The sequence below is a fragment of the Arachis ipaensis genome, chromosome B4 (assembly GCF_059453495.1).
Source record: "Arachis ipaensis isolate K30076 ecotype BB chromosome B4, ASM5945349v1, whole genome shotgun sequence".
Lineage (NCBI taxonomy): Eukaryota > Viridiplantae > Streptophyta > Magnoliopsida > Fabales > Fabaceae > Arachis > Arachis ipaensis.
Genome location: NC_142439.1, coordinates 26046167 through 26118255, shown reverse-complemented (window position 1 = coordinate 26118255; position 72089 = coordinate 26046167). Strand labels below are relative to the sequence as shown.

Below are 72089 nucleotides of genomic sequence, written 5' to 3'. Positions count from 1 at the left end.
ATAACTTTTGTAATTCATGCAATTTATGATATTTTCCTTTTATACCTTCCAAGTGTTTGATAAAATGCCTCTTTCAATTATAGAGTAGATTTTACCCTCTTGGCTTGGGATTGAGGACTTAGATAACCTTGAGTCATTGATGTCCAATATTGATTGGTGATTGAGGGTTGTTAGTTGATTTTGTTTTCACTAATGCTAGTCTTTAACTAAGCTAATTAGTGAGTTGGCCAGGATTTGTAGATTAAGATTAATTATGCCTACTTGACTTACCTTCGATGTTAGGGTTGACTAAGTGGGATTAACTCTTCATAATTGCCATGTTTGTGGTTAATGACTAGGATAGAAAACCTTGACTTTTAACCATTGCCAAGACACTTTTTGCCATTTGAATTCTCTTTCCTTTACTTTTTTGTCTTATAAATTCTTGTCAATTGCCATCAAAACCCCCTACACATCTCACTGCAATTCCGTGGGAGAATGACCCGGGACTTAAAACTCCCGGTTTTTGTTGATTTGAATTGTGACAATCATTTAAACTTTGATTAGGGTCATTTGTTGTTTTAGAACTATACTATTGACGAAGCAATTCTTTTTGAGAAATTATAAACCGACGATTTGGCCATCATCAAGTTTTTTGCGCCGTTCCCAGGAATTTGCAATGTGTGTCATGTTATTGGCTATTGTGAATATGTGCATATATAAATAGTTTGCTTTTTGGTTGTTTGCTTGTTTTTTTAGTAGTTAGGAGTTTATTTTGATTTGTTTCTTGATATTTTTTGTTTTTATTTTCTCTCTTTTCTATGAATTCTCACCCTTTTGGCCTTGAGTTTGGTTGTAACTATGTTGTAAGAAATGATATTTTCAATGTTGGTTCACAGTATGGGACGGGAAATCAGTTGAGGGAGGAGCCACGTGCATATGGACAACCTTCATGGCAATAACCTCCTCCGAACTACTATGAGCACAATCCGCCCTATAGTGCATAACAATCCAATAGATATAGTGGGCCTTACTACGGTTGCAAATCTCCACTACTATATGCCTATGAACCACCTCCCAACATCACCCTCAACCATAATACTCTCAAGCCCCATTCCACCACCAAACACTTCCATATGATCCTAATCTATATCCATCATACCACCAACCATATGTGCCTCAAAAATAATTATATGAGCCACATGAATCATATATAGAACCACCACTATTTCAACACCAATACCTCTAAGAATCCATCGAATCATTGCCTCTATATACACCACCTCAATATTCTTACCAATATGAACCACATTCCATATATGAAGACCTTCTCCCAAATGATGAACCCTTTTTTTTCCACAATCCTCAATGGAGGAAGTACTCCAAGTTTTCCTCTAAGAGCAAGAAGAAATCCAAAAAAGGCAAGAAAACATCACGACTACCTTAGCCGAAGTCTTAACCCGCTTAGCCTCATTACGCTCTTGCAATAATCCAAGCACCTCCACGGATGAATTCGAAGAATCAACTCTAAATGAAGAGTGTGGAGTGGAAGAGAGCTTGGAGCATCAAGAGAAAGAAGAGGAGTTGAAGCATGAATTGCAACATGTGGAGGAGGTTGAGATTAATGAATTGGAAGGAATGGTTGAAGAATTAGGAGAAGTTGAGCAAGGAACAATCCCATTATTAAAGATGATTCTGCACCAACTAATGTGCTATTTGAGATTGTTGAATCTTCCTCACTTCGGTGTGAAATTGATGTTGAGGAGGATTGAACACAACCTCCGACACATAACTTGAACAATGAGGAATGTGAGAAAGAAGTTGGTGAACAAGGAATAGAGCTTGAGGAAGTTTGTCAAGAGGTGTAAATCATCCAAGAGGAACAAAAGAGAGTGATAATCACATTGCTAAAGCCGTTGGAAGCCTCTCTTTCTAAGTCGCCACCATCCAAGACATAATTTGAGTGGATAAAAATCTTATCCTTTAGTTTTATTAGCTCGCTTGAGTATGGTTTGCTTGAAACGGATGGTCAACTTAGAGCTCTTTGTGGGTTGAAGAGTAAGAGAAATATGGATAGTGGTTGGCAATATCAATCAAGGCTCATTAAGGTTGAAGCTTCAAGGTTTGGATTCGAAGGATGGTGCAACGGTCAATTGAATGAGTTTCGGAGGAAGATTTAGTGCTTAAAGAAGTAATGACACCCAACTAGAATCATGAGAATCAACTAGAATATGGGTGTAAGAACAAGATTTGGGATCTCGACATACACGGTGATCATCCATTTTGGGATCTCCTAACTTGTTTGAAACTTCATCAAATCTTAGTGCACTTAATTGGAAATTTTGGAGCATATTGAAAATTCAAGCATTGAAGGAGGTTTAGAGATGAGTTCAAGCACAAGCCTCCTTGTTAAGAGCTCACTAAAATGTCCAACTTAAGGACAATAACTAAAAGTGTTAGGTAGGAGATACCCCACTATGGTAACATCTTCTAATTTTCTCTTTTGTAAATAGTTGGTTAATAATTTAAATCTCTTTTTTAGATAGTTTTGATAGGTTTATTTGATAGATTTGCATGTTTAATAATGTTGGAATTGTCTTGGTGACTTGTTGGGTATTTGAAGAGCTTATTTTGGTGCAAAAAGTTTGAAAAAATAGTCTCTCACTCGTGCATATGCACACTGCTGTACGTATGTATCACCCTGAATTTTTACCAATTCATGCGTACGCACACTATTGTGTGTACGCATCCCAAAATTTTACCCCTTGGTGCGTGCTTGCACACCTAGTTGTGTGTACACACCCACGAGGTTAAAAAAAAGAGAAAATTCTTTTGTGCGTACGCACCTCCGAATTTGAACTCTCTGGTCCATTTGTGCGTATGCACCAATTCCATTTTTCCTAATTTGTGCGTACGTATGGCAAATGCGTACGCACAACCCCCAATTGAAAAACACAACCCCTTTATTCCTACCACCCCACTTCTTTTCTTTTTCTTTCTTCTCCGTTCTTCTTTTTCATGTCTCTCCTTCTCTTCTCTCTCACCTCAACACCACCTACCTCCTACCATTACCATCTCCATTCCACCTCTGGCGACTCACGTTTGTCGCTTCTAGCTTTAGCGACATCACAACGCCATAGCACTCATCTAATCTCTTTTCTGTTTTTTGTTTCTGCATTTATGTTACCATTTTTACTTGCAATTTTTATTTTGGTAGTTTTAATACCTTAGTTTGATTCTAGTTAGTTAGTTAGTTAGTTTAATTTTCTGTTTTAGTGGATTAGGTGGTTAGGATAGGCTAGATTAGATGAAAAGTGTTGGATTATTGAACTGATTTGCTGATTCTACTGAAAAATTGCTACTGATTATTGGCATGATGCTATTTTAGCATTATTATTGTTAATATTCATTATTGGATTAATATTGAGGTTATAATTTGTTGCTTGGTATTGAGTTTTGCATGCTTGATATTTGTGCATACCAAGTACTTATAAAAATACCTTTAGAAATATGTTTGCATTTCTAAATTGCATATTGTAGCTAGTCACCATGTGATTTGAATTCACTATTTATTATTAGGCAATTGTGTATAATTGATGCATTTATTGCTAGGTGATACATGTTTATTTTAGTTTTCATCTACATCACCAAGTTGATGCATTGAAATTGTGGAATTGTGAAATTGAATTGTAAGCTTACCTAATGACATCCTTTTGTGCTTTTCAAGCTATGTGGATCATGCTTGCTATGTGATTAATTTCAACTTATATCTCCCTTTTAATAAATAGCATAGCACCCATGTTCCCCACCTTATGTCAATTAGGTGATGCGAACCAAAAAAATTTTCAACGTGTGTCACTGATTGATGTGTGAGTTCTATATTTCATTTGGTTCATTAAGTTCCCTTATACATCAACCAATTTTAATTCATTATCTATTTCACAATTGCTTGATTCTTTATTGAGTGCTTTTATACTCCTTTATTGCTTGTTCATTTATCTTAGGCTACAAGTTTCTTTTCAAGTGTCTTGAGCACACTAAAATGAGTGAGTTACATATCTCTTTTAAATAATAAATAATGGTGACATAAATCTTTCAATGTTAATGTGTGAGTTCTAAATCACGCGCAAATTTAAAGTTCACGCGCTTGCTTCCATCAATATCACAAGTTGATTAACTCACTTTATTTTAGTGATTATTACCTCATTCCAACAATCTATGCTTCCTTGACTTAGATGATACTTGTCTTAATATATTTTGTTTTATATTTTTTGGGATGAGTAATCATAAGTAAAAAGGAAGCAGAAGAAGGAACATGCCGCAATGATTAGAGAAGGGAGAAAACTCTTCCTCAGCTGTAGCAGCCGGGTGATCCACCAGCTGAAGGTGAAAATCCGTAAAGTCTCCATATCCCCTAATCATCATGAGCGCACAGAGAACTGTGCGAAATTCAAGTGTGGGAGAGGCTTAGAGTGGAAATTTTGGTTGTAAGGACTCTTTTTCCAAACACTTTCACATATTTTTTTTCATTACTATATCCTTTAGAATTCGGTAATTGCATTTTTTGTTTGGTCTGTATGTATTTTAGAGCTTTATTTATATTTTTTTACTATATATATATATACACACACCTTTTAATTGTGATTGGATGATGTGGATAATAGGACCTAGTTCATTTTTTCTAGATGTACATGATGATTTGGAATGGTAGAGAATAGGAAAAAGAACTTAGGATTTTTTATTTTCATCCAATCATATCATACATACATATAATAAGCTTAGCCAAAATAATTAATTTTCAAAAATTTCTTTATAGAGTATCCCATTTATTTGAAATTTTTTTATTGAACTTGCCTGAAAAATATTGTGGAATATGTAAAACCCAGTTAATTAATGACTAATTAACTCATAAATTAAAATTTATTCTAGAAAGCCAAAAATGTGATTTTTATGGCTTAATATGATAGAGGAGATTAAAACGAGAATTTCGATACCAATTTTAAAGGAATCGGCCTAAGATTGGACCGAACGGACTAAACCGGGCCAACTGGACCCATATTGGGCCCTTGGCCCAACCAAACTAAACTTAAAACCCTAAAAACAGCACTCTCTCTCCTCTCTAAACCCTCACACACGCTGAAAATGAGAAAGGAAGGGGAAGAACACTCTTCCAAAGTTCTAACTCTCATTTGATCTTCAAACCACCATAACTTTTGATCCGGAGCTCCGATTGTCGTACCGTTTGAGGCTACGCATTCACCGCGACGAGCTCTACAAAATCCACTACTTTGTTCTTGAGGTAAACCACGATTTTAGTCCAATTTTCTCAGCCTTAAATTCGAATTTTTGGAAAAAAAGTGTTGAGATTTTGGGCTCTTTGATGTTATAGGATCCAACTAGCTTGAAGGAGAGGTTTAATCTTATCTCCTTGGTCCTTGGGTGTGGTAAAATTCTCAACCCTAATGGAATTTGTTAGTTTATGATGTTTGGGTATTGAGTTGTTGTGTTTGGATGTGATAATTATGGCTTAGGTAGTGTGTATGTGAATATTGAAGCTTGATTAAGGTCTTGAAGAGCTTGGAATAAACTCTTGTGTGCTAAAAATCTGTTCTTAGAGGTGTTAAAACTTTGAGAGCTTGTGAAAAAGTGATTTGGAGGTGTTCCGGGTTAAGCAGAAAAGCGGCTAAGGTATGGTCTCAGTTTCCTGTATCTAAAATGTAATGTGGTGTGAAAACTTAGGCTAGAGGCCCTAAAATAGGATTTGAATGGTTGATGTTGTTGAATGGTTGAGGTAAATTGTGTGGTTATGTATGTGATTAATGAATATTGATGTTTTGATGGGGTGATGCATGAGAGATATGCGCGTTTTGATATATGATTAATGATTGATTGAGGTTGAATTGTGGGTAAAGCCATGTTGATGGTGAGGATGATATTGATTGTGTGTATTGATGGTTGATTGAAAATGATATTGTTGGGAATTGGGATGAGGAAAAATACATAACATGATATTGTGTTTGAAATTGAGTTATTTGATTGAGATTGGTTAAAATGGTGGGTTGGAGGTTGTGAATTTGGTAACAATGTTAATATATGAGTTGAGGAGGCTTGAGTTTGATTTTTGGTATGTTTTAGTTGGTTTTGAAAAGGGTTGAAATTGGTTTGTTTTGAAAATGGAACTTTGTGGCTTTGTATGAAAATGTGATTTTTGGGCTTAATTTGACGGGGAATAACTTGGCATTCGGATCCTAGATTTGTGTCAAACTTATTTAGAAATAAAATTTAATCCGAGATGTTAATGCCATTCACAGAACAGATGAAAATCGATTTGAAACGAAGAAGTTATGCCTGTCAGAAGATTGGGATTTGAAACTGTGATTCTGCACCTTTTTAACTTAGTAAAATTTTTGGCAGATCGTACACCCACGCGTACGCATGGCCGATGCGCACGTGTCGCTATCAAATTTTCACTACTCCACACGTGCGCCTGGCCGACGTGTACGCATCGATGTGTTGATTCAATTTCCCAGCCAAAGTTCCAAAGAGTTGTGCGGGTATTGTACTGGTTTTGTGCGTGGGGCACAAAACGCACCCACGCGTACGCGTGGCTGACGCACAGGCGTCACTTTACATTTTGCCCATCCATGCGTGCGCATGGGCAACGCTTATGCGTCACTGTAACTTTGCTGCCTCCCACACGTGCGTGTGGACAACGCGCACGCGTGACCCCGTTTTCACCCCAAAGTTGATTTTTGAGTTTTCAAAGCCAAATTTCAGACTTCTAAGCATCCGATCTCATCCCTTATGTTTTAAATCCTTGTGATATGCCTAGCAATGGGAAGAAGCTAGGGGATGTGGTAACTTGTGGATGAAGTAAGGAGAGAATTATTGATAATGATGATCAAAGATCATTATAAGAGATACAGAGGATGATTGTGGAAGTGCTTGATATGCCATGAGACGAAGTACTGTAATGGTTAATAAATTTGCTGGTTATGGATTGTATTATGAGCTGAATGGTTGAGATATTGCCGAATTATGGCTGAGCTATTATTGAATTATGGCTGAGTATAATTGCATATATGTGTATTGAATGAAATGTGAATATTGCACTTCCACTATCTGAGATACGAGTTTCTCTAGGTGAAAACAGTGGCTAGACACCACATGTTCCAGGTGGAGACTCGATACTCTGCTGACTCTATGTCGTAAGTGTGGCCGGACACTGTGAAAGTTCTGGATGAGCTCGCCCCCGTGGATAAACACCGGTGTGGGTGTTGTGAATATGTATTGATGATTACGATTGAGTATAACTCGAGTTGGGGATGCACGACAGAGGGACAGTCCAATGGTTAGCTACCAGGACTTGTCGGGTTGGCTTTATAACCGACAGATGAGACTCATCAGCCACTAGAATAGACATACATCATGTGCATTATATGTGAATTGTTTGGAATACCTAATTGACTGCATAATACCTACTAATTGTATAATTGCTGTATCTGCTTCCTATTTGTGTATTTCCTTGTTGATATAATTGTGTTTGCAATATCAAATTACTGATGGTGGTTGGGAGGTCTGCAGGATCTGGAAAGGGGACTGTTAGTTAGACTGAAGATTTTTAGTCAGTTACCATTTATGGTTTAGTCTGTTTATAAGTTTTGATTATCTGTTGAAAGTTCTAGGATTGCCTTCGGCTTTCCCAAGACATTACATGTTAGATATGTGGGTACTGTTACCATACTGAGAACCTCCGGTTCTCACCCATACAGATTTTGTGGTTTTCAGATGCAGGTCGTGAGGCTTCTCGCTGAGGCATGCTGGAGACTCCTGGTTTAGCGAAGATCCTTGGTTCTCGGGACTTTATTTTGGTTTTATGTAGATACTTATTATCTCCACTATATATATATATATATATATATATATATATATATATATATATATATATATATATATATATATATATATATTGTTGACTCCTCTTAGAGGTTGTTTTGGAGAACAGGTTTTGGTAGTTTGTCCTTGAGGTTTCCCTTGGGTTTCTTACTTTATATATATATGTATGTATGTATACTTTTATGCTCGAACCAGTTATCTTCGCAAACCGGGTCTTGAGTTTTGATATTCGTATCTTTGGCACTCTCTTGTTATGGATTCACGTTAGTTTATCCTTTGCCTGTTTCGTTACGTTATCGATCGGAGTGTTGCGCTTTTCTATTTAACGATTTTGTTTTACCCCCTTTTTATTCAAAGGCTCCTAGGTATAAACATTTTTTACACTACTATATGTACTAAATTTCATTTTTAGAGGTCGTAATACCTCACCACCTCTGTCTTATGACTTAAGCATAAGGCTCTGTGTGGTAGGGTGTTACAGAACATAGATAAGAGTTAGAACACACAACCAAGCGAGATTTGAGCTTTAATGTGTGGTTGTATTATTTTAACCACTATTTTCATTCTTGTGTGTTATCCTCTCTCTATGATTATGATATTTGATTTGTTTAATTCTTTATGTCTAATATTTGGTGTATATATACATTTACATGATTAATGCCTTCATGTCATTGGAACTCACTTACCCAAATATTCTTATCCTTTCTATTTACCATTGTTATCCAATTTTGAGCCTTTTTTAATCCCCTTTTATTCTAAATTTTTAGCACATCACAATCCCTAAGTGAAAAATAATAAATGTCCTTAATTTAGATCTTTGATTAACTTAGACTAGTGAGTGTGCATCATTTAAGTGTAGGAGAATGGAGGTTGAGAACATGGGTAGAGAGTAAATTGGGTATTTTGGACTTTTGTTGAAAATTTAGAAATCGGGTACATATTCATACATTAAATGCTTAAATCATATGCATTAATCCTTTGTGTATATAATATGTTTTAAAAGAAAAGAAAAAAGAAAAAATAAATAAAAATGGGACAAATGTTACCCAAAAGTAAAGTTGAAAAAAAAAATAAAATGCATATATGATGTGAATTGAAAAGAATGCATGAGTGTGTGAAAAAAAAATGAATAATTGGTAACTAGGTTTTACATTAGAGTTGAATAGGTTGTCATAGCTTTGGTGGGAGTTTAAGTTAATTAAAGATTCAATTTCAAGTCCACTTAGTCAAATACAATTTTACCTTGATCCTAGCCCCATTATAACCGTTGAGAAGCCCTCATGACACATGCATACATTGAATAATTGTTGATTGATAGATGAAGAATAAATCTTAGAAAGCAAGTTTAGAATAGAATTGAGTGAATCAACCCTATGTTTCAATTTCTCAATTCTATGTTTCGAATTTTTTATCTATTATATTGCAAGTCATTATATCTTTTAGAACTCAAATTGATTCATGGAATTGTTTTCATAGCTATATTGTTTTAGCCCTATATGTTTATATGAGTTCTTAAAAATTGATTTATTTTGACCAAATAGATATAAATAGATACAAGTAGATAGATAGAATAGATATAGATAGTTTATTTTCAATAAGTGTGAATATCCCTTGATCTTGTCTTTCCTAATGCTTAGCATGAGGACAGGCTTTTGTTTAAGTGTGGAAAAATTGATAAATCCATATTTTTTAATTATTTTTGGCTTGAAAAGAGTGGATTTTATCAACTTACCTTACATTTATTCCTTGAAATTGCATGTTTTTATGAATCTCTCCCTAATTGTGCTTAATTGTGAAAACATACTTTTTATGCTTAAAATTGTCAATTTTAATTCACTTTTCTCCCTAATTGTGCCTAATTGCGTACGCATGACTTGCTGCACGGGATTCATTTAAATGAACATGTGGATCGTGATTTCAGGCCAATTTTGGGTCCAATCCAACTTATTTCTGAAACATTTGAGGCATGGACCAAGGGAAGATCAACCGAGGAGTGTTAGAATAGTTTTAGTTTAAGTTTTTAGTATGTTTTATGGTAGAATTCTAGAGAGAGAAGCTCCAATTTTTCTCTAGAATTTAGGGTTTTCTAGTTTAAATTCTCTTTAGATTTAGATGTTAATCTTGTTCTAGTTTAGTTTTCTTTATATTGTCTTATTCTATTGTCTTAATTCTCTTAGTTTTACTTGTTAGTTTTTTTTTTTACTTTTGTTAAATTTTAGGTTATGAACTCTCTTGTTGAATTTCCAATTTTCTTTAATGCAATTTTGATATTTTTCATGTTATTGATGCTTAATTGAATTGTTGTTATTGTTTTTTTTAGTTTGGTAGTTATAGCTTTTGTAGTTCATACAATTTATTATATTTTTCTTTTATACCTTCTAAGTATTTGATAAAATATCTCCTTCAATTATAGAGTAGATTTTACACTCTTGGCTTGGGATTGAGAACTTAGGTTACCTTGAGTCATTGATGTTCAATATTGATTGGTGATTTAGGGTTGTTAGTTGATTTTGTTTCCACTAACGCTAGTCTTTCACTAAGCTAATTAATGAGTTAGCTAGGATTTATAGATTATGATCAATTATGCCTATTTGACTTACTCTCGATGTTAGGGTTGACTAAGTGGGATTAACTCTCTATAATTGCCATGTTTACAGTCAATTACTATGATAGAAAACTTTGACTCACAATCCTTGCCAAGATCTTTTTTGCCATTTGAATTCCCTTTCCTTTACTTTCTTGTCTTTTAAATTCTTGTCAATTGCCATCAAAATCTCTTTTTCTCATAGCCAATGATACGTACACCTTACTGTAATTTCGTGGGAGAACGACCCGAGATTTAAAACTCCCAGTTTTTATTGATTTGAATTGTGACAATCATTTAAACTTTGATTAGGGTCATTTGTTAGTTTGGAACTATGCTATTGACGAAGCAATTCTTTTTGAGATATTCTAAACTAACGATTTGGCCATCATCATCCTTCAATGCAAAAGCTGAGTTGAGGTTGCGAGTGACTGTAGCAATGACTTCAGTGGAGCTCCTAGTCAGAATAATATCATCTACATACATAGATCAATACATAGGTAATAGAGGACTCTAGTTGCTAAATAAATACGGACACATAAGATTTTTTTAGTGAGAAGCCAAGCTTCTAAAGTGCTGAGAAAAGCTTATGATACCAAGCTCTAAGTGCCTGCTTACGGCCATGTAAAGCCTTTGTAAGCTTGCAAACTAGGTTCTTGTCACCAAATATGTACCTCTGTGGCTGCCTCGTATAGACATCTTCAGTGAGCTCTCCATGTAATAATGCATTATTAACATCAACTTGCCTAATTGACCAATTCCTTGCCAGAGCTATGGATAGTATGATCCGAATTGATGTTGGCTTCACAACTGGACTGTAAGTCTCAATAAAGTCAAAACTTGGTCTTTGGGAGAATCCTTGAGCCACTAAGCATGCCTTGTACTTTTGTAGGCTTCCATTAGCATTGTATTTAAGTCTAAAAACCCATTTATTGCCTATAGCTTCTCTGCCAGCTGGGAGTAGTACTAGCTTCCATATGTTACTTGTCTTTAAAGCTTCAAATTTAACATCCATTGCCTCCTTCCATTGGGTATCAGCTAACGCTTGCTACACATTTCTAGGTTTAACATTGGCTAAAAAAACTCTCAGTTTCAAAGAGCCAGTGTTACTTCTTGTTAAAATGTTATTTTTTTGTTGGATTATGAGGTTTAGTAGGTAAGGACCAGGACAGAACAATTTCTAAATCTAAAATTAGGACAGGCATGGGTATATCAAATGGTGCTACATGAAATGTAGATTGGGGGTTTGTTGATGGTTAATTTGTGGGATATTGGTGTGAGAGTGAGGAAGGGTTAACTGATGGAAGGGTTGAATACGTTGGTTGGATGCAGCTTGGTGAAAATTGAGAGGTTTCCATAGATGGTAGTGGATGGTAAGAGAAACTGATATTTTGAGTGTCTTGAGAACAATTTGTTAAAAGCTGACTTTGGTAGTGTTGATTTGTAACAGGAGAAGGCTGAGATTATGTAAATGATGGTACTGTGTTATTGGAAAGTTAATGAGTGGTGGCATTTCTGATTAGTGAATTGATTGTAGAGGGAATTTGAGATTGTATAGGAATAGATAACTTAGTACGATTCGTAGTGGTGGCAGCTTTGAGATAGTTAAATCTTGAGGCTGTTTATCTGTAGTGCTAAATTCTGAGTGTGGATCTTTAAAGGAAAAATGATCTTCATCAAACACTACGTTTCTAGAAATGACTATCTTGCCAGACCTAAGTAAATATTTGTATCCCTTGTGACTGGTGCCATATCCAAGAAAAACACAAAGTGAGGATTTGAACTGCAGCTGTTCTTGTTGTAAGGCCTCATGTGTGGAAAGTACGAATAACCAAACACCTTCAAGTTTTCATAAGGTGGTTTCTTGCCAAGTAGTCTCTTAGTTAGTGAAACTCCATTCAATACAAGTGTAGGAAGAATATTGATAATCTGAGTAGCTGTAGTGAAGGCTTCTCCCCATAATTTGATAAGTAAAGAGGCTACAGCAAGCATTGTTAAACCCATTTCAACAATATGTCTGTGCTTCCGTTTAGTTGTACTATTCTGCTAGTGTATATGAGGACAAGAAAACCTGTGAACTATCTTTTGTGCTTGTAGTTCTTTAGAGAGGTTGACATATTCTACAGCATTGTCACTTTGAAAAATTTTGAGCTTAACATTCAACTGTAGTTTGGCCATATGTTGAAAATGCATGAAAACTAATTTCAATTGAGCTCTACTTCTACGATATATAACCTAGTGAAACTGGAATAGGCATTATTGAAATTAACAAAGTAATTGTTTCCATTGGGATTAGAAATGGGAATTGGACCCCAAATATCAGAATACACAAGTTCTAAAGGAGCTTTGTAAGTTATTTCAGACTCAGAAAAAGATAAACATTGAGACTTGCTAATACAACATGAACTGCATATGGACTTATTTGGTGAAAGGGAAATACTAAAAAGCTTTAAGACTTTGGACACTACAGTTGCTGAGGCATGTTCAAGTCTAGCATGCCAAAGCCTATACTTATTTGCTTCTGCATCTACTAAACTGATGAGTGCAGAAAGTGTGTGAATTGGATAAAAATTGAGAAGTCTATATATGCCTGTTGTTGTAGCATCTCCTTGAAGGATTATTTCTTTAGTATCTTGAGATTTAACATAGCATCCATGAGAATGAAACTTAAAAAACACCTTATTATCACAACAAAATTGATAGACACTAAGTAAATTTTTTGTTATATCTAGTACTAATAGCAACTTTTATATTATTAGATTTTTGGAGCTCATTCAGTTTTAAAATATACTTTTCCAACATAATTAATAGCCAAATATGTACCATCACCAATTACAACTTGATCTCTGCCTTCATAGTTCTCCTTTTCAGTTACATTCTCTGGATCTACAATCATATGATGTGTGGCTCCAGAGTCTGAATACCAGATTGAATCTTGAATTGTTGTAGGATTGGCCAATACACTGCTAAAATTTGCTTTTTGGTTGCTCAACTTCTTACTGTCCATCTGTATACCTTTCTTTGTACTAAGGCTGTGTATAGTGATTTTGTGCACTATGATGATTATCATACTTGTACCAATAAGACCTTGTTGTGTGTCCATATCTGTTGCATAACTGGCATTGAGGCATGTCTTGCATTCTTTCATAGCCTTGTCTATAATGGTGTTGTGCTCTTCCAGATCCATCAGTGTTTGTTGATCTTTCATAATTCTGAGTTCTTGGCCTACCTGAGTAAGATTGTTGTCCTCTTCCATAAACTTAATGTGATGTTTGAGCTATACCAAAGTCATGTGACTGCCTTCCACCTCTAAAATTCTGGAACCTATCTTTGCCTCGAAAACCTCCCCTAAAACCTTCTCTTTGTGCAAAATTTGCTTGATAACTTTCTTGACCAAACTGACTTGTGTGATTGAACTAAGCAATATTTGCCTGTAATAGATGATCCAACTCTAGCTTTCTAAACCTTTCTAACATGATTTCATGTGCAAACAAAACTGCTTCTAACTCTCTAACTGTAATCCCTTGAGATCTCGTTAAAATTAAAGTGAGAAAGGTGCATAGTCTTCAGTTTTAGACTATGAAGGATTGTATTCACATGTTCACTCTCACTTACTGTCTTTCCTACCGAAACTAGTGCATCAATTGTACTTTTGATTGTTAACATGTAATCATTCACTGAAACACCTATCTTTAATTTGTACTACTAAGCTTATTTCACAACTGCATTATTCTAGCTTTAATTTGTGAAGCAAGGTGACTTTTTAACCTGTTCCAAATCTGGTAAGTGAATATGCAACCAACCATTCTGGTTGTGTAAGGCTTGGACATCAAGGCTAGTAGCTAAGATTTCAACAACACGTCTTGCTTCTTCCATCTCTAAAATTATAGATTGTTCTCTCTGCTTTCAAGGAACTATTGTGGAATTCTTGCTCCTGTGACGTGATTGAGTAAGTCATTTTCTTCAATTATTACTTCAACTTGTTCCTTCCATTGCAAGAAATTATAATTATCGAGCTTTATATAGATCGGATTTACTGTGAACCCTGGTGCACTCGCCGTTTGAGCTGATGAATTTGCAATGGAAACTGAATAATCTGGTGTCACCATGGTTTCTGTAAGATCCAAAGCTCTGATACCATAAAAGGAACTAGAGACTAGTGAGTGAGAATGAGAAAAACATATTTCTAAAGAAAAGAAGAATGAGAGAAGGAAAGAAGAATTATGATTCTCATTATGATTCAGCAGCAGCAACAAGTATTCTATTACACATTTATATATGTGAGCTAAGCTAGTGAGGCACTAACAAACTCTGCCACCTCAGCATAATAGAAATAAAGGAAAATGAAACTAACTCTTCTAACTAACTTCTCACTTCTCACTGTGTAACTAAAATCATGACCTTCTTTCTACATTATCATTATGTGTCTCTTCACCATACTCTCTATTAAAATTAAGTTGATAAGAAAAAATATATAAATGATTATATTTTTAATACGTCTTTTCTAATACTATATTATGAAATCATCTTTCTCAAAAGTTTATGCTAATAAAAAAAAGCACATAAATAATTATATTTCTAACATAGACTAATTATCTTTAATTTTTCTAAATAATGTATGTATAATTATTAAGCTCATTTTCATATCCTAATTACTTATTTTATATTACTAAGTTAATTAATTAATTTAATTATACAAAAAACTACTGTCAATTCATAGCATTAAGCCTTTCTCACTACTGTCAGAATCGTCACTGACAAAAATATATTATAACACAAGAAGTGTGTTTTCCAGTATCAAGAAAAAATTTATAAATATTTCATGTGTATACAAAAAAGGTCCATACATTTGTATATGCTTCAGGAACTGAGTTTATACGATAATTATGAATTTTAATATATGTAAGATGAAATCTAACATCGCTTGTGATATAGTTACGTGATTGTGGTAGCGGTAGAGAAATGGGGGGGGGGGTGCCACTATTTTTTGGATGCCCTTAGATGCATTATTATGGAATTTGTATGGCTTTCTTCTTCCGGGGAGTGGGCTGATGGTGGTTCCCATTTTTTAGGTATGGTTTTGCGGAAAACTGAGGGCGCTAGGATTCCCGTTGTCCTGGGCGGTGGCATTCCCAATGCTTATTATTGAGTGACCTCTGACGTGTGGGGGATGCCTTCCAGGGTTACACAGTAGGACCTCTAGAAGTTGCGCGATGAGAGGGCGGTTTGTGGAGGCGGCGAGGTGGAGCGACAGTACTAGCTTTCACTTCCCGAGGTAGACGAGAGGGTTTGCTATATATACCCTGACTCCCTTGAGTTGCTTATTAGATGTCGATTTATGAGTCTATGTTTATGCGGTTGGGGGTGCAGCTTCCCTTCTTTGTGTTTGTTCAGGCTCTGCTGAACCGATGTTCGGTGGTGCCGTCTCAACTGCATCCTAATAGTTGAGCGGTCATCCAGACTTTAAAACTGGTTTGCAAGTATTTGGTGCTCCTGAATCGTGTGGAGGTCTTCCTATTTTTCATTCTATGTACTCTTCCGACCAATGAGGGGAATGACAAGAAAGGTTACGTGTAGTTCTGGGCGTAGCCGAATCAGCGAATCTTTGGGTTATATAGGGATTTCTTTTATGGCTTTAAGAAGGAATATTTTAAGGTACCTGCTCGAGGGCACCATCCCTTCTGGTTGACCCTGAAGGGGAATGTCACTTTGCCACGTACTCAAATTTTGGTGCCAGTGCGTCATACCTAACGAAGGGTTGTCTCTCAAGAATAGGGACATTGTTGACGTTCTGTTGGCAATTTTCGGGGATAGGCCTTTAAACCCCCGGGACTTATGGGTGATCCAGTGGCATGTCGGTCTTACATCGGTGGGTCTTTTGATGTTTTCTCTCATTTTTTTTCTATTTCTTTGTTTTCTGAGTTCAAAACTTGATGCAATTCTTTCTCCCCTTTCAGTTGAGATGGCTGGCAGATTGACTACACTTGCAAGGTTGACGGATGCCATGGCGCGGGATGCCGTGAGTGAGGGTGGTGAGGCCTCGTCGTTGATGCCTCAGTCTATGACTCAACTAGACTCACGGATGACTTCTCAAGAGGTGATTGCGACTAGGGCGGTCGGTGTCGAGGATGATGTGGAGGTTCCAATTCCTAAGACGAGGAAGTGGAAAATAACAATAGAGGGGAGCAGCGAGGAGAACGTGGAAGAGGAGGGACCTGTGCCGTTCGTGATAGATCGGAGTTTTGACGCCCTAGCCTTCATCGATTAGCACCTCCTGCCGGGCACTGAGGACTTCTTCCATGATTGTGACATCACCGGTCAGGCGAAGTCCGAGTACCACGCCCTTCTTCGATCGGCTACTGTCGTCCAGAAGGTGGAGCCAATGTTGTTTCAGGTGGCTCTTTTGGATGGTAAGTTCCGCTAGTCTCAAGTAAAATCCGGAAGGCTGAAGGAGCAATTGGAGGCGACAGAAGCTGCTTGGTTGAAGGCCGTGAAGGATGCTGAGAATGCTGGCTCAAAGATCCTTCGCCTCTCCGAGTTGGAGACCTCGCTTCTCTCCCAGCTATCTCAGAAATGAAAGCAAGCATTCGACATCGAGTCTAGAGCAGCTTCTTTGCTTTCCAAGGTGAAAATTTTAAAGGTTAAGGTTGCAAAGCTGAAGAAGGAGATGGAAGGTTTGCTCAATGATGCCAAGAACGCTATCTCGGTTATCGAGGAGACCATGAAGGCCCAGGTCTGTATGTTGGCTCCAGAGGTGGATGTGTCTATTTTGGGAGACTTCCGAACCGTGAGGGATGGACAGATTGTGGATCTTGAGTAGCTTTTGTTTTATTTTTTATATTTGTAACCTGTTTGTTCGGCATGTTTGATTTTGCCTTTTTGCGAACAATTTTTTTTAGGTTTGTAAACCGTGTGTTCGGCGTTTTATACTTCTTCGGTGGCTTCTTTCAGAGCCATTTTGTTATGAATAGTGGGCCTCTTGGTAGGCTAGTTTAAGTACAATGTTTTATTTATGTCGATATCCATTGTGTTGGTTTCGGGGGTGATGCGGCCCCAAAGTAGCCCTTTTTGTTTGTACCATTTTGCATGAGTAAAAATGTAAAAAATATTTTTATAGGAGGGTAAAGGAATGAAATGATTTTTTTTATTAAAGGTTGGATCTCGTTAAAACCTCCTGGTTTGGGTAGGAAAGAGAGCCCAAAAAAATGACTTAAAAGATGAAAAAAGAGAAAAGGTAATTATAAACAAAATAAGGAATGAACCTTAAATCTTGCTAAAGGTATCAGCCCAGTGGGATTCTCCTACGTGTAGTAGCGTCGTATGTTTGGGACGTTTGATGATTTTGGTAACTCGGTCTCATTGAGTCGTTTCAGTTTGTAGGTTCCTTTTCTATTTACGAACATGATTTCATAGGGTCCTTCCCAGTTGGAGGTGAGCTTTCCTTCTCCTGGGGTGGGAGGACCAATGTTGTTGCGTCGTAAAACTAGGTCTCCCTGTTTGAAGTATCGTTTTATCACGCCTCAGTTGTACCTTAAACTTATTCTTTGTTTTAGGGCTAACTCCCGCAAGCATGCTATGCTTTTGACTTCGTTCGCAAGGTCCCGCTCTGCTTCCTCATCATGTCCTCCCACGGTCCTTCGTGGGCTAGGTACCCCGTTTTCCACAGGGATAACGGTCTCTAGGCTGTATGTTACCAGGAAGAGAGTTTTTTCGGTTGAGGTTTGGGGCGATGTTCGGTATGACCAGAGTATATGGAGTCGAGCTCGTTGGCCTATAGGACTTTGGCTAATATCTAGTCATTTTTTGAGGCCCTTCACGATGACCTTGTTGGCTACCTTCACTTGGACGTTGGTCTGCAGGTGTTCTATCGAGCTAAACCTCTGCGAGACGCCAAGTCCTTTTAGGAACTCCTTGAAACGTTTATCTGCGAATTGGGTTCCATTATCTGAGATTTCGATCTCTGGAATTCTAAACCGGGTTATGACTTGTCTCTAAAAGAATTTTCGGTACTGAGTGGCCATGATAGTGGCCAGTGCCTCAACTTCTATCTACTTCGTGTAGTAGTCGATGGCTACTCTAAGGAATCGAAGCTGGCTAGGAACTGTGGAGAAAGGTCCCACGAGATCAATTTTCCAGGTTCTGAAAGCGCGATCTGCTGTTATCACGCTGAGCTGGTTGGGGGGGGGGGGGAGGGAAGCTTCGTGAAGGTTGGCATGGACTTGGCATTATTTGTAGCTTTTAACTATTTGGAGGGAGTCTTTCATGAAGTGGGCCAAAAAGTATCCTGCTCGAATGATTTTTTGGGGTAGGATTTTGCCCCCGACGTGGTGGCCACAACATTCTTCATGAATTTTACGAAGTATGTAATCTGTATCGCTAGGTTCTATATACTTGAGGAGGAGTTGAGACAATTCTCGTTTGTACAGCTGCCCGTGGTATACTTCGTAACTTCCCTCTTTATACCCTTTGCGTCCTTTGTGTCCTTGAACAGGTCCCCATCAGCGAGATACTGAAGGATTAAGAATGTCTAAAAATACTGATTTAATATGGTTAAGTTTGTCGAAGTTATATTGTGGCCGCGATAGATGGTGTCTTGATGACTTTCTGAATTAGCGATCGGTTCCTTGGGACCGACTTCAGTGGCAACTTGGTACTTGTTAGTTTAAATAGTAGATCAACCCTCGCGTTTTGTTTTTTAAGAATGTACCGGATAGTCACTTGGTCGAATTCGACAGTTAATTTCTACTTTTTGTTTGTTCCCTGTGATGGTTTTCATCTATAACATAAAAGGGAGGTTCATGCATGAAAACTGAAAGTCTGAAAAGATCAATTGCGTGTTCATATGGATGATTAATGGAATTTTGAGAGGTATGCGGTTAGGTAGTTACTTGTTAACATACGCAAGTATAATACAATATGTATAATCTCATTAATCATCAGTGTAAATCGACTTGACTATATTTACGTTATAAACATGACTTTTCCAATAAAATATAACAACTTTTCAAACTCAATAAATATGATTAATGAGATGATTACCAATGCAATTTTATTTCTTGCATCTAAATTAAATGAATCAAAATTAAACTCTTCTATATAAGGTCAATTTCAGTTTGGAGAATACTCTCATAAAGATGCAGAAAACGTTTTTTTTTTTAAAGATATTTTTTAATAATTAAAATTTAACATATATAATCACTTAAATTATGTTATTTTTGTCAAAATTAGATCAGACAAATTAATTTGATCGAAAAATAGTGAATCAAATTTGAATCTGTCTAAATTAATATTATTTTTTATAAAAAATGACTACAATATCTCTATTATATAAAATGACTAAAATACTCTTATTATATATATTAATTTTAAAAATCTTAAATTCTAGTCATTTACTTCTCTATCGTTATAGGGTTAGAATTTAAAATTTTCAATATATATATATATATAATAGAGATATTTTAATTGTGTTTTATAATAGGGATATTATAGTAATTTTTTATAAAAATATTAATTTATACTGATTCAAAATTTAATTTATTAATTTTTTTACTAAATTGATTTATTCGGTCTAATTTTAATAAAAATAATATAATTTAATTTATTTTATGTGTTAAATTTTAATTTTTAAAAAATATCTAAAAAAAAAACGTTTTTAACATCTTAAGTGGCTCCCTTTCAGTTTTGCATAACCTCTCTTTACATTTCCGTTGGTTGATATGTTGAAAACATGTTTCCTTGAATAAATGTAACCTAACCTTAGCAAAGTAAGTCAAGTGGGACAAGGAGCACTCGCTTATTTAGTCAATCTTTCACATTCGATAATTACTCTCTATAACTTGAAACTACCAAAACTTATGTTTGTGCTATAAATATAATTATTTATATGTCAATTTTTATAAAATAAATTAAAACTTATATATATATATATATATATATATATATCTAATAATCTAATATGTTAGTCCTTGTTTGACAGTCAAAAGAAGAAAAATATTAGCAGGAATATATATATATATATTACGTAAATCTAAAAAATAAAATTTTGTATGAAAAAAGATTAGAAATATAATTATTTATATATTATTTTTAATTTTAATATATTTAGTTTGTATTTTTATTTTTTTTATATTTTATTAATATTTTATGTTTTTAGCATTTTGTAGAAAAAAATATAAAAATATAAAATAATTTTTTTACAAAATTTTAAAAATAAAAAATATTAAAAAATGAAATAAATATAAACTAAAAATATTTTAAATTTTTGGGACAAGTAATTTTCATTATAGTATGTATATTTCATTGATAATAATAATAGTAGTAGCTAGAGACGTAGAGTGAATAATAATGTGAAAATTAATAAACTATTCTTGCTGCAAAAGTAATAATAAATTGGTCTAGATAACAACTTCTACACGCATGCATGCATGCTAGCTAGTTTGTCAAGTTGCCAAGGCTTTCATCAGTCTTAATTTCATTCATATACTATTTGTTATTATGAGATTAAATTTCTCGTGATCTTATTTGGTTCTAAGGTTTCACCAGTCTTAATTTCATTCATATACTATTTGTTATTATGAGGATTAAATGTCTCGTGATCTTATTTGGTTCTAAGGTTTTAACTGTTAGTCGTGCGTCTCTTATTGTCATCAATGAGATCATAGATATTTAGATGGCCAGTTTTAGTTTTGAGACCTAATAAGGTGACAATTAGTGAAAATAGTATCCGAGGAAGGTGACAAACAAAGGTCAAGGTATCTATATGTATGTATGATGTTTGGATTTCGTGAGACATCCAGCTTATTTTATTATAATGTTTGACAAATTTATAGGTAAAAGATATTTGTCATTTGTCTGATCAACTCTATTATATAGATAGATAGATAGATATGTTGCAAACTAAGTTTCTTTTGTAAGTGCTTTCAAAATAAAGATTTTCGTGAATAATGAGCTTCATATAATGTTACGGTTATAATTATTTATATATTTTTTATTTATTAATTTATATTTTTATAATAAATAATTTATAACATGATATTAGAATTTTTATGGCAAAAATATTTAGAACTTGATCTTTATTACTTCAAATTGTAAAAAATTTTCACCATAAAAAAATAATAAAAAAACTTATACAAAATACATTAAGAAAAAGTCTTTCCATAAGAAAAAGCATATTAATACTCTTTCATATATATTGTCATTTAAACATGTGAAACACTTTTAATTTATCGCAAGATATTACCTAATTGACCTAATTGTCAAAAGGTTACATTTCAATCATGTTTGATTTCTATATAGTCCATTGGAAAGAACAGCAAGAAAACCAGTAGATAGCGGCGAATATTTAGTGACGATTTTTTTCAACCGCTACTAAATAGAATCTGCTAGTGGTTTTTGTGGCAGATTTAGAGGGGGCTACCAAATGATCTCATTTTACAGCGATTTTTCTATAACCACCGCAAAATGTACCTGTTTTGCAGCAGTTCTTGTGACGGATTTGGAGGAGGCTGCCAAATGATCTTATTTTGCAGCAGTTTTTCTGTAACCGCTGCAAAATGTCGAGTTGGTGATTACTTAGATACTCGTTTTGCAGCGGTTAATTACTAACCGCTGTAATAGTATTTTAACTTGAATTTTTTTTGTTTAAACATTGCCTTGTTAAAACTATTCTAATCCTCACTATTTTTTTTACTGAAAACATGTTTCAAACACTACAACTTAATGCATTAAATAAATTTTCCATTTTGTGTTACATAAAAAATAATTCATTAATTAAAAAAATATTATAAATCAATAACAAAAAACAAATTTACAAATCAGGTTTTCTCTTGTACTATCAGCGCATTTTGAGTTTGTATTCAAGTATAAATGGTAACAAAAAAATCAAGTGAACATCCGAATTCATAAACTCAAAACAAAGTTCAATAGAGCATAAAAATCAGAATTACTAAAGTAGACAAACAAGTACTGAGTAAAAATTTCTCATCAACATCGTATTGACCTGGCCAGAAAAACTCTGTCAAAAATCCACTGCAGTGACGTGATAAAGGATCTGATAAGTCACCTCCAAACCATGGCAACTTGTTCAGATCGAAACCCCTTTTTGCAGCATGTACGTCATCTTCTCTATGCTGGGTGTTTAAAGTTTCATTGTCTTTTTCTGGAACATTATCGAGCTCAACATTCCTGGCAATGTCATATCCACCGGAGGAGATAGCATCTAAATCGTCTTCTGAACCAGTGTCTGCTCCATCTAGAGTGTCAGCAACTATTTTGCCTGAATATTCAGCTGACACTGAATATATGAACATGCAACCAACAACATAAATCTACTTAACAGATAATGATAACTTCCAGGTCATTACCTAGTTATTAAGGTAAAAAATTGCGGAATTATGGAAAGAGGACTTTCAAAATTAACAAATATAAAATTAAATATTACCATATCTTTTGTCGGTAGTTTGGACAGATTTCTTAGAAAGAAGCTCTCTAATAGCACGTTCTATATACTTCAATTCCCCTTTTGAAGTAATCTCTAACTCAACACTATGCGAGTTATTAAAGCGCATCTGCACCATAATAAAATGTATAGTTGATGGTCTTTTTTGTAAAGCATATTGTATCTCTGTGATTCACTTTCTATGCTAGAATTTTATTTCTAACCTTTAATTCAGCAAGTATGTCTTCAGAGGTCCTACCAGCTACAAATGTCACAAAAACATAGCCAAATTTCTCCTCGTACCTTGATCCCCATTCATAAAGTTCCTACAAATTTTAGCATGAACGTAACAACTATCATTGATTAAATGTTGTAAGCATATATCAACTTAAAATACTTATTATTCAAATAATGTTTAACTCAAGTTTTTAAGGGTGCGGCTAATGAACAGACCTGCACAGTAGCTTCGTTTATCATTTCCAATTATTCATTAGAACAAGATCGTCCTGATATAGCCTCCAACCAAGACCTAACATTCAACTTACGGGACCATATGTCTCTGGCAACCATAATTGCATGTTCTAATGAAGAGAATGGAGAGGCCATAGCCATTTCATTAGCGAATGTTGTGCCTACACAGCATGATGAGAAATCGTCCGTTTTCATTTCTCCTGTTACAACACCATTTTATGCTAACTATATTGGTAAATAATAACAATATTGTAATTCAAGATAATTTACTCGATATCATAATTTTCTTTATTGGAGATTAATAACAACAACAATGATGATGACAATAACAAAGCCTTGAAAACTAACTTTTGCTAGCAAAAATCGTTGGAAGAAATGAGGAACTGGTGGTATTCATGAAAATCAACATGAAATGAAAACTTAATTCAAATACAAAAATACAGATAGTAATGTAACCAGCAAACTGCGTACATCATAAACACTGTTAAACTTTAAACACACACAGATACTCTATAAATGATGTACATGTTTTCCATATTTTCACTATGCCACATCATCGATGTTATCAGAAACATCTTCTATTGGGTCTTCTATATCATCATCCCTTGTCAACTGTAAATCACTGATGTCACCTGTTGCTGACATGTTCAACCCGGGCTATGGAGAAAAAGCAGCTTCAACTTCTTCATTCTTTCCTCCTATGTCATACAAGTCTCGTGGTTTTACATGAACCACTACACTCCATTCTTGATCTACTTCATCACGTACATAGTACACGAGATGAGCTTCTGATGCCAATATGTACGGTTCATCCACTTCTCGATCACCGGTGTGAATTGGATGAGTGAAATTAACGCTTATAAGGCTCAAATGGTCTTCTTTGATGCCTCTGCTCGTAGTTGTATCAGCCCAAAAACATCTTAACAAAACCACTGTGAAATGACAGTTGTAGTTCAGTTCGATTATGTCTACAATTTTTTCATAATATGGAACACTACCAACAGCCACTCCATTGTCACGCATGCTGGCATAACTTCTTGTATTGGATGAGACATAAACTCCACTCTTTTGGGTTTTCAGCCCGTCTTCCTTTGTGATAGTTCTAAACTTGTACCCATTGACGTTGTACGCCCCAAAATGTCTTGCCTGAAGTATGAGACCACATGCCAGCAATTTTATTTCTTTCGAATGTATAGTATTGTCCATTGGAACCTGGCACCATAAATTAGAGTTTGTTCGTATAAAACATTGGAATTCGGAATTTATAATTCTAGGGCACAAATAAGTTGGTCAGGTTAAACTTATACAAACCTCACGCTTGAACCATCGAGGAAATTCTGCATGCACAACACAATCTATCTTCGATTGCGACCTTGTTTGATGCCGTAATTTTCGCTTCGTTTCTGTCCTAAATGAACTTTACGACATAACAAGAAATTAGTCCAACGACTGAGTGTTTGAAATGGGTTATAATCGTGCTTAATGATTACATGTGCATACTTACTCAATAAATAGAACGACGGCCTCACAATTGACTAGCACATGACGATGTGCCTGATCTCTTTCCATCAGGGTCAGTCCAAAATGTGAAACAGCCCCTGAAGCTTTTCCAATTACTGGGAACATAGTACTTCCTATTTTGTTTGTAATATCAACAGGTTGATCATCAATGCGCGCTGGTCGGTTGATTCTAGTCTCAACATTATCCAAATATCTAGAGCAGAATGTCAAAATCTCTTTAGATAAATAGCCCTCCGCAATTGAGCCTTCTGCTTGTGCCCTATTACGCACGTATTGCTTCAATTGTCCTAAGTACTTTTTACATAAATACGACATAACGCTTAGTATATACGTAACGAAATTGAAAAAAAAATGTCTAAAATGCATTTAGTAGCAAGCTAACCTTTCTATTGGATACATCCACCGATAATGTATCGGGCCACCAAGTTTTAGTTCATCAACGAGATGCACCGTAAAGTGAACCATGACAGTGAAGAAGGATGGAGGAAAAATTATTTCCATCTGACATAAAGTTTGCACAACATGATTCCGAAGGGCACCAAGCTGCATAGGGTTTACAGCTTTTCCACAGAGTTCTCAAAAAAAATGAGGACAGATTAACAATCACAGTCGATACCGGACTCGGCAATACATTCTTCACCAAAATTGGAAGTAATTGTTCCATTAGAATGTGGCAGTCGTAACTTTTCAACCCATACAACTTGCGCTACCGGATGTCAACATAACGAGCAATATTGCTCGAGTAACCATCTGGAAAGACCATGTTTTGTAGAGTCTTCAGGAATACATCCTTCTGTGGATTTGACATTGTGAAGATTGCTGAAGGATATTTACCACTTTCGTCCGGCTACAATTCAGGCCTTATGCCCATGCTTTGTAAATCTTTGCGAGCTTTAAAATTATCTTTTGATTTGACGCTATCGTTTAAGATAGTGAAGACCACATTGTCACAAATATTTTTCTCTATATGCATCACGTCAAGGTTATGACGCAACATGTGATCCTTCCAGTATGGGAGTTCAAAGAACACACTCCTCTTTTTCCAATATGAGTCATCTTGATCTGCATCTTCACCAATGCGTCTTCTTTTGGCTGTCAAAGTTGAGTTCTTCCCAAACGATTCTTGCATGTTACACTGCAGCCATAAGACATCTATTTCAGAATACTTCTTCGGTGGATCTCTGCTTTCAACTTGTCCATCAAATCTACTTCGGTCTAGTCTATATTTATGGCCCTGATTCAAGAAGCGGCGACGGCCCGTGTAACACCATTTTCGACTGAATGTTAGTCGCTGAGCCTTAGCGTCCATGTTACACGTGGGACATGCTAACCCACTGTACATGTTCCACCCAAATAAAATTCCCAACCCTGGAAAATCGCTAATAGTCCACTTTAGCGCCACACGCATCTTGAAAGTGGTCGCCTTATTAGCATCATAAGTTTCAACGCCATCCCAGAGTTGCTTCAACTCATCCACCAAGGGCTCCAAATAAACATCGATGTTGTTACCCGGCATTTTAAGACCGGGAATAATCATAGATAGTATAAAAGATGCCTGTTTCATGCATAGCCAGGGAGGAAGATTGTACGGAATAAGAATCACAGGCAAATGGAATACTTTGTACTCATATTTCTGAAAGGATTAAATCCGTCACTAGCTAAAGCTAAACGAACACTGCGAGAATCGTTAGAAAAAAAAGGATACTTTGCATCAAATTATTTCCATGCTTTAGCGTCCCTTGGATGCCTCAAGTACCCATCATTATTATCTGCCTCTTTATGCCATAACATGTCAGATGAAGTTTTGCTACACATGAATAACCGTTGCAGTCGTGGTATAAGAGGAAGTAACGGAGAGTCTTCGCTGGGAGAGGCTTTCCATTTTTCCTGACAGGTATTTTGAGTTTCGTAACGGAACCCTTTCGCGTCTTTTGCTTCCATCGTGAAGTCCCACACTGCTTGCATTTGGTCGCATCCTCATCATCACCCCGATACAACATGCAATCATTCGGGCATGCATCTATTTTTTTGTATTCAATCCCCAACTTTCGGATAGTTTTCTTGGCTTTATACAAAGTGGACGGGAGCTTGGTTTGCTCAAATGCATCTCGCAATAAGTCCCAAATCATCGACATAGCCTTGTCACTCACACCACACATACACTTAATGTGATAAAGCTTCACTAGGAAAGACAACTTTGAGTATTTCGAGCAGCTGGGATATAATTCCTTCGCTCCATCCGCAAGAAGATCGGCTAAATCCTATGCCTCGCGACTTGGACCATCGTACAAGTACGGCAACTCCAGATCATCGTCTTCTGCAGGATCCCCTGTTGTGCTCTCTTTACTTCCAGGAGGAATTGTGAAGTTAAATGCCTCGTACACCATTTGAAGATATAGATTCACCTCGGTTGTAGGTTTCTCAACTATCGGTGTGCAAGTAGAGCTCTACTCAGCTGGTTTCTCACCATGACGCTACCATAAAGAATATCCAGGGGGAAAGGGCTTTATCAATAGGTGGTCGTACGCATCCTCGCTTGTTTGCATAAGTTGAAACCCACATTGAGGGCATGGAAACTTTATCATGTTATCCGACGAGGCATTCGCGAATGCAAAGTCTAGGAACTTATTAAGTTCTCGTCTATATTCTATGCTATCTCGTGGCTTAAGAATCCAGGTTTTGTCCATATCTATTATACACCAAATATATGGTTTATACTAAAATGTGTAGTAAAAGTAGAATATAAAACTAATATAAAACAAAAAATACGCCACATAATTACGGTTATAATACGACGATAAAATTTACGCCAATTAATTTTTGGCACAAAATATCAATATTCATTTTTACATATAATAGTCATTCATCTAAGTTCATTCATGGAGTACCGTACAAAAATTTTATCATAGTAAAACACTCCTCTTATAACCTTTTTATAAGTTGGAATTCAAAATTTTTGTACTCTTATTTTTATTCAAGGTTTATTTTTATGTTTTATTTTAGGTATGTTAATAAAAAATTTTAGCATTAGTTTTAATTTTTAACTTTTAGGAAAAGTAAATAAAAAATGCGACAACTTAATAAATTAGAAGGTTAAGGAACAATTTTATTACAGAAGAAATTAAGTCTATTTCTTAACCATAAGAATACATGTAATTCAATCTTGAATGGATTCAAAGTAAATATATATTTATTTAATTTTTTAAATTTTACATGAATTATTAAAATCATGATATAATGGATGTACTCCTATTAAAAAAAATTGAAAATGACTTCATAACAAATTTTTTTGTTAGATGAAAACTTGACTCGAAAACTATATGAGTAAAATAAGTAATAAAAAGTGGACATAAGATTTAACCTTCTTATTATTTGGTACAAATATTAGTGTAATGTTAAAAATCATTGTTTGTTTCCATATATGGTAACACAAAGTTCAATTTTTTGTATTTTCTAGAGCTATTTTCTTCTAGTTTTCGTCCTTAATTTTTAACTTTAATTAAAATTTGTTAAGCAAAAAAGTACTAAGATCAGCTAATTTTAATTTTCAACTTCTATTAAAAATGAAATTATGTGACTTTGTAGTTTGTATGCATTATATAATAAAATTAAAAATACATATAATAAAAAAATAAAACTTATTTGTTCGTTACATTTATAGGAGTATAGATGATTAACATAAGAGTTATGAGATAATTTTTTTCTATCTTATTTTTAAGATATATATGGTAGTGACTACTGACGATTAAAGATAACATAAAAAGAGATTAAAAATATAAAGCAACTTAGATAATAATAAATTCTTTAATAATATGTATAATAAAAAAATTCTTTAAAATGATGTAACTCACCAGAAATTTTTTCTGGGATAAATTCAAATCATTAATAGAGTGACTACTAATTAGTACTCAACACATCAAAGACATAAAAAGTTGAGACAAACTATTTTAATTAAGTCTTAAAATTTTTATAATCTAGGATTAATATTTATAATTAAAAAATGAATAAGCTAAATATTAATTTAATATGTCAAATAATATCGATATTCATTCATAAAAATAAATAATCAGGATACACATTGAGAATATTATTATGACAAACCAAAAAGGAAACTAATAAATATAAGATACTCCAAATAATACAACATATACACATAACTCATTATGCACCTTATGTTTGTAGGTCAAAGATGCCAAAAAAATAGTCTGAAATGTGTATCAAAAAGAGGTAAAAGAGTTAGTAAACAAAAAATTACGTCCAAAAAATTTATCTCTTCATCAAAACATTTCCAAAAAGTTTTATCATGAAAAATAATTTAAGATGATTATATCCTAAACCAATAATTTAGGAATATTTCATCTTAAATAACATATTTCACGTACAACAAACATAAAAATAGAAAAAAAAAGAGTTCGTCAATATAAAATGTCCACAAAACCAATTTATTGTTCCTCCTTATATAGAACATAAATAATCGAAAAAATACAAAATTGAACGAAGACACACAGGTAACAAATATTTAGTTGATATTTCATTGTATTCGATTTTAAATCGTCATGAATTACTACTAAATATGCTGAATTTATTGTGATAGTGGAAAAACTACTACCTCAAAAGTTCATCACCTTATCCTTTTTTGTGTTTCCTGAAGTTGTACATGGCTGACTTATTAAACCATTAACAATGTAATAATTTATCCCGATAACATTTATGTTTGTCGTTTTGTGTGTAGGAGAAGTGTAAAAAAAATGCCATTAATCGTTCAAAGCAACTGTACATACATACCGAAGGTTCTAAAACGATGGCAAGAAAGAGACACGAAGAAGTAATTAATTTAAATTCAGTTCCAGAATGTTGACGTGTTTCTGGTAATATGGTGTTGTCTGTTATATGATTGTGTGTTGATGATTGTTATAGGAGCTACAACAGGGAAGGCCTATTGGTAGAGGAGAAGGATGGACCATGAGTCATAAAAAAAGAATAGTTCGTATATGAATGAAGATGCGCGTGTGGTTGGGGTAAATCATGTTCTTTACTTTTTCAAATTTCTCTTTGCAATTACTACCATTGAATTTAAATTAGTGTAAATATGGATTTCACATGTTTGCAGGAAGCAATTGAACATATTGAGAGCCAAGACCCTTCCAATAAGGAATTTTCACAGAATGATTTTCTTGCACAAGTGCTTGGAAAGGAGCACCCAGGAAGAGTTTGTGGACTCGATTTTGGTCCATGTCCCAGTCAGTGTTTTTGTAATGTTCCACAGCAGTCTGACTACGGTGTACAGATTGAGGAGTATCAGATGGAGATTGTAAAACTTAAGGCGGAAGCAGCAAAACTCAAGGCAGCAGCAGCAGAGAAAAAGGCAAAGAGACAGAGAATGGAGGCAGAGGCAACAGAGGAGAAGGCAACAATGCAGAAAATGGAAACTTTGTTAAGATTCATAATTGAGCAACAAAAAGGTAATTAGACACCTGAAATAGCTGCAGATTTGGATTCTTTGAGAAGTGCACCAACCTCATCCTATGCAAGATGATGTGCGGGCACTAATGATTTGAATTATCAATGTTGGAATCTGAATACTCTTTAATTGTTCACTGTCATAATGACTTTTGAGATATTTATTTGTAGTTTTTCATTTTGGTGACTTTATTTGTAGTTTACAGTCATCGATGCACTGAATTTAAATTACTATTATAATGATTCACTTTTGCATATATTTTTGTTTTATTTCGTGTGTTGTAGTTTGATTGGTTGTTGGTTACTTTAATAAATTAAAGCAACTGAGTGGAAGAACGTATAAAGAATAAAAGAATTGGCATATTTAAGTGTAAATTCGGGTTCTTTTTTAAAAAAAAAAAGTGTAACTCTACATTTGGCAGTAGTTTTAAATCCACTGCTATATCTTAATAGAATAAGTCAACGGATGGCATTTTGCAGCGGTTAACAACTGCTGCCATCTCCAAGCAGTCATATTCTTACGATTTTGTAGCGGAAAGAACCGCTGCAAAATTATACCGCTGCAAAATACCATTTAGCAGCGGTTGTACCAGCGGTTGCTATTAACCGTTGCTAACGGTTTAGCCGCACGCTATCTTTCAGCGGATATATCAACCGCTGCTATCTGTTTGGCAGTGGTTAAAAATCGCTGCTAATCCTGTACATAACCGTTACTATTTGCAAGATGTGGTGTAGTGGCTATATGAACATAATATCCGCTAGAAGTGACCACATATTATAGGAAAATAGTAATCCAACATAATCCGCTCGAGGGAGAGGCAAACTAACAAGACATTCACACTGAACGTAATTTGATATAGCCTGCAGCGATTTACCTGGATATAACCTCGACATATAATTTTGATCTTTACATGGTTCAGCGAATTATGAACAAATTATGAATAGGTATTGGTGTATAAATATATCTTAAATACACTCAGACAATTATATGAATATAACAAAACATAAAACAGTTAAGCATACTTAGATGCTTAAGCCATGAAAATCTATCGAAATCGTATGGCCTCAGAGTGGGGAACTACCAGAATATTTATAATTGGAGTAATTGCAGCGGCTTGACTAGTTACACCACGTTCCTTGACACATGTATTTGTACAACTAGGAAAGAGTTGTTAATCTGCAACTATATTTCCTTAACTAATTTAGTTTGTTGGCCAAAAATGACAATCACTGAATGCAAACCCATGCCTTAGTCTTGTCACCAAACAACTAAGTGGAGAGCAATATGATAATATAGGCTTGAGCATATTTCCTGACTGTTTTTTCACTTGCATTTTTTGGGAACATCTTGAATCTATCCTGAAACCATTTGAAGGTCATTGTCATTTTGTGGATGCATCTCACGGAAGGAAGCTCACTCAATATATAACTCCTCGAACCAAATCCATGTTGGCTTCCTATCCAAAATGTACCATTGGAGATGTAAGAGGCACTCGCTGACCGCCTCGCCATCAATAGACAAACCCAACTGGTAAGCTATGCACTACAACAAAATCTGGTTAAAATGGCAATTTTTTTGGGTATTTACGGCAGTTTGAACCGCCATTATTACCAACAATGACGGTTTTAAAAAGTAACATAATTCTGGGTGCCATTCTAGTTATTAGGACGGTTTTTAAAAAATCACCACAATAACCTTAGCTAAAATGGCGGTTTTTGGATAGGTTAAAATAGCGGTTCAAACCGCCATTATTTCTAAATAAAATGATGTTTTCAGGTTGGTGAAAACGACGGTTTAAACCGTCATTATTTCCAGGTGAAAACGGTATTTTTGGTTGGTTAAAACGGTGTTTATGAACCACCATTTTTACCCTGATAGGGTGGCATTTTAGTTGGTTAAAACGACGTTAAAACCGCCGTTTTTATCGGGTTAAAACAACATTTTTGAACCGCTATTTTTACCCTGACATTGACATTTTTATTGGTTAAAACGGCTTTTGAAACGGCCATTTTTACAAGGTTAAAATGACTTTTCATGTTGTTTAAAATGGCAGTTACAAATCGCCCTTTTTACCGGGTAAAAGTGATATTTTTTATCGCGTTAAACGAATAATTTTTTATTAAAATTTCAAAATAACAAAAATATTATATAACTCATAAACAAAGTACTAAACAAAATATATGATTTTTAGTATTGAAAATCAAAATTAATAACTCTTATACATAGTATCAAACATTGCATAATTTTTTAACTATAAATGTCTTAACATGTAACTCTTAATACATAAAATCTCTATCATATTTCACGCTACTCCATAAGACCTACTTCCTAACTCTTTTGACGATGGAATCTCACTCTCTTGATCCAATTCCTACAATAAAAATATAATTTGAAAACATAATAAAAAAGAATAGTTATTATATATTCACATAATTATATTCACAGATAAAGCAAGAAATCATGAAAATTGTACTCACATAACATGCTATAAATATATATGTATTTGAAAATTATTATAATTATGTTGGTGAGTGAATGATCCCAAATATATATTATTTTTCTTTGCTCAGTGCTTGAACTATATTTACACCGTTACTTTCTAAATTTGTATCCACATGTTTAACAAAGAAATTATGCATGTTATGTGAGCATAATTTATATACACCTATTTGACAAAGAATATTTATAGTCCTTATAAACAGATCAACTCAAAATATCTAAATTTGCTTCCTAATCTTTAGCATCACAACCATTGATTTTCCCTTTTTATCACATTCGCTTATATTATCTTTGAAAAAACTACAATTTTATGTGAGACCTAATTCATTAACTAACATGTCAATTTTTTTTACATCAGATTGTTTGAGGGCCTTTAACATGAACATTTGAGCTCCTTCTTCCAACACTTGCATCAAAATAGAACAAAACATCCACCATTAAGATATTTAATTTGGTTATATATTAATAAATAAAGATTTTTTATATTTAGTTGTTGATAGGAATTACTACTTAATCCGTTTTGGTATGTTTTTCAATGACATGATCACATTTTCAAAGAATGCATACATGTGTTAGTGAGATTATCATATCAGATTAGCAACCTTATTTATCAGATAAGCAACAACACGTTCAAATTATAGTCCACAAGTAAAATCAAAGAAAAGATGCTAGTGAGAAGAAGATGAAAGCATTGAGAAACCTGAAGATCATAGAGCTTGACTCCAGCAGCAACAAAAACCAATATCTTGTTCTTTAATTTGTGAGAAACGGGTTTAATTTCAAGACCACATCCTTGACTACAGCAACACAAGGAGAAAATGGAGTGAAAATATAGTTGAAGAAGGCGGTAATTACTAATTAGAAAGAGAAAGTGTGAATGATTGATGACAATGTTCATTCAGTATCCTTACATACATGCCTTTATTTTCTGTCGTAGATATCTTTAATTCCAAAATATCTGGATATAGAAGAATTGAAAGACATAATTGATTAAAAATTTATCTATGATAGGAATCAATTAATTCTAATTTCAATACCTTATCAGCATATCCAATTTTATAGTAGCAAAAAGTAGAGAAATAATTTGCACTTTTGAACCATAGAATGTAAAAAAGTAGCAAGCTGACCTACCATATCCAGAATGAACAATTCATCAGATTGGTGTTTTGTTTTACCATGCAAGAGCTACCATACATGTAGTAACCAGCTGCTAACATTTTGTTCCTAGGTTGCAAGACATCATCAAGTGTAACTTTATCTTTGTCCTTTGCTGCGTAAATGCCAAAGATCTATAGGAAAAATGGCAGGTATTATTGTAATTTTAGTGATTATTTTCAATGCAGTAATTATATTTAAGATGATAATTTTATACAGCTCCAATAGAAACACCGGATTCAATATTTGAGGATCCATCCAAATGATCAAATACAACAATGTATCTACAAAATGGAAATGGAAATTGTTACTTGGAAATGGTGAATAGTGGGTATTGCTTATTTCTAAAGCTCCAGAACTCACTTTTTATGCTGTTTTGGCTTTACAAAAATAGCATCTTCAAGCTCTTCTGAAACAAGAAGGCATTGAAAAGAAAATAAATTGCAGTAATTTATATGTAATAGGTAGATTAGACTTGGAGCATTTGACAGTTACAGAGATAGAAAGACTCATAGCGCGCCCGCTGTTGTTTAAGGCATTAACAAACACTTTATTAGAAAGCACGTTCAATTTCTTTTGCTCCTCACCCTAAAGCATGTATGTTAGAAATATTAATACAACGACTATTCACATGAAATAATGTTTTAATGTGAACATGATAGCTGAGAATCGTGAGATGAGAGTACCTTGTTAACAGTAGAACAAACGTACTTGCAGCCTCTTTTTTCTGAAACTTTAATATCAGTAAGGTAATCATCAATTAATTGCACATTAATCATGTAATTTAAATTAGTTAACACTATTTTAATCGTATGGAAGAAGAAAATCAAAAGAAGAAGATGAAGTAGATTACTGTGAATTGATATAGATGACAGAACCAAATCATAGAAGCTTAGTCAGAGGCAGCAACAATAGTTTTGCAGCAGCTAGAGAACCAGATTGAATCTGCAAATTGAAGCCAAAGAACCAGATCTCAGAAGCTCTGCCAGAGAGAGAAACAACGGTGTTGCTTGCGGCAGCGAGGAGATGAAAGGTTGTGAAGAGAAAGCAAACCCTCAAATCAAAGAAAAAATTTGATCGCAGAAGCTCCACCGAAGGCAACATCAATGACGTTGCTTACGGTGGTGAGGAGATGAATGGCATCGAGCAGATGAAGAGCAATGAGGAGATGAATGGCGATAATAAAACTTCAAATTGAAGCCAGAGAAGTAGACCTAGAACCTCCGCCAAAGGTAGCAACAACGATAACATTGCTTACGGTAGCTTGGAGCTGAGCGGTGGCGAGCAAATGAATGACGGCGGAGATGAATGGCGGTGGATATGAACGGTGACGATAAAACCTTAAATCAAAGCCAGAGAAGCAGATCTAGAACCTCCGCCAATGGCAACAACAACGATAACATTACTTACGACAACTTGGAGCTGAGCGGTGGCGAGAAGATGAACGGCAGTGGAAAACTAGGGTTAGGTTCGTCACTTTCACACGTTACACTCATTCTATCATTTGTAACATTACTCTCATTCTCATCCTCTCTGTGCACAACAACATCACCTCTAAGTTTTAGATTTTTATTTTTTTTAAACAAGAAAGACTAAAGATAATGGCAGTTTCAAACCACCACATTCTCCAAAAACTGCTGCCAATCACCTGAATAATATGGCAGACTCTCCCTCCGTCGAAATTAACAAAAATTATGGCAGTTACATAAAACCGCTATAATATAAGCGTCATTTTAACCAACATTTTTTACAGCGATGACCATTAATGTGATGGTTCATTCTCCAAATGAGATATGGAACGTGTGTGTTTTCGGATACCACCTCTCAATAAATGCGTTGATAAGAGGTTCATTAAGATTAAATTAATGATTGTTCAACCTAGTGAGGTGATCTAACTTGACAGCCTCCAAGAACGGAATGATACGGTTGTGTAGAGCCATATTTTATTGCTTCATAATGCTAATAATACAACAAGTCGCCTGCATCATTTCAGAAAAAAATGATAAATTTAGAACACACTTGATAAACATATAATTGGATAATTAGAAATCTAAACCCAAAAATATAATAACTAATAGCACAATAAATAAATAAATAAATAAATAAATAAATAAATAAATAAATAAAGCAACTAATAGGTTATAGACATTCAAACCTTATTTTGAAAATTAAAACAACTTATCAAACCATATATCTTAATAATCTATCCTTATCTAACTGTAATTATGATTATCATTTCTAATCTAATAACACTACCATTCAATAATAATATTTCTACCATTAATAATATTGTCACTACCATTCAAAATCTATTTTTAATTAACAATAACACTACCATTTCTAATCTAATGCAAAATTTCCTAAATGAAGTAGAAATTAGTGCGCTAACATCCTCATTGATGTGTCCAACAACATGGACAATGCCGTCGAGTCTGTAGAAATGATCTGCCTTGTCCATGGTCCCATTTTGACGTGATAGTCGCACAAGTTTCACTAGAATTTGGGAGAGTAGATAGATGAAAATGGTAGTTCATCTCTAGAATCCACGAATCTTATAACTGTTATCTCCTACTAATTCGCTGGAGGTTAAGGTAATTTACACAAGCTCTTTTGTCCTAGTAATTCGCTGGAGGAAGCAACAAACTACGCACTCCCATTTCAACGTAGTTCACAATAGAATAAAGCAGATTAGGGTTCATGGTAGTCTACCATTGATTATGTTTTTGATATAATAATACATGTTAAGGTTCAACAAATTACGTTTAAATGCTTAATCCATGTCTATTTGTAGCGAATTATATAAAAATGGCTTAGAACACAAATGTATAATGCTTCAATTTAGGACAATTGGATAACTTTGAGTTGAAAATATTTTACTATGATAAATTTCACTAGAAACAAATTTTATTTTTTATAACAGTAGATACGTACACTTAAATTCATGGGTTGTTAAGATAATTCAAATACATTTTGGTGGCTTACCTTATTAAAAATATATAAAATAATATACGGTATTTTTCTTTTTAGATATGTCATGGCCTGGACTCATGAAAAAAATGACACACATTAGTTTAAATTATGACATTTAAATATGCTCTTTTGTTAAATAGATAATATAATTCTGCTAGGTAGACAACGTGGATAGTGAACAATGTGAACAACGGGTTGCATCCGTAGGTCCAATAACATCTTTACTTATTTTCACCTTGACTTATTTTCACCATTACCTATCCTAAACCCTAATTTTACCACAACCATTCCACTGCCGCAGCCCTTGTGACGATACTCATCGCCGCCTCCCCTGTGACGCCGCTCACTGTCGCTGGCACGAAGCTTCTCAGCATCGCATTTGCCCATCGTCACCCCGCATCGAAGCCACCTTTTCCCTGCCACCACGTCGTGACATTGCATCTTCTCCTCTTCTAATAGGACTGATGAATCCATATTTAACGATATATTTTAGTTTGATTTGAGTGGATTTCATCATATAAACCCATATTTATTCATCTAAATAGCATACTTTTGTGTTCTCTCCCTAAATTGAGCCTAATTGTGAAAACATGCTATTTTGTGCTTAATTTAAAAACTTTTATCCCACTTTTATCCTATTCGATACCTTGATAGTTTTGATGAATAATTTCAGGTGTAATAGGTTAGAATGGCTTGATAAGAGTGGAAGAAGAGCATGTAAGAGGGAGAAAACATGAAGAAAATAAAGGAGAAGCACACATTGGAGTGTGCATGCACACAACCTCCTGTGCATACGCACAAGAATCACACAGCCATGTGTGCGTGCGCACGACATCCTGTGCATACGTGATGGGGGAGAAATCGTCAGTAAAGAATTTCACAAAAATAATCGCGTTGCAAGTATAGATCTAAACCGACAATTAAACCTCAATCAAATTTAATTTGTTTGTCACTTAAGCAAATCCAATAAAAATAAACCGAAGTATTTAAACCTCAGGTCATCTCTCAAGAAATTGCAGGGAAGTGTAGTTATTATTGGTTATGGGAAAGTATCTTTTTGGGTTTTTTGAAATGTGGAACAAAGAATGTAAATAACAAGGAAATAAAGTAATACTTAAGAAAACTCCTAGCAAAGATTGATAATTGGAATTCCTATCCCCATTATCATAATCACTTGTGATGATAATTGCCTTTTGCCATCACTTAGTTAACCTCTAACAATTGAAGGTAAGTCAAGTGAGAACATCAACTTGAGTTCACAAGTCCTAATCAAAGACTAGAGTTAGTGAAGCTCAAGCCAACTAGCTAGTTTCAATCACCAACTAACAAGAGACTTTGACAATTTAAGAGTCTCTAATTACTCAATCTAAGCTAAGAACATAAAAAGCTAACTTAAAATCCAACCAAGCATTTTATCAAACACTTGGAAAGCACAAAGTAAAAGCATAGAAAGGCAACAAGAGAGTGTAAATACTAAAACCAACAATTACAAAATCAATGATAACAAATAATGGAAGAAGCAATAAATATGAATACCTCAAATTACATTAAATAGTAAATCAAATCTAACATGAGAATTCATAAACTAAATTGGCTACATAAAATAATCAACAAGGGAAATAAATAAACTAGAATGCTAGAGCAAATAAAAGTAGAAGAGAAACTAGATTAAACTAAGATAGAAATATGAAATTGAAAAGAACTAAAAGGAACCCTAAAACTTAGAGAGAGGAGAGAGCCTCTCTCTCTAGAAAAACTACATCTAAACCTAAAATTATGTGAATGAAAGTTGTCTCAATGATTCTTCCTCTCTGCAGACTCTATTTTGTATTTTCGGGCTTAGAACTGGGCCAAAAAGAAGCCCAAAAATCGCCCCTAATGTTTTCTGATACGTACAGCACGTGGCACTGTCACGCCTACGCGTCGCCCACGTGTACGCGTCATCCACGCCGGGGGTTTGGATATCCGCGGATATCCGCGGATTTTTAAAATAAAATAAAAAAAATTGAAAAAATAAAAAAACCTTAATTGTCATTACAAACATGATTTTCAGTCTTCAAAAGACTTAGATAACAATTAGCAACAAACTTGGTCTCCATTCAAATAACTAAACATTCATAACATAACTAAACATATCCAAATACTAAACAGATCACATTCAAAGAGAAGTATTTCATCATGCATGGTAGATTCCAATTTGTTTAACTCCTGCATCAGAAAAAAGAAAACAATTAAAAGTTAAAATCATGTAATAAATCAACAATAATATCCTAAGAATTACATAAAATTTCAAGAATCACAAAAATAAAATTCCAACAATCACAGAAAATTCCAAGAATCACATAAATAAAATTGCAGCAATCACAGAAAATCTTAGGAATCAAGAAATAAAATCCCAGAAATCAGAATCACAAATCACATAAATAGAATCACATAAATCAAAAAAATTACAGAAAATATAGAAATAGAATACCAGAAATGACAAAAATCACATAAATTAGTTAAATAGAATCTCAGAAATCACAAAATACTCCAAGAATCACATAAATAAATTAGCAGAATCACAAAAAATCCCAAGAATCAAGAAATAAAATGACAGAAATCAGAAATCACATAAATAGAATAACAGAAATAAAAAAATCACAAGAATCACATAACTCAGAGAAATAAAATCTCAAAAATCACATAAAATTCTAAAAATCACATAAATAAAAGAAGCATAAATCACAAAAAGTCCAAGGAATCAATAAATCGAAGACTGACTTACCAGCAAAGAGGCTCTGACGCGGCGGAGATGGCGACGCCTCTGCCTTCGCGGGGTCTGGCGGCGGCGACGATTTCTCTTCGGTTGGGTGGGGGCAGCGGCGGCAACTTCTCTTCGGCTAGGTGAGGGGGCAGCGACGAGGACTTCTCTTTGGTTGGTTGAGTGCCAGGCGGCGAGGACGTCGCTCTCTTCGACTGAGAACAAGCATACTGAACGGTGAGGAGAGGAGGTTGCGGAAGGCAGTGGTGGGGAGGTAGGAGATGGCAACGGCGGTGGTGACTGGTGAGAGGAGAGGCTTTGAGTTTCAGAGAAAGAAGAAGAGAGAACAGTGAGAGAGAAGGAGAACGGCGGAAGTTAGGGATTAGGGTTTTAAAATTCTGAAACTCATATATATATATATATATATCATAGGGTATTTAAGTAATTTCATATATACGGGGATTAAATGGGTTTCCACGGGGCGGGGACCTCTATCCCTGCCTCCGTCCCGTATAATAAACGGGTCCCCGTCCTCCATCCCCGCGGGTATAAAATTATCCCCATATCTACTCCCCAGCGGGTAAATCCCCGCGGATACCCGCCCTGCTGGAGATTTTTGCCATCCCTAGTAGAATTGTATTTGGTTAAATGGACTAAAATCTGAATCCTTAATTAACTTAAACTTTCCACCTAACCTAAGCTAATCCATGTAATCAGAATATAAAACCTAACTATCCATTAACTATATTTTTCCACATATTCATGCATCCCAATTTGAGTACAACTCATATGCATTGCTAACACCATTTACTTTGGGACATTTTGTCCCCTTTTTATTATTTGCTCTTTTTTTCTTTTCTTTTCTTTTGTTTTTCTCAATGCATATAATTAAATTATTGAATACAATAATATGTGCTCAACTATTATTTTGCACATTTTCACAAGAATATACAACACCCAATTCTCAAACCAAATATTTCCAAACCCAACTTTCCCACACTTAAATCATGAACACTCTCACTAGTCTAAGCTAACCAAGGATTCAAATTAAGGACATTATTGTTTTCCGCTTAGAGTTATTGATGAGCTAAAGTAAAGAATGAATGGGGTTAAAAGGCTCAACATTGGTTTGCAAAGGATAATGAAAAGGTTAAGGCCGTATGGGTATGTAAGCTCAGTGAAACAAGGCCTCAATCATATAAGTGCATGCATACATCAAACAATGGAAATATAGAATTAAGCAAGACAAAGATCACAATTTTAGAGAGAATAGCACACACCAAAAATAAAATATTGGTTGATAAAATACAACCAATCGAATAGGCTCAAAATCTCACTAGTTTTGTGCGTTCGAGCTCTAAACCATATTCCAATATAATATTTCTTCAAACAAGTTCAATAAAAATTTTAATTCAAATTAGTGAAATGCTATAAAAGGTTTCTTGAAAAAGAAAATATTACTTCAACCAAGCAGTGGTAAAATATGCACAAAATCAAATAAACATGCAATCAAACATGCAAATGCAACAACTAACAAATTAAACATTGGTGTTGAAAAAGGAAGTAACTAACCCACGAAAGTCGGTATCGACCTCCCCACACTTAAAGATTGCAACGTCATTGGTGCATGCTGAGATATGCAAGTGGACGGGTGGCTCCAACTGATGCTTTTCTCCAAAGGTTGTGTAGATGGACTTGTCGTTTGCCCCATTGAGAAGCTTTCCCTTTCCCTTCTCGGTGGCCATGCTGAAAGAAGAGAAAAAGGAAGAAAAGTAACCCAGAAACAAAGATAAGGAAAAAAATAGAATATGGATGGGTTAATGCCAAATAATGAGGATCTCAACTACAAGATAGCTACAACATGCAAGTGAGAAAATAGTAGAAGCAAATGGCATATCAATAGTGCAAAAATTGCAACAATGAGGGAGAGAGAGTGGGTCATGAAAGACAGTATAAGTGCATATCAATGCAAATGGAATACAAGTGTCATAAAAATTTAGCATTGACCTATGAATAATATTACCCAACAATATAAAACAAGTCACGAAGCATCAGAAGAATGGAAGAAAAGATGCAACAGTTGAATAAGAACATTTAACACCAATGGTAAAATAATAACTTAGAAAAGAAAATAAAAATATGTACAAAATTAAAATGCAATGAATGAAAGTATGCAAATGCAATAAGTAAATGAGAATGAAAAAGAATAAAGATGAGAAGGGAGGAGAAATGAAGAAGAAGAAAGTACGAAAGGAGGAAGAAAGAAGGAGAAAGGAGAGAAGAAAGAAGTAAGAAATGAAAAACAGAAACGGCCATGCGACGCGTAAGCGTCCCCCACGCGTACGCGTGGGTGGTAAAAAAATGAACGCTGACGCGTAGGCGTCGGTCACGCGTACGTGTCACTACTCGCGCGACTCCAGCCCAGTGGCAGCCCAACTCTCTGTTCAATTACCAATTTACGCCGATTTTCATGTCCACGCATATGCGTCGCGGACGCTTACGTGTGGATTGAAAAAAAACGCAGGGGACACGTACGCGTGGGGTGGCCTGTGCGCCTGGCACCATTCCATCGCTGTTTCAGCCCAACTCTCTGTTCATTTTAGCTAAAATGCAAAATTGGCATCGACGCGTACGCGTGGGACACGCGTACGCGTCACACCCTTTTTTTTTTTAGACAACTAAACCATGAATTAGACGAAATAAACATGTCTAGAAACAAAAATAAAAATCTAACTTATTACTAATATAAATAAAAGGGAAATTAGAAAGAATTTACCATGGTGGGGTGTCTCCCACCTAACACTTTTAGTTAAAGTCCTTAAGTTGGACATTTGGTGAGCTCATTGTCATGGTGGCTTGTGCTTGAACTCATCTTGAAACTCTCACCAGTGCTTGGACTTCCAGTAAGCTTTAAAATCTCCAAATAAATTCACCAAGCCTTGATGAAGTTCTCCACAAGCTTTGAGCTCCCAAAGTTGATCCTCTTGTATGCCGGGATCCCAGATCTTGTTTCTACACCTATCCGTAAGTTGATCATCATGATTCCATCTGGGTAGTTTAGCCTTAGAATTCTCATGTAAGCACCCAAACATCCTCCTAGACCCAATCAATTGAGAGTTATACCAACACTTACAATTAGGCCTTGAGCTTCCAACCATAACGAACCTAAGATGGTGTTGTCAACTGCTAACCATCTCCCTTTTACTCTTAAAATCGCAGATAGCTCTAAGTTGTCCATCTGTTTCAAGCAGACCATATTCAAGTGGAAAGGTAGAGTTTAAGGATAAGAATTTTACCCACTTGAATGTTCTGTTGGATGGTAATGGCTTAGGAGGAGGTATTTCCAGTGGCGGCCTTGCCAATGTATGCTTCAATCTCTTGGGCTCCTCTTTGATGATCTCCACCTCTTGACAAGCTTCTGCAACATTAACCTCTTCCTTTAGTTCAATGGGAGAGGGTTCAATTGTAGGTAAAAACTCATTAATTATTGAACCCATCTCATGATCAACCTCCTCAAAGTCTTCAACCATGATATGCCTTGGAGGTTGTACACCCTCCTCAACATCAAATTCAAACGTATTGGAAGGAAGCTCTATGACTTGAGTTTCCCATGGAGGTTTCACATCTACTAAGTCCTCAACCACTTCCTCTTCTTAGATAATTTCGGTTTTCTCCACTTGCTCTAGTACAAAATCTAACTCCTCTTTGATAACTTCCACCTCTTGACAACTTTCTTTAATTCCCCCTAATTCTTCAACTACTCCTTCATCTTCAAGGGTCTCTCCTACCACCACTTTTTGGGCCTCCTCTTGCTTCTCTTGAAGTATGTATGCGTGAACCCGATCCATTACGTCCCTAAGACGATCCCTTCTCTCTTGTTCCATGTCAATAGCGTAATTGGGATCATGTTGCTCTTGGATTGATGGATATGAGTGAAAAGTAAGTGCACCAGAGCTTGAGGGTTGAGTATTGGGGGTAAAGGATGGATCCACATAGGATATAAGAGCTTGGAGAGTAGAGGTGAGACTTGTGAGAGTAGAGGTAAGTGTGGTTTGAAGCTCTCTTTGCCCTTGGTGAATAGCACTAAAGGTATCATCTATCGGAGCTTGGGGTGGATAGGAGGGTTCATTTGTTGGGAGAAAAGGCTCATAATACGGAGGTGGTTCTCCTTGATAAGGGTATGGAGATGGTGTATTTTGAGGTGGTGGTTCTAAGTATGGTTCATATGGTTTGAATAGTATTTGGTGTGGTGGATAAGGATTAGGATCATATGAGGGTGTTTGGTAGTAGGTGGCTTGTGAGTATAGTTGTTCAAAACTATGTTGAGGAGGGGGTTCATAGGCATATGATGGGGCTGGGGCTTGTTGGTAATTACAGGAGGGTCCACCATATCCATTGGATTGATATGCACCTTGGAATGGTTCTTGCTCATAGTAAGTGGGTGGAGGTTGTTTCCAAGAGGGTTGATCAAATCCTTGTGGCTCCTCCCATCTTTGATTGTCCCATCCTTGATGCAAACTTTCATTGTAATCTCCTCTTCCTACAATATAATTGTAACCAAACTTATAGCCAAAGGGGTGAGAATTCATAGTATCAAGAGAAAATAAAAACAAAAATTAATAAGGAATAATGAAACTAAACTCCTAAAACTAGAAACAACTAACAAAGAAACGAAAAAGCAAATTTATTCACAATATTCACAATAACCAATAATAAGGCACACGTTTGCAATTCTCCGGCAACAGCGCCAAAAATTGATGGGGGAGAAATCGTCAGTAAAGAATTTCACAAAAATAATCACGTTGCAAGTATAGATCTAAACCAACAATTAAACCTCAATCAAATTTAATTTGTTTGTCACTTAAGCAAATCCAATAAAAATAAACCGAAGTATTTAAACTTCCAGTCGTCTCTCAAGAAATTGCAGGAAAGTGTAGTTATTATTGGTTATAGGAAAGTATCTTTTTGGATTTTTTGAAATGCGGAACAAGGAATGTAAATAACAAGGAAATAAAGTAATACTTAAGAAAAGTCCTAGCGAAGATTGATAATTGGAATTCCTATCCCTATTATCATAATCACTTGTGATGGTAATTGCCTTTTGCCATCACTTAGTTAACCTCTAACAATTGAAGGTAAGTCAAGTGAGAACATCAACTTGAGTTCACAAGTCCTAATCAAAGACTAGAGTTAGTGAAGCTCAAGCCAACTAGCTAGTTTCAATCACCAACCAACAAGAGACTTTGACAATTCAAGAGTCTCTAATTACTCAATCTAAGCTAAGAACATAAAAAGCTAACTTAAAACCCAACCAAGTATTTTATCAAACACTTGGAAGGCACAAAGTAAAATCATAGAAAGGCAACAAGAGAGTGTAAATACTAAAACCAACAATTGCAAAATCAATGATAACAAATAATGGAAGAAGCAATAAATATGAAATACTTCAAATTGCATTAAATAGAAAATCAAATCTAACATGAGAATTCATAAACTAAATTGGCTACATAAAGTAATCAACAAGGGAAATAAATAAACTAGAATGCTAGAGCAAATAAAATTAGAAGAGAAACTAGATTAAACTAAAATAGAAATATGAAATTGAAAAGAACTAAAAGGAACCCTAAAACCTAGAGAGAGGAGAGAGCCTCTCTCTCTAGAAAAACTACATCTAAACCTAAAATTATGTGAATAAAAGTTGTCTCAATGATTCCTCCACTCTGTAGCCTCTATTTTGTGTTTTCGGGCTTGGAACTGGGCCAGAAAGGAGCCTAGAAATCGCCCCCAGCGTTTTCTGATAAGTGCAGCATGTGGCTCTGTCACGCGTACACGTCGCTGAACTTTCGCAAGGTCACGCGTACGCGTCATCCACGCGTACGTGTCACCTAACGGCATGGCAACTATGATAACTTACATATCATTTTGAAGCCCCGGATGTTAGCTTTCCAACGGAACTGGAACCGCCTCATTCGGACCTCTATAGCTCAAGTTATGATCGATTTAGTATGAGAAGGTCAGGCTTGACAGCTTAGCAATTCCTTCAATTTCTTGTATTCCTTCTACTTTTGCATGCTTCCTTTCCATTATCTAAGCCATTCCTGCCCTATAAACCCTGAAATTACTTAACACACATATCAAGGTATCGAATGGTAATAAGAGAGGATTACAATTAGCAAATTTAGGACCAAAGAAGCATGTTTTCAATCATAGCACAAAATTAGGAAGGAAAATGTAAAACATGTGAATTATATGAATAAGTGTGAGAATAATGGATAAAATCTACTAAATTAAGCACAAGATAAACCCTAAAAATGGGGTTTATCAATACGCACAAGAAGAAAATCAGCATGTGTGCGTACGCACACGTCCCAGCACGTGACTCACTTAATGGAAATCGCTGGGAGCGATTTCTGGGCCTCTAGAGCCCAGTTTTTGGACTTTCTAAAACTAATTCTTCCTATATTAAACAAAGCCTCATTCCATATTAGGGCTGGCAATGGGTAGGGTAGGGTAGGGTTTGGACCCTATCCTAACCCTACCCGTGAGTAGAAAATCTCAATAAAACTCTACCCTACCCTACCCGCGGGTTGAGAATCTCTCAACCCATACCCTACCCGCACCCTAAATTACAAAACCCTACCCTACCCTACCCTACCCGCAGAAATATGAATTTTTTTAAAAATAAATATAAAACTCAATCATTCTAAATTTCATACATATTAATAAATAAAAAATAAATAACTAAATTCAAATTAAAATAAAAGACAATAAAATCTTAAAGAAATTCAACATAAAATTACAAACATACATATTGTTATATTAATAAAATAAAAAACTAAGTTTAACTTAAAATTAAAAACAATAAGGTCCTAAACAAATTCAATATAAAATTACAAATAGCATAATTATCAAGTTCTTAATAAAATTAAAATAACATAAACAAAGATAAATGTCTTCAAACATTTCTTTTACTTCCAAGTTCTTGCAACATTATTCTTCCATTAGTTCAGAAAATGCATCATCATCTTCATTAGCAGTTTGATAATCAGGTTTTCCACCTAAAAATCAAATACAACAATTTTATTATATATAAATTTAACACAATTATAAAATCTAAACAAATTAAAAAACTTGAAAACATAAATAACCTCTTTTATAATATTCTGTCCACAACCAATTTTGATTGCACATAAGAGCTTCTACCGTATCTTCATGAAGACTACCACGATGAGTAGCAATTATACGGCCACTTGTGCTAAAAGAAGACTCAGAAGCAATAGTAGACACAGGAATGGCAAATATGTCTCTTACAATTTTCTGAAGAGTTGGAAACCTAACTCCATTTACCTTCCACTAAGCTAATATATCAAAATCAGGAGTTAAAGGATGAACATCTTTCTCTACATAGTGATCAAATTCCGTCTTCACAAATGAACCTTTTTTCTTCTTCTTTTGTCTAATATACAATTGATAACCAACATCATCATCATCATCTGCATTAACCCTAAGCTCTTGTGTAGATTCCATTGACATATTGCTTGAATTAGATGTATTCATGAAGTAACTCATAACATGCCTGTTTGATTCTCTCAACTTTCCTTGTGCATTCATTAGGATCTTCACATATCCTAGCAAACTTATATTCAAGCCCATCAAGCTTATACCTAGGATCTAGAATTGCAGCAACATCCATAATGCCATGAATTTCTTCCCAATACTTATCAAACTTTCTCTTCATCATACATGCCATGCTACTAATAACTGGGTTAGGAGAAACAGCACATTTTTCCAATCCAACATGTATCTCACATACTTTATTAAAGTAAATGTTGGCCGTTGAAACTTGAGTTCCAGAAACAACTGAGTCACATCATAAAAAAGTTTTAATTTACCACAAATTTCTTTCGCAAGTTCCCATTCCTCATTACTTGGCACACTTTTATAATTGGAGTCTTTTTGTTTTAGTCGAGCAAAGACATCTCTGTACAGCCATGCAATTTCTAACATCACATAAGTGGAATTTCATCTAGTCATACAATCAAGAGATAGTTTTTTGGTAAAGGAAACACCTGACTTACTACACCAACTCACAAAGGTTTCATGTCTTTTACTAGTTGAAGTCCAATACACCACACTATTACGAATTTTTTCCACACTTTCTTTAACTAAATTGAAACCATCCTTCACAATTAGGTTTAAAATATGAGCACAGCAACGCATATGCAATAACTTACCCCCTAACAATAAATAATTTGAGTCTAGACGTCCCAACAACACATCAATCATAGCATCATTTGTAGAACAATTATCCAATGTAATAGTTGATAATTTTCTATCTAAGTTCCACTCCAACAAAACTTTCATTAATGCATTAGAGAGAACTTCACTTGAATGAGGAGCAGGAACATAAGTAAAGCTGAAAATTATTATAAATATATCAGATAAAAAATATCACAAATACATCAAGCATTATAAAGCATATCTTATAATAGAAGCAAAGTTTAAGGTATTACCTCAATACTCGCATTTACAAATTTCATGAACTATCAATGTAGTGTGCTGTGACAACCATGTATCCTTTTTCCTGGTTGAAAGTCCACATGTCAGTTGTAATAGCCACTCGACTATCATTTTCATCCATCATCTTGTTTATGTTAAGTTTCTCCACTCGTACATTTCCAAGATATCCTTCTTGATTGTGTTTCGGCTTGGCATCTTAAACGTTGGTTGCATTGAAGCAAATACTTCTCTTGTTGCAACATGATCCACATATGACAAAGGATACTCATGCATACAAATGGACTTGGCAATTAATTTTCTTGTGTGAGATGCATCAAATATAAAAGCATCTGAACTATTCTTTCCATGTCTTTGAAGAGATTCAGCAATTGTTGATTTCTTGAATTTGCTAATTTTATTCTTTTACAATAATGAAGCACATGTTTCTTCAAATTTGTAGTCCCATTCCTTGGATTCGCACCAAGAACAGACTTACAATGGTTGTACTTTGCCTTCCACTCTTCCCCCTCTTTATATCTACTAAAGTATTTCCAATAAGCACTTTTCAACAAAGATTTGTTGCTATTTTCACCCGAGGCAGACTCGTCTGGAACAAAATTAGCAATTTCTTCAACAGGAGTTTCTTCTTGTTGTTCTTGAGCCACTACATCCATGTTGGTACTATCCATTATTGCCTACACAATAGTAAAATAAATAATTAAATATTAAAAATTCAAGCCTGCTGAAAAATCATTAAGATTCAGAAAAATCATTTATACATAAAAAACTTAGAAATCCAATTTTTATACATAAAATTTATACAAGTTTCTGTCCTTAAAAAAAAGAACAATATATGTTTTGCATAAGCTTAACAACACATTGCAAATCAAATAAATAAAGACACAACATCATATAAAGGACTATATATGTTTTGTATAAGCTTAAACTTACACCGCTGTATCTTATTCCTCACCCTTAAGAATAACATCACATTCAAATTAAATGTTTACTTCTTGTTATTTTCTTTCATGTATTATATATGCTTCGCTTGCACACAATAACAAAAGCATCACTTCCAGTTTTACTAAGTTCTAACCTTGTTGGGTCGTATGGCAAGAGTCAATGGTCAACACTTTTACATTATAGTCATAAGGGTCAAATATATCATTACATTAACTTATCAAGTCAAAAAGGCTAATCAAATTCTCCATTATCACATTTCAACAATATAGAGTAAGTAGAAATAAATATATTATGATCCTTGAAGTGAGGATTTCACTTTGAAGTGTAAATTAAATAGAGAATTTCAACCTCGAGCAATTCATGAGTAAGGATTAGAAGACAATGAAGTACAAAAAATAATGAAACACCAAGTAACACTACCATGAATAATGACAGCTATTTTCTTCTATAAGATTCACATTGGTAACCAAAGACAACAACTCAATGGAGCAAACAATAGAACCTCTAATATACTCATCTCTGTTCCTTTGAGGGGAAAAAATAAAAAGAAAAGAAGAAAAAAAGAATTACTTAAATTCAAGTACATTGACACCTACGTGGAACAAGAACACCAAGAGGTTTTCTTTTTTCGCGAATTATAGCTTCCTTAATTATGGGAAGCTTTTCATGAACTTTCTTCCAGATATGATTCACTGCACCGTCCAAAGGTATTGGTCCAATGCCACCTGAATGACCATTATCATAGACAAAAATGGGTTGTACCTGATCAATTCAAACATTTACATTCTAAGAAAACAAAACTGAGTTGGTTGGGCACAGGCACACAGCAAGCATTGAATAAAACAAAATAATATAGCTACTCCCCTACAGCTACCAATCACATCATCTAACCAAACTCTAGCATGAAAGACTTTTGATTTACCACCAGTAAAGCCCCAATTTTCACAGATTCAAACAAAAAGTACATACCAAGAAGAACAGAGCAGCAGCGTAGAGAAGAGAGAAGGTCACGAATTAGCGGCGTTGTGAGGAGAGCACAGAGGAGGAAGAAGAGTGGTGGCAATGGAGGAACGAGGAACAAGGAAGGAGAGTTGGGGCAATGGAGCACTGAGGTCCGAGGCTTATGGCTTGGGAAGAAACTTGGGAAGAAAACGTCGCTACCAGAGTACCAGCCTCCCACTTAGTTTTAGGGTTTCTAATGAGCAATGAGTGATTTCTGAATCTTAAATTATATATGATTTTTTATTTTGTTTACTTTTTATTTTATGTAACTTCATAAATATACAAACGCACTATACTATCAAAGTAAGTAGCTAGTTTAGTGGTTACTTGGTTGCTACACATGAAGGAGGTATAGGATTCAAGTCTCACCTCCTTCACTATGTATATAAATTTTTAAAAACATGTTATATATGGGGGGTGCGAGTAGGGTAGGGTAGGGTACACCCTAAACCCGTACCCTACCCTACCCGCAGGCCTACCCGGACCGCACTCTACCCTACCCGCAGCGGGTCGGGTAGTCTACTCTACCCGAACGGGTTGGGCCGGGTAGGGTATGTATTACCAGCCCTACTCCATATGAAGGGGGAGGGAGAAATTAGGGTTAGTTTAGCATTATGTAGGTTGTTTTCTAGAAAGAGAAACTCTCCCTTCTCTCTAGAATTAGGGTTCTTTAGTTTAATTTCTTGTAATTTCTACTTTTAATTCTTGTTTCCATTTACTTTTCCTTGCCATTTATTGTTATTGCATCTTTGTTCTTCTTCATTTCCTTTGTTATTTTCTTTATCTTATCATTTTCATGTTTATAGATACTTTTGTTAATTTTAATTTCAATTAATGCAAATTTATGTTTCCATGTCATTGTTGCTTTCTTTAGTTGTTATTGCTATTTTTTTGCTTTGGTAGCTTTAGAATTTATTTTATTGTAATTTAATATTATTTTATTTTTATGCACACCAAGTGTTTGATGAAATACTTGGCTTAGTTTTTACATAATTTTTCCTCACTCTTGGCTTGAATTTGATTACTTTGGCCACCCTTGAGTCATTGATGTCCATTCTTGTTTGACATATTAGAGTATTTAGTTGATTCGGTTTCCATTGACTCTAAGTGACCCATTAGTGTTGACTTAGGACTTATGGATTGAAATCAACTATGCCTATTTGACTTATCTTCGATGTAAGGTTGACTAAGTAGGATTAACTCTTCATAATCATCATGTGTTTGTGGTCAATGGCTAGGATAGGTAACCTTAGCTCTCAATTACTTGCCAAGAGGTTTCTTGCATTTTAATTTTCCTTGCTTTGTCTTTTATTGCTTTGACTTTTATTTCTTGGATGTTTAGTTTTCATACTCTTGGTTGAGAAATTGGGTGTTTGGGTGGAATTGAGTTGTGGATGTCCATTCCACATTGTGTGTGAATTGTTAATTGGTTTGGTTTTCCTTGACTCTAAGTGACCCATAGTGTTGTCTAAGACTTAGGGATTAGAATCAATTATGCCCTTTTGACTAATTCTCGATATTAGAATTGACTAATTGGGATTAATTCCACACAATTACCGTGTTTGTGGTCCATAACTAGGATAGGAATCCTTGATTATCCACTTCTTGCCAAGAGTCCTTTTTATCATTTAATTTCCATTCTTATTGCCTTTACTTGCTTTCATTTAATTTCATGAATGTCTCTTTATTTTATTGTTATTTACATTTCTTGTCTCCTATGATCAAAACCCCAAATTTATCCCTCATAGCCAATAATGTACACATTTCATTGCAACTCCTAGGGAAGACGACCCGGGAGTCTAAATACTCTCGGTTTATATTTGGTTTAAATTGTGATAATATTTGATTGATGATCAATTGTTGGGTTTGGACTATACTTGCAATGTCAATCCTATTTTTAGTGTGAAAATCCAAACCTATGCTCTTGGCCATGTCTATCAAGGACGCGAGTACCTGCGCTATTGCTGCCCCTCGCGCGCTCTGTTTCATGCGTCCTCCCCAGTGCCGCGTCCTTGCCCAGTGTGGTTGCTACCGGAGCCTCAAACCAGCGCCAATCGTCCTCCCTGCCGCATGTCTTCACGGCCAAGCCCGGCCCGATCTGTCACTGCGCCACCACCCTCCCCACCGTGAGTCCCCTGCATTTTTATCGCATTTATACCTGTTTCTTTTTTCAAACCATATATTGGAGGAAGAAATTGGGGGGTTTTCTTTGAGTGGTATTTAATAATGAACATCCATATCTTAGTGAAAAGACCATCCACATACATAGTAAAATGAACATTCTGCGGAGCATATGCACTCAGAATCAAGCAAATCAAGTAAAACATCAATGGTATACCGAAATAAACATCCACTTTATAATGAAAAGAACCTTCCGCATACATAGTAAAGTGAACATCCGACTTAGTTGATAAAAAACAAGTAACGAAACAGCAGCTGCGGAAGTACTAGGGTCGTGATACAGCGATGATGACGGTGACACAGAATTGTGAGAGAACAGTTGCAAAAAAATAAAAAAAAAATTATAATTATAATTAAACCTAATTAATTCAAAATTTAATTTTTAAAAGTAAAATTAAATTTTTTTATTATGAAAATTTAATTTTTAAAATTAATTTTTTTTTTTTACTTATTGTTTACGTTCAAAAAATTAAAACCACTCTTCTCTTATATTTTCTTTAGACAATAACTTAAAAATTTTCAATTAATTGGTTCAACGTACAGGCAACGGAACAACAAAGATTAAGGTAATTAAAGTTGTGTTAATATTCCATATCCATTATTTACAAAAAATATATATTTATATATAAATATATAATATATATTTTAATTTATTTTTAATATATATTTTAATATATATTTTATATTGATGGCCATTTTAATATACATTTAATATGGTCAATTGATTTAATAATCAACTTTTATCAACCTATCCTTATTGACGGACTACTAACAAAACCAAAAAAATAAAAATAAAAAATAAAAAAGAAGCAAAGGCTTATGAGATTCGTAAAAAGACAACAAATAAATAAAAAAAGATAGAGCATACTTGATTACTTGAATCACCAGGCACGCTTACATATATATTTTTTTATTAATCTCTAATAATCATGCCAACATATAATTATTATAAAGCATTTTCCCCTTTATTTGGTCTCAATTATCAAACCACGAATACGTTTAAACTTTTCAACTTGTAGTAGTTGGTTTTGACACAACTTATTGAATATTTGAGGTATATGGGGCTGGGGATATGGGCAGCGTATGCATGACATATAATTGCAATTTATATGAAGATTAAAGCTCATCTACAGAGTGATACTAATACACATCTCATATAATTAATTAAGAAGAGTGTTAGGGCCAGTAACTTTTGTGATTTGTAGCTATTAAATAATCATCAATAATAATTTTAATAGTATAAGATTGGTGTGAGATTTCATCTAATGATTTACTTTTTTTTATTGGTTACATACTGGTTAGAATTTGATAAAGTTGTTGGTTTCCTAGACTTTTCCATTAATTAATTAGAGATCATTGTATTTTATATAGTTAATAAACAAAAATAAATTTTCTTTTTCTTTTTGAAATTATTATAATAATATAATTGTAAAAAGATTTACATAAATAACCAATTAAGTATATATATATTTCCGTACAAATAAAAATAACTAATTTTTAAATTTATTATTTAAAAACATTTAGTAACCACATTAATACATAATTAGCCATATAAGTGTGTATTCACTAGTTAGCATCACTCTTATCGCAAATTGTCATATTTAAATAGTTGTTGTTTTCGCCGTTTTATGCAAAAAGGTCAAATGTGATGATGTTCACATGGGGCAACTTCCATGTATATATAATATACTTCAGTTCATTTTCGATTATTATATGTATAATTATATGTTAGAAATCTTTTTTTTTTTTAAATATACAAGTTCGATCCCTAATTTGTATGAACTAGCTAGTAACCACCAATATATACTATATTATTGCTCTCTTTGAAAATAAAAAGTCAAAAGGTAGAACTTCAGCTTAATTGTGCGGTCTAAAACAGAGTATATTTCAGCAATGTTTCTTCAGAAACTACATATGTTAGAAATATATATATATATATATATATATATATATTTTCCCTTTTTATTTTCAACAAAAGTTTAGGTGGCATCAAAAGCAAATACTGCATGTCAAGTAGACTTCCGATATTGCTGTAAAATGTTTTTTTCCCTCTCTCAAAAAGTTTTATGCTCCATTATGCTATACAAACTACAGCGAGCGCTCTAAATTCCTAATGACACTTTTTTTTTTTGAAAGAAAATAATTAAAAATTAACTTTTTTCGGTTAGTATTATTTTATTTTAATTTTTTTTTCTTATTTTAATCTTTATTCATCCACTACTTTATTAACCGAAAATAGTTAATTTCTAGCAAAACTTGTATTTAGTTACTTCATTCCAATATTACATAACAAATATAAATGAAGCTAGCTTAAAATGATAAGAAAAAATAAAATAAAATTATTGGCGTACCATGTCAAAATTAAAGTGGCTAGCTAGCTTCCCCTCTAGGTCAGTTCATCAAGCCAATCCAATTTACCAATAAATTTTTAAAAATATTATTTATATACTAAAATTAACTACTAAAATCAATTATCAATATATTTATGTAATTATGTATAAATATATACATAATTTAATTTTTTAAATAAATATTTATATTCTAACAAATATTTTATATTAACTGACTGATAACTAATTTTAATGTACACATAATATAGTCATAATCTTTTAGGTCATTAAGCGTAAATCTTGGGTGTTGGTTGGTAAGAAGCTAACGACTAATCCTTAATCCACCATCTAAATTCACCTTCGAGTGGTAGAAAGCTCGCCATGAAATCTATTACATGTCATCTCTATAGATCAAACCTAGGCTACAATATCACACTTAATCAATCCAAGCAACTCAACCAACTCACTATAATCAAGATTGGATACATTTCCATAAACTTAATAAGCATTCACAAAGATATTTAATATATCTTAAGTGTTAGAGATATAATTATTAATGTTGTCTTTTTCCATCAGCTTAAGTTGTTGAAATAAATGGTTTCATAACATGATATTAGAGCTCTATGTTCAAAAGATCAAGAGTTTCCATCAGCTTAAACTTTTGGGATGAGTGGTTTTATGATTATGTTCATTATTTTTAATTAGATAATTATTTCTTTTGATTCGATTTACTCATACACACTTAACAATGACTGGATGTTCAATTCATTAGTTGTGCAGATGGTTATCCTAATGTTAAGGTTTAAGAGGTAATTTGGGGGTGAAGTGTTTTTTTACTTTATTGGGTCAATTCTAAAGTCTATTATTTACATTATTTACAAAAGTCATTATCTACCTAACAAAACTGTTATTTAAAACAAAAACGAAAAATTGGAACTAGCATACTTATGAGAAATTTTTTAGTCATGAAACTATTTCTGTTAAATTTTTTTTTGTCTAATTCCCCACCTTATGCATATAATAACTTATTTAGGATTTTTGTAAAGTTTTGTATAGTCTTTTTTCTCTTTTATTATTAGTCTTATACTATTTTTTTTTAGAGTTAATAATGATTGAATTTTAGATCTTTAATTTATAATATTTTAATACTATATCATAAAACTATTTTTTTTTTTAAATTAAGTTAATAAAAAAAGAAAATAATTATATTTCTAATAGTTTTAATATATATGCTAAACTCTCAACTATTTTTCATTACAAAAGGAAAAAAAAGGGGCCATTCTCATATAGCAAAAGAGGTGCAAAAAAGAGAAGGGATCGGAAAGGCTATATCAATTATTAGTTACAACAACATGGTTTCAACTCATCATGCATGACGAATTATATACATATATAACAATACTAATAACCTTTTATTAGCTCATCAAATAATGTAATATTAATAATAACTATGTCAAAGTCAAACTTCTTATAATGTGTCTATTTGGTCGGTTATATGTGTATGTGTGTTCGGCGTTCACTATGAGGAATCATGGCCAACTATGAAATTGAGACATAGAAGACTGTACTCCGCTATAAACTATAAATTCAGTTATTGCGCCCAATCATGTTCCATTCTGGAACCATGATTCTTGTGAAAAATGATTAATTCCAAGTTTAATTTCATTCAACACACAAAATATATATATTCTTTATGGATGAGAGTTGAAACTTTTTGCACAAAAATTTGTGTGCATATATGTTAGCCAGATAAAATAATGGCCCTAGTTCATAATATCTATCTCTCAGAGCGTCACGCATGTCAATACGCTAAAAAGAAATAAAATAAAAAACAAAAATAAAAAAGGTATAGAATAAAATTATTTGGAACTGTCCCCCACACTAACATGTAAGCATGTGAAGATATATAGTATATAGTATTTGGCATTTAATCATTGATGAACTCTATGTATCTCACGAGAACAACTTTGATGATTTGTTTCACAGGTAGGATCACACTTTGCTGGATGAGGTGTGCTATTTTATTTTATTGATTAAAGTTTATTTACAAATTTAATGGCAGAAAATCAATTTGAATTAATTAAATAGTTAATTTATTTATCTGTTTAAATAAGTATAAAAATTTTAAATTATATTTTATATATATAATAATTTATTAGCTATACGGATAAATTTTTAACTGAAAATTTAATTTATAACGAATTAATTCTTGACCTGTTTAATTGAAGAATATTGTGGAAAAAAAAATTAGTGGCAGGATTTATGTAGCACCTTCCATTGTTTCCATGAGGCTCATTCATAGCCTATAGGCTAATAACATACATATGTTAGGTATGTATATAATAAGATCGATTATTTTGGTATAACTGTCTCGTCTAGCTTATTGATTAGAGATGATAATTAACTAATTTGAAGCCTACTTGAAAGTAACCATCCTGCCCCAGCTTAATTGGGGTTAGTTGGTATACAAGCAAATATGGACATACATCCGGTGGCATCAGTACATGTTAGGTTCCATTCGGGTTCAAGTCAAATTCATACACTTAATACTTAATTGAACCTTGCATCTTATACTATTTATAATTAATCATCTTATACTCTAGTTAGTTAAGCATGCATTTTGCATTCTTGTAATTGTTTCAGTTATTACCATTCTATTTTGTTTCTTGGCTTACATGCAATGTCTGAGTGAGGTTTATGATGTCTATGATTATAATGGTTTAAATATGTAAATAATTTTAACAAAAAATATTGTTAATTAAAGTCATATTTTTTTTATATTTTAATAATATTTTTTATTATTATCTTTTAAATTAAAAACCGTTGACAAATAATAAAAAATATTATTTTAGTTTTAACAATATTTTTAAATATTATTAAAATTATATAACCACCATATATATATATATATATATATCATGTACCTTTCATATTATAATCTAATAATTAAAGTTGTTTTCTATAAAGAAAAGCTATTAAAGTATCTGAACGACCACTAATGAGAATTGAGCAGTTTGAGAGAAGAGAGAATAGAAAAGGTAGAAAGTAAAGGAAAGAATGAGGTTGAAGAGAATGTTTACATGCATTAACCAACCTTAGTAAAAAATAGTTACAAACCTACCAAGTAGGTTCATTTCTTTAAATTGTCTTATTTACGTGTCACATAAATTTTAAATACAATAAATATTTATATATATCTTTCATATCTAATTATATATTAATTAAAAATAAAAAAATTTTGAATATACTTAAATACATTTAAATATTATCATATATCAGTATATTTAATTTTATTTTTAATTTATATTTTTAAAAAAAAATTATAAATAATATATATTATTATTTATTAAAATAAAAAATATTTTAAATATTTTATATAATTAAAAAATATTAAAAATAGTTAAAATATTAATTTATATTTTAATATTAATATAATATTAAAATATTATTATAATTTATTTAAAAAATTATTTATATTTTATTATATATATGTCTTTTATAAAAAATTAAAATTCGTGTGTTTATATATTTCCATCATATTGTGTCCTATATTCATATTAATATCTGAATTTCGTAGTTACCTACTTAATATTATTTATACATTGAGTAAGAGCCGATCAGTCATACCTTAGTGAGGGATCATTTTATTTTATTTTTTGGTTAGCATTTCATTTTGTAATATATCATATATTATAAGATTTGACAAAAGTTAAAGTATGGGTGGCAATATATAGATAAAGTAGGATAAGGTCAAAGCTCCGTCCTAATCCTATTTGCAAGCATACATCCCTCATTTTAAATTCTACTTACACTCTAAATTTTCTAATCCGATCCGATTTACAAAAACAAACTTCTTTTTTTTTTTTTTTTTTTTTTTTAATACCAAAGATAGGAAACTCGAACCCGCAACCTCTTAATTGAGTATGGAGAGACTATGCCATTTGAGTTATTACTCATTGGCTTAAAAAACAAACTTATTTTCACTAAAGCACAACATTTAATCATTATTTTTACATGTTATAATAATATTAAATATTATTTGTTTATGATTAATAAATTGAACTACTAACTTGGTGATACAGTATTTATACAAAAAACAGAAATTTAGGTTCAAATATTTACTTATTTATGAACATTCACATTATATATTAAAAATATAAATTAAACGAGAATAATTATCTCAACACCCGAATCCAATCTTATATATTACAGATTGAGTTGGCAGTTATCTAAACCGAATTAGAATGAATTGGACCGCCAGCCCTCGTTAAAGTTGCTTAAATAGTCATTTTTTAAAATATTTAAAAAATTGCTACCTTAATAACATTAGAACAAAACCCTAGCCCTTTAACCAATTATTGGTATTGAAAATTATAAAAGTTAAATAATTGGACCGTACTAGTATACCATGTATACAACATTCACATGCTTAAAATCCAGAAAACCATGGCCCTTTAACCAGGCCAAATTCAATTGAGCATCAATAATATATATGTCGATATTATATTGATTCGTTGGGTTAATTAATCAAACTTTTATATTAGATTGAAATGTGCATAACAGCTGAGACAAACGGCGGCTATTGTACTTAAATTAATACAAATCTATCTAGGAATCTTTCATAATCTCTTGCAAAATAGGAGTATCACCACAAAGCTATAAGGAGCACTAGGCAACTAGAATAGTTAAAGAGACAAACATAAAAAGCACATACACAAAAGAACAAACAACTTTTTAACACAGAAAAATAAAAAATAGATTTTTTAAATATATTATTAATATCATAAAATCACTTATCTCATAATTTAAGTTGTTAAATTAAAATATATCAACTATTATAGATTTAATACGTCTTTTTACATAAAATCTTCTTTTCTTTAGGCTTCGAATGCAGAAAAAATTTATTTAAAAGTTGAAAATTCAAAATTTTAATAATTTATAGTGTATTTATTTTTAAAAATAATTAAAAGTTTTCTGTTAAAACTAACCTTAATAAGTGCATTAAGAAATTAAAGGTTCTAGCAAAATCTAAAAAAATTTAAAATATACTAACCAACAGATATTTTAAGTATCAACTATCAACGCCTAAAAAACACAACATGGATACTTGGGACCTAATTAATAATAATTTTTCTACATAGTTTTCAGATAGAGAGAGAGACATAATAATTAATAGGAAAAATATAAGTAGATAATGAAAATATTAAATAACGTAAATAATGAATATATCGGATGTTGAATTTACTAGACGTACGGATGATTATCCTAATATTAAGATTTAGGTAAATAATTTGGAGTGTAGTGTATTTTTACTTTATTAGGCTAATTTTAAAGTTCATTGTTCACAAAAGCTATTATCTACCTAACAAAGTCCTAATTAATAATCACCTAAGAGCTTAAACTGATATAAAAAAAATATATAAATAATTATATCTCTAATATATCTTTTTATATAAATTTTTTTTTTTAAATTTGTATAAATTTTTCGTAGGCCTTCTTTCCTCTTTTTTAGTATTGTCATATGCTGTTCTTTATTCTTTTAACTCAATAAAGATCGAATTTTAGATCTCTAAGTCATACAAATTTTGATATTATGTGTCATGAAATTCTTTTTAAAAAAAAATTAAATTAATAAAAAAATACGTGAATAATTATATCTCTAATATTCATAAACTAAAAAAATTTAGGCTGCTGATATTATTAATTTTGTCTCCTTTTAGTAATTTTTGTTGTATAGTTATTACACGGTTTAATTTACAAAATGGTTATTAATCGATCGATTATTACATTTATTTCATTAGCTTCCTCAGAATTATCTAAAATAGTTTAGATAAAAGATTAAAAGAAAAGAGTTGAATTGTGAAATATAGGATCAAGTTAAAGTAATAAAATAATTATTTTTAAATTAAAATAGTAAGGTTTACAAATAATAAAAATGATAAAAGTATTATCTACACATTAAAATTGACTACCAAATTAACTATGAAGTTAATTACTATATATTTATATATAAATATATGTGTTGTTTAATATATTTTTAATATATATTTTATATGAATATAATTAATTTGGTAACTTATTTTTGTATTCACCTAATATAATTATAAAATATATTATATATACATTTAAAGGTGATTGATTAAACCAAAAACTAAGAAGAAAAAATCAGAAAAAGAAGACAAACAGAATTCCATTTTTACATGGTCCAAGCAAGGGGCCTTAGTGAATGAAAAGGGTGTGTCTTCTGGTCTGTCCTAATTATTAATTAGTTAATATAATATTTGTTTTTTTTTTTCTTTCTCAATTCTAGAAATTAACCAATTAATACACTTCACAGTTCACACACACATGGGTTGCCACCATTGCAGAACAATAAGCAAATGGTAGGTTATGTTATACCGAATAATTTCATGTCCTTTCTCTTCCAAGTTTTGTTTTTAGCTCGATGTATATATATATGTCCATGGCTCCATGCACGGCAATGTGCTTTCAAAGAAAATAAATAAATAATAATAATTTTAAATTACTCAATAGTAATTTTTTTTAATATTTTTTTTCAAGTATAAAAGCCACTGTGAGCTCCACCCACTATAAATAGCTAGCAAGACCTATAAACAAAAAGTTACAATCAAACCCATCAATTGAGTGGGGTTTTGCCTAAATAGGCGGTGTACACTGTACACAATCCTATAATAACCAATAAGCTCTAGTCAAAAGCCAAAAACGGAAAAAATAACACAAGAAGAAGAAGTTCTAATCAATATTAGCATCTAATTAATTTGAATTCTAAATAAAATGCAGTTTAATTAACATAAGTCCACAAAATTATCCTAACATCAAATATTGCATATAATTTATAATCAAATATAATTTTTTCTTATTAAGCGTACCAAACAAATTAAATCCTGAGAATCTCTATGTTCCAGAAACACATTAGACCTAGCTAGTCAAGTTAATATTGGCTTTGCATGGCTAACATATATTTCTTTGTTTTAAAATAGCTACAGTTTTCACTTGTTTATACATTAAAACCCTACTGTATTTAATTAAATTTAAAATGAAATGTAAAGATATTAACTTTTTTATTTATTAAAAAAAAAAATTAAAAACACACCTATTTTAAAAAGAAAGTAACTACTTTTGGATTGGTTTAGTGATTATTAGCTCACTTATTCGCAACTTAAACAAGGATTGTGAGTTTGAATTCTATCTTATACATGCAGCAACTTACGAGCCAATAACAAATCTTTAATGGAATTTTAACCTGCGACAAATTATCTTTATCTTACAAAATTCATAAATACCGGAAAAAAAAGAAAGGAAAAGCGTGTCATCCATTATGAAATTACATGCACTTGATTCTGAACCCACTCAAAATCTCTATCTATCTGTACTCATTCTGCATTATCATAAGCTCATCATCATCTATCTCTTTCTTTCTTATGTTGGTTGAAGATTCCTAAATTTGGATATGAAATTATTATAATTGGATATGGTTTAGTATGGGTATAGAAAAAGAAGCTGAGGCTAAAATACAAGGGGCAGTGAAGCTTTTTAAGTTCCCTGGGTTAGTGGGTTTTATCTATTTAGCTGCACCATCTAATTAATAGGCATGCATGCATATCCTTATCACTACAATAATGGATACATCAATAATCAATCATTAATATAACTTCATTACATGTGATTTTTTGCTACATTTATTATTTATTTTCTAATGTTACTTATTTTAGTTTGTTTAAGTCTCATATATAAGTAAAAGATAAAAAAAATTATACGTGATAATAAAATTATGTAAAAAATTAACATGACGATGAGAAGGATTCATCATCCTATATGCATCATTGGATCCTTTAAATGAAATAATAAAATTATGTGTATTTTTGGGAATGTGGAAAGCACAAATAGCAATTCTGCAATGGCATCCACTTTATTTTCCTAGTGACCATTTTTCTTCTATAACCAGTCACTGTCATTTAGATATTGCACCACCATAACCAAAAGCTCTCCTTCTTTCTTTTCTTCGCTTTGGGCTCCACAAGATTATCTACTTCTTGACGTTTTGCACTTTTGTTCATCATTACCTATATTACCCTCCTTTTACCCTTCTTCACTTGAAATCATAGATATGAGACATAACTTTACTCTGTTATTTTTATATAATATGGATGTGAAGATGACAAATTTTATAGAAATGAAAGAAAAGTTTTACTTTAACTCGTTCAAAGAGAGTGATCCTTTGAACTTCCTTATTGAAACATGAACTGGTTATTTTATTAATGAAAATAGTATACACTCAATAAAATTTATGATACAATACTACATTTATATTTATATTTTAATGGTAAGATTAAAGTGGACATATAAAAAATAAATTAAAATTGTTCTCAGGTTTGTTGTATACAAAATTAAAACTGGATGAAAAATCTCCAACTCAATAATAAAAAAAAACCCATATTTAATAGAATAATATTTTTAGGTCAACAGCTATCTAGGCATAAACTCTCAACTATTCATTGGCTCGAAAAATCACTAATTCGAGAAGTGTTATAATTTACCTTTTAGGAGAATAGCTTCTTTTTTTTTTTTAGTTAGTAGTTGTAGCTCTCGATGACTAGATAGTGGAAGAAAGATACATATGTTTGATAAATATATTAGTTGATGTTGAATTAGTACAAACAGAATCAGTTAACTAATGAGTAGTTAGTTTGTGATCAATCTATTAGTTAATTAGCTGTAATTAAGCACATATCAATTAGTTAGTGGTTAGTTTAGCTTGTGAATCTCAATATAACAGTTGGAACTCTTCTACTATAAGTGACTAGAGCTAAGTTAATATTGTCAATATTGAATTCACTTTACTAATTCAATTCAGAATTATTCAGAATCTTCTTTCTCTTTTCTCTCTGTCCTTACTCTCTCTTCGATCTTGAACTCTTCCCTCTTTCTACTTCCTTTCTTGTTTGAGCCTAATATCTTTTGTAACACCCCAATTTTTGACATGTTATGACCAATGTCAATTGTTTAGGTGTTACTTGTCGTAGGGACCTACTTGACTCTACACTCGAATTTCATAAGCAAATGTTATTATAAGCCTTTACCGGTTTAGCGTAATTAACTTATTTATCATGAAAAATCGTTATTTGCTCACAAGGTTAAAACTTAAAGTCATATCATACTTCATCAATTCCCATCACAGGCACAGCCACAAATAACAATCTAATTATTCTAACCCTTACTTGTTGATGTCGAAAATTGAAGGGCTTTGCTCTTAAGTTCACTTGCTCGGCTACAACACCTAATGCATCACAATTTAATTTCATTCATCATCATCATTATAGCTTTGAGGCCGAACCCATGATTACAGAAAAAGAAAAGATGAAACACTCACCTCCTTGAGTTAGGTGGTTCGATGGTTCAGAGAAGTTAGGGAAAATGCTCTTGAGCTACACAAACTGGAAGGAAGAACAAGGTTAGTCTTCTTGATGATGATGGAAACTGAATTGAATGTAGGAAAAGGAATTGAAGCTAGCTTACCTAATGAGGGCTTCTAAATCAGCAAAGGTTAATGAAAGAAGATGAGAGTTACGTTCCTTAAACTCCTATGAAAATCGAAAGGTTGAAGAAGGTTGCATGCTGGCCATTCCTCTGCTGGGTCACTCTTGATCTTCTCTCTTTTTCCTTCTCTGGACTAGGTGATATGCCTTGTAAGTGTTTAGGTGAACGAAGGCAGGACAGGTGTGAGTTTTGTTATATGCTTCGTGGCTCAAGGGGAAGGATGAAACAACACATGTATTTATGATTAGTGACTAAGCTTTCACTAGGTTAGTTAGTTAGTTGACCATGAGGTGCAATCATGATTTTAGGAGAAGGGGGGGAGAATTGCTGTCCGTGGAAGCCAAAAAAAAAGAAAGGCTAATGTGGTTGTCTTTAATCATGGCTAAACTATGATTGAGTTAGGTAAGCTAATGGTTTAGTGGATTTTGGAGTTTTACATAAGAATGGCTAAAGCATTAATTTGATTTATCCTATGGCATGAGTGTTTTGGGTTAAGAATAAAAATTGTGATCATGTACCAATTATTGATTGACGATGCATCTAGGATTGTTCCTCTGCTAATGTATTATTCAGTGAACTTAATAAATTAATAAAATAAAGGAAATGTGATTATAGCGGTAATTAATTAATTACCCAAAACTTATCGTTTGGAAAAGTTAAAACGTTTTAGCGCCACGAATTATAATTTTAACTTACTACCTATGCCGCATATATATATATATATATATATATATATATATATATATATATATATATATATATAAACCTATGCGTGTCGGTGAACGTCATGAGGAATGAGAAAGCTTAGGCCTCATAGGGTAGAGTGGTTACATTCTACCCCCCTAAAAAAAAATTTTGCCCTCAAAATTTCGTTACCTCGATGGAAGAGATCGGTTTCGATAGTTTTTCCTGCATATACGACAAATACCCTCCCTGACTGTTGCTGTCAAGGGGAAACAAGTTCGGCCCTTCATCACATACATTCCTTGGCTATGTGTCCGAGCTTACCGCAGTTATAGCAAACTCCAGACTTCAGCAGACAGGGTCTGCCCCTATGGTTCTTTCCACACACGGCACATATCAGTTTTGGTTGGGTCGATTGCGGTTGTTTACCCAGATCTGGCTGCCGAGTTACTTTAAAGTTTCTTCCTTAAGGGGTGAGGTTACGATGGAAGTCCCTTGATGAAAGGTTCTGTTGATTAGTTTGTGCTGCCACTAGCTTTCTTATGCATTCCTCTGTCAGTTGGCTCTTGTTAACTAATTTCGCAAAATTCTGTATTTTCATTGGGCCCACATGAGCTAACAGTTCTTCCCTAAGTCCTCCTTCAAATTTGATACACTTCCATTTCTCGAATGTAGTTGGTGCCCCCTAACAAATATTTGAGAACCGGGATAACTCTTTAAACTTGCGAGTATACTTAGTACTGTCATGTTCCCTTGTCTCAGCTGAAGCAACTCCTTCTCTTCCTAGTAGTTGGAGTACTCCCTGCCACCAATGTTGTGCATCATTTCTTAGCATGTAAGCAGCAAATTCCACTCGCTGTCCTTCGGGGACTTGTTGTACTTGCATTGACCGTCCTATCTCTTTAAACCAGTCACCAGCTCGTGTAGCACTAGTGTTTCCATGGAATTGGGACGGATTTATCTTCAAAAAAGTGGCTAAAGTCATTGGCCGGTCATCGTTACGTAGTCCACCTTCACCTTCGTCACCATTTCCATTTCCATGTCTAGGCTCATGGTTATTTTCAGCTCCATTGTGGCGATCAAGATGTTCAGCTACTCGGTTGGTAGCAGCTACTGAATCACGTACAGTAGTGGCCATAGCATTTACAGATTCGAGAATAGCCGCTGTATCAGGGAAAGTTCCCTCACTTGTTCCTCCCAGTCGAGGGCGTCCTCGCCTATTCGCAGCCATTCGAGTCCTATCAATTTCCAATAATCAATATTAAGATGATCAGTCTTAATATATCAAAATTAAGTATTAATATTACTGCAATTGATGTTCACAGACCCTCATGCATAATATATTACAAAATATTCTAACTGCATGGTATAAAAATATTCAGAGTATGCAGAGAAGCATAGACAGTCCATCCCAAGGCTCAAAGGACGAACTACTCTGATACCAATTGTAACACCCCAACATTCGACACGTCATGACCAATGTTAATTGTTTAGGTGTTACTTGTCGTAGGGACCTACTTGGCTCTAGACTCGGATTTCATAAGCAAATGTTATTATAAGCCTTTACCGGTTTAGCGTAATTAACTTATTTATCATGAAAAATCATTAGTTGCTCGCAAGGTTAAAACTTAAAGTCATATCATACTTCATCAATTCCCATCATAGGCACAGGCACAAAATAACAATCTAATTATCCTAATCCTTACTTGTTGGTGTCGAAAATCGAAAGGCTTTTCTCTTAAGTTCACTTGCTCGGCTACAACACCTAATGCACCACAATTTAATTTCATTCATCATCATCATTATAGCGTTGAGGCCGAACCCATGATCATAGAAAAAGGAAAGATGAAACACTCACCTCCTTGAGCTAGGTGGTTCAGAGAAGTTAGAAAAAATGCTCTTGAGCTACACAAACAGGAAGGAAGAACAAGGTTGGTCTTCTTGATGATGATGGAAACTGAATTCAATGTAGGAAAAGGAATCAAAGCTAGCTTACCTAATGAGGGGTTCTAAATCAGCAAAGGTTGATGGAAGAAGATGAGAGCTACGTTCCTTAAACTCCTATAGAAATTGAAAGGTTGAAGAAGGTTGCATGCTGGCCGTTCCTCTGCTGGGTCACTCTTGGTCTTCTCTCTTTTTCCTTCTTTGGACTAGGTGATATGCCTTGTAGGTGTTTAAGTGAAAGAAGGCGGGACAGGTGTGAGTTTTGTTATACGCTTCGTGGCTCAAGGGGAAGGACGAAGCAACACATGTATTTAGGATTAGTGACTAAGCTTTCACTAGGTTAGTTGGTTAGTTGACCATGTGGTGCAATCATGGTTTTGTGGGGGGGGGGGGGGATTGCTATCCGTGGAAGCTAAAAGGAAAGAAAGGCTAATTTGGTTGTCTTTAATCATGTCTAAACTATGATTGGGTTAGGTAAGCTAATGATTTAGTTGATCTTGGAGTTTTACATAAGAATGGCTAAAGCATTAATTTGATTTATTCTATTGCATGAGTATTTTGGGTTAAGAATAGAAATTATGATCATGTACCCATTGTTGATTGATGATGCATCTAGGATTGTTCCTCTTCTAATTTATTATTCAGTGAACTTAATAAATTAATAAAATAAAGGAAATTTGATTATAGCGGTAATTAATTAATTACCCAAAACTTATCGTTTGAAAAAGCTAAAAAGTTTTAGCGCCACAGATTATAATTTTAACTTGCTACCTATGCCGCATATATATATATATATATATATATATATATATATATATATATATATATATATATAGGCGAACGTCAAGAGGAATGAGAAAGCTCAGGCCTCATGGGGTAGGGTGGTTACATCTTTCATGATATCAGAGCTCTCTTCTTCATTCAATTCAATGGCAAACGAAAGTCAGAGATCTGAAAACACAATCAAACAAAATTTCAAATTTCATCTCTTTCCCAATTTCCATGAAACTCGACGATGAAAATTTCTTACAGTGGAAAGACCACGCCGAACCAACGATTGAAGGTCACAATTTTCTTCATCACATTACCGGAGAAGGAAGGCCGTTATGGCTTAATGAATCGGGAAAAGTAACACTAGAGTTTGCTGCTTGGAAGAGACAACATGCATTACTCAAATCGTGGCTTCTTGCTTCAATGACCAAGCCGTTCGCCACTCGAATGGTAAGATGCATCTATTCATATGAAGTCTGGAAAAGGTTAGAAGATCACTTTTCTTCACAAATCAGAGCAAAGATAATGCAGCACAAACATAGGTTGAGTAGTAGTAAGATAGAAAATTCAGTAAATGAGTATGTGTTAGCTCTAAAAGGAACAATTGATGCTTTAGCTTCAGTAGGAGAACTAATGCGTGAGAGTGATCATGTAAATGCTATTTTGAATGGGTTAACTGAAGAGTATAGCTCGGTAATAACCTCAGTAGTGGCAAGGCCAGTGAGAATCTCGGTTGGAGAACTAAAAGCTCTACTATTAACTCATGAAAGTATGTTAGAGAGGTTTCAAAAACCAGAGTCATTCATACAAGCAAATATGGCACAAAATACACCAGGTTACTCTCAGAAATTTAACACAAGAGGTAGTTTCAGAGGAGAATATAGAAGCAGAGGTGGTGGCAGATAGATGAGAGCTAGCAGAAACTTCTATAATAATGGTCAATTTGGTAAAAACAATTCCAGATTTGGAACTCAGGCTTATAATAATCCAAGTTTTGGTGGTGCTGAAGGGGCAAGAATGGTCAATAATGAAGGGTAGCAGCATTATAGTGGTTCAAGAATGTTCAATTGTGATAAACCTATTTGTCAAGTGTGTGATAAGCTTAGATACACTGCTAAGGCATGCTGGTATAGGTATGATCCACCAGAAGGTTCCAGAACTCAATATGAAGGCACAAACTTACAGATTCTGCAAGGATCACAAGCCAACTTGAGCAACGTATTGGCCACACCTACAATACTGCAAGATTAAAGTTGGTATCCAAATTCAGGTGCTACACACCATATGACCTCAGACCAGCAAAATCTAATTGAAGGGAAGAAGTATGAAGATGCAGATCAAGTAATCATAGGCAACGGATCAGGTTTGCACATTGATGAGAGAACTTTTGCGTGGTCTAGAAATTTGCGGATAAATTCTGGTTGCAAGTATAGTTTCTAAACCTTCAAAAGTCCTTTTATACAAACATTTTGGTTGTCACAAGTAACAAACCCCTAAATAAATTGATAACCGAAGTATTCAAACCTCGGGTCGTCTTCTCAAGGAACTGCAGGGAGGTATGTTCTTATTATTGGTTATGGAGATTGTAAATTGGGGTTTTGAGAGTGAGGAGGGAATGATTTAATCAGCAATTAAAGTAAATGAAGATCAAGTAATTTAAATGACAAGTAAAATAAATAAATGACTGTAAATAAACTTTTGGCAAGGTATGAAAAATTAGAGGTCCTATCCTAGCTATCCTTATCAATGATGATGAGAATTGAATCTTAATTCCAATTTGTTAACCTTTACTAAGATAAAGGAAGGTCAAGGGATTAATTGGTTTGATCTTCGAATCCTATTTATTTCCTAAGAAAAGATTGGAATTATTGAAGTTCATTTAATTAACAAGATAACAATTATCATTCATGTTTGAGTTTGATAACTCCTGAGTTACTGATTTCTTAACCAAGACCAAAAAGGAGAAAAGTAAATCTACTGGAATAAAAATGCCTTTAGATGGGAATAACAATAATGTAAGTAAGAGAAAGCAATATTAAATTAAAATACCTCAAATAACATTAATTCAAAGATGTAATCTGTAACATGGAAGAATTCATAAATTAAATTGCAAAAGTAAATAAAAAGGAATATTGAACCTGATAAAGAGATAATCCTGAAAGCGAATAAAATCCTAATTCTAAATCCTAATCCTAAAGAGAGAAGAGAGAGGAGAGAACCTCTCTCTAAACTAAATCTAAATCATGAAAACTAACTAACGTGGTCGCTCCTCTCGAACGGATGCATTCTCCCACTTCATAACCTTTGGTATATGCCTTCTGGACTTGGATTTGGGCCAAAAAGGACTTCAGAAATCGTTGGGAGCATTTTCTGCAATTTCTGGTGCGTGGCCTCTGTCACGCGTCCGCGTGGGTCACGCGGTCGCGTCATTCGGAGTTTTTTATTGCCATGCGGTCGCGTCAGTCATGCGACCGCGTCATATGTATTCTGCTTAAGGCGCGCGGTCGCGTCAGTCATGCGGCCGCGTCGCTGCTTCTTCGCTCTTGGCATGCGTCCGCGTCGCCCATGCGATCGCGTGCAAGTTTCTTCACAAACTCCGTTTTATGCTTTCCTTCCATTTTTTGTATGTTTCCTTTCCATCCTTTAAGTCATTCCTGCCTTAGAAGATCTGAAACTACTCAACACACTAATCACGGCATCGAATGGAAATAAAGGTAATTAAAATAATTAATTTTAAAGCATAGGAAACATGTTTTTCACATACATCACATAATGAGGAAGGAAAAGTAAAACCATGCAATTAATATGAATAAGTGGGTGAAGGATTGAATAAATCACTCAGATTAAGCACAAAATATATCATAAAATATGGGTTTATCAACCTCCCCACATTTAAACAATAGCATGTCCTCATGCTAAATCCAAGAGCAATGTTAGGTTGAAGTGGTGGAATGCCATGCAATGCAATCTAATCTAAATGCAACTCCCTAGATGCATCATGCAATTCTTATTTGTATTCATTTGTATATAAAGCTTGCATGTAGTTGAATTAATTCACATTCTCAAGGAGTCATATATATATATAGCCAAACCTTAGATAGTTGATAAAGTGCCTTTACAATTGAGATGGGAGAGAAAAACATTTTATAAACTTGTAAGACAATTAATAATTTCAACAGAGATATATGTTAATGAGCTATTGAACCCTCACTAGATTTTGTGTTTACTCTCTAGTCACTCAGTGTTTATTGGGTTAATCACTCTATTCTTCTTTTTATCCTTACTTTCTATAACTTTGTTCTTCATCTAACCAATCAACAATTATAGAATATAGACATACAAAAGTCATGAGGTCTTTAATTAAGGTTGTAATGGGGCCAAGGTAAAGGTAAAGGTATATGTATAAGGCTAAGTGAGCTAATTAAGCGAATCCTTGATTAGTCTAAGATCTAACCTAACATACATACTTTCTAAAGCAAAGCTTCTTTACCTATTTTCCCATATTTTCCCACTTTTGATGTTACATGCTCATGTTTCAATGTTTATTATTTTTATCCTATGTGCATTGCTTTATTTCTCATTTGGGGAATTCTTTTGTGTCCCCTTTATTCATAACACCTTTTTTTTAATACACATGGTAATTCAATTATTTTGATTTTACATAAGTATGCTTCCCAAAACTTTTATTTGGAATTATTTTATTTTTTTCAACCTTTCTACCTTTTGTTTTTATCATCCATGTTCCCAATAGGTTTTCCCACCTTTAAACCATACATACTTCCTATCTTAAGCTAACCAAGGATTCAACTTGGGATTTTTATTTTATTTTTCTGCTTAAGGCTAGTAATGTGGTTTATAGAATAAAAGGGATTTTAAAGGCTCAAGGGGGCTAACAAGGGTGATGTAAAGGGTAGGCTATTTTGGGATAAGTGAGCTAAAATCAAATAATGGCCTCAATCACTCTCTTGGTATGTATTTCTATTCTATAATTGGACATATAGATTAAAACAAAATAAAGAACATCAGAATAAAAAAGAAGGGCGGAACACACAGGAATAAAATATTATGGTTTGAATGTAACCATACAATTAAGCTCAAAACTCACAGCTGTGTATTCTCTAGCTCAAAAATCATTTATCACTTATGTATGTCATGCAGGTTTAGTTAAAAATTCCCATTATTCTCAATGTAAAACTTATATTGAATGGCTTTAAAGTTCTAGTGTTTCTCCTTGATGAAATGTTGTTAACTAACTAACATGTAATGCTATATATACAAGGTGTGTAGATTGTTTCTATTATGTTCAAGTTCCTAGTTTACTTTCTTTTTATATTTTTCAATTTAAACTAAGCTATCTTATGCTAAAAAGGGTAAACAATACTAATTAATCCATAATTTCTATAACTAATAAGTTAGAATTGCAACTAAACTAATTGGCTAAA

The 72089-nt window shown here is 33.7% G+C and overlaps 1 protein-coding gene and 1 pseudogene across 1 annotated transcript; both read right to left on the bottom strand.

Annotated features, from left to right (window-relative positions):
* Nucleotides 1-32650: 32650 nt before the first annotated feature.
* On the bottom strand, nucleotides 32651-34781 carry LOC107636317 (fructose-1,6-bisphosphatase, cytosolic-like). The gene is made up of 6 exons (XM_088484503.1): nucleotides 34689-34781; nucleotides 34478-34590; nucleotides 34220-34286; nucleotides 34042-34136; nucleotides 33548-33644; nucleotides 32651-32719 (listed from the first exon to the last, which is right to left on the bottom strand). The coding sequence occupies exons 1-6, from the start codon at nucleotides 34779-34781 to the stop codon at nucleotides 32651-32653; spliced, it is 534 nt and encodes a 177-aa protein (XP_088340629.1).
* Nucleotides 34782-48251: 13470 nt separating this feature from the next.
* Nucleotides 48252-66163, bottom strand: LOC148566983 (uncharacterized; annotated as a pseudogene).
* Nucleotides 66164-72089: the final 5926 nt, after the last annotated feature.

Excerpts from the sequence above, each read along its gene's own strand:
- LOC107636317 (XM_088484503.1), bottom strand. The coding sequence starts at position 34,781 with ATGATTAATGTGCAATTAATTGATGATTACCTTACTGATATTAAAGTT. Across the intron at positions 34,287-34,477 it reads GTAACTGTCAAATGCTCCAA|ATACATTGTTGTATTTGATC; the intron begins GTCTAATCTACC and ends TCCATTTTGTAG. Across the intron at positions 32,720-33,547 it reads TCAAGCTCTATGATCTTCAG|GAATTGGATCAAGAGAGTGA; the intron begins GTTTCTCAATGC and ends TTTTTATTGTAG.